The following is a 55,683-nucleotide window of genomic DNA, read 5'->3' as shown; positions in this document are numbered from 1 at the left end:
GGTAGAGAAGATTGTTCCCCTTGTTCAAAACTGATTGCATCGACTTATCACTAATTGTGGCTGGCTCATTCATATCCTTAAGTTCTGTTTCTTGCTCATTTCTACCATTTATGACTCTTTCTTGTAGAATCTCTATCGGTGTTGAAATATCACACTTAATAGTACCCTGTGTAGTTTTCTCATTTTTTTCAAGGTCTGCTATGGTTTTTTTTCATGAAAGATCATATTTTTACTTCTGACTGTTTTTCTCTTTACTGGATCCCATACCCTGTAGCCAAATTTCTCATCACCATATCTTACAAACACACATTATATGGTTTTACTGTCAAGCTTTGACCTCTGCTCTTTCGGCATATGCATGAATGCTTTACACCTGAAAGCTTTCAAGTGAGAGTATGAAGCATCTTTCCCTATCCACACTCTTTCTGAAATATCAAAGCCCAAATGAACTGACGGTGACTTGTTAAGCAAATAACAAGTTGTATTGACTGCTTCACCCCAAAATGGCTTTGGTAATTTTGCCATCCTCAACATACATCTGACTTTTTCCACAATGGTGCAGTTCATCCTTTCAGCTATACCATTATGCTATGATGTTCCAGGTTCTGTTATCTCATGCTTGATCCCTTGCTTTGAGTAGTGCTCTTCAAAGCTTTTGGATGTGTATTCCCCATCATTATCAATTCGAATACACTTCAAAGGCAACCTTGTTATCCTTTCAACCATGGCATGAAATTTTTAAAAATACTGTAATACTTGACTTTTGTTTTTCAATATATACATCCAAGTCTTACGTGAAGCATCATCAATAAAAGTAACAAAATACCTGCTACTACCTAATGACTCAACCTCAATAAGACCACATACATCAGAATAAATCAATTCCAATCTTTTTTTTTTCTTTGAAAACTCTTACGAAAAGAAACTTTACAATGCTTACTAAACAAATAATAATCACATGAATTGAGAGACATACCTTTGATCAAGGGAATGAGAGACTGCCTTGCCAAAACCTGTAACCCCTTCTCGTTCATGTGTGCCAGCCTTTTATGCCACAAGTTTGCTGAAGCATCATCTTCAATGGCATTTACTTGGTTGTCATTTAATTGCATCCATATCTTAGACATTATGCAGCATAGTTTTCCCCTTATAACTACCATAAATCCTTTAAGAAGCTTCAATTGCCCATTTTTTTGTTAACTCTCATATCCTCCTTATCAAGGACACTAATAGCAAGCAAGTTCATTTTCATATTTGAAATGTGTCTGACATCCCTCAAAGTCAACATGCAGCCTGTACTTGTTTGTCCAATAATATCACAAATCCTAATAATCTGTGACACACTATTATTTTTCGTCTTTGTGCAACCAAATTCTCTTACTTTGTAAGTGTAAACAACTTTCTCTTAGGAACACAATGATATGTTGCTCCTGTGTCAACTATCCACTCAATGTCAAGATCATCAACATGATTACAATCACTATGTGTACAAATCAAAATAATTGAATTACTATCTGAATTCATTATTACAACATTACCGTCATCTGAACTTTGCCTTTCTTATCTTTTCGCTCTTGCTTTATGATTTTACAGTTTCATTTTATATGACTTGCTTTACCATAATGGAAACACTTTACTTTATCTCTAGACTTGAATTTATGTTTAAACTTACTACGACCTTTTGAGTTCTAACCTCTATCGATGTTTCTACCCTTATTCTTTATGACCAAAGCTTGATTCTCAAGGTCTACATCTTTTCACCTTACTTCTTTATTAAGCATATTGTCCTTTACCATCTTCAATGTCACCTTATAATCAGAAGCTGAATTAAGAATAGTTACAACTAGAGTATTCTAGCTGTTTGGCAATAAACCTAAAAAAAATAATGCTTTCATTCATCATCCATCTTAAGATCCATAGTAGTTATCCGATAAAATATACATTGAAAATCACTCAAGTGTTCTGTAATCGATCATCCATCCCTGTACTATAAAGTTGCAAGCTTTTTAACAAGCATAACTTTATTCATACCTATTTTTATCCCGTACAATACTGTCAATTATTTCCAAACAATGTGAGCATCTGCTTCTTATGCTACATGATGAAACACGTTGATATCAACCTATTTTTTGATTGTAACTAGCATCTTTCTACCTAACTTCCTCTAGCTTTCATTTTTCATATCTACTAGTTTAGCTGAATCATCCAATATTGGCTCATATAAATCTTTACAGTATAAATGATTTTCCATCATAGGCTTTCAAATTGAATAATTTGATGCTGTCAATTTTATCATAGAACCTGTATCACCCTTCATGATCTCAAACAGAATTTACTTCTATCTTGGACTACTTTTGTATTGATGTATTAAAATAACCTTTACTCTGATACCACTTATTAGGCCTAAAACAATAAACACAACAACGCAAAAGCAATATATCGTAATAAACCCACAGTAATAGACAACAATCAACAACGCAAAAAAAATAAAACACACCAAGATTTACATGAAAAACCCTCAAGTGTAGAGGAAAAAACTATGGACCACTAGAAAAATCTTTACTATTAAATAATAGATATATAAAGTTCTTCTTTAGCTAAAACTAGAGCTAATCAACAATTAGAGAGACAATTGGAGAAATCTCACCAAATAGGTGACTTAACAAATACACCATGGATTTGTTCTTAAAGAGCTTCAAATTCGATCTTCATTGTTCAGAATGTAAAACTCTGAATCATAAATCTGCTGACAAAGTTTTAGCTTAATCAGACCATAAATCGACTTTCATTCAACCAACTCTTTTTTCTTTTTTTTTTATTTTTTTTGGCTTTTTTTTTCTCTTCTTGGTTTACGACACCACCTTAAAACAACCCCACCTCTTTTTTTATTAAGTAGCTAGAGCTTTGTGTAAAAGGAAAGACCAAGGCCCATAGCCTTTGATTGGTCCAACACCAATTACATGGGGCTGGACCCCATTTTTCTAACATCAATCTCTCACCCATGCCAAGCGGTAGCCACAAACCACCCAATCCCATCAATGACCAACCCACCACACTGCACTTCCAATCTTTCGCCCTTTCCTTTTTTTCTATTTTTTTTATCTCTAAATCACAATTCTGCCAGTAGTAGTCACACCACTATCAGCATCTGTTTTCTTTTTCCACTAGCAAATGCAACACTAGTGAAGGATAGAGCCAAACGATTGGTCCAACTAGTACCAAGAAGTAGTCACCACTACATTAGACCATTAACAGCCAGTAACCTGAACAACCAATTTTATTTTATTATTTATTTTATTTACTTTATTTAATTACTTTAAATTAGAAACCTTCAATTTTGTATGTATTTTTTTATATCAATTTGCAGCATTATGTTGTTTTAGGTTCAGTTTGTAATGGTAAGTTGATTTAGGTTATTATTTTATCCTTTCAAATGCATGCTTTCAAGTTGTTATAATAGAAAATATTGATCTTTCATAGGATATTTACATTTTATTAATGTGTTAAAAATGGGTCAACATCTGAAACAAAATCGAAGTAACCAATTATAATCAATAGACTTAAATTGGGATAAGTTGGCCATCACTAATGAAGGTACTAATCAAGTGAAAGAGACCAAAATTGACATGCTTACTCATGATTATGAGTTATTCAACATCAAATAAGAAGAAACCATTAGTGAGATTTCAAACTGCTTCACCGACATCGTTAATGGTTTGAAAGCTCTTAAGAAGACTTACTCAAATGTAGAGATGGTGAAAAAAATTCTAAATAATCTACTAAAGAGTTGAGAAGCTAAGGTGATAGCCATTGAAGAGTCCAAAGTTCCCCATACACTCTTTTTGGATGCACTCATGGGTTCTCTTTTTACCTATAAGATGAAACTCAAAAGAGAATAAGAACCAATCAAGAAAGATGGTATTGCTTTCAAATTAACCTTTTAAGAGGATGAAGAAAAGTTTGAACAAGATGAGGTTGATGAAGATGAAAAAGTGAACATGTTTGCAAAAAGGTTAAAGAAGTTCATGAAGATGAAGAAGTTTTCAAATAGAAGAAAATCGCAAAGAGAAATGATCAAAGGAGAATCAAATAGAAGAACAACAGATCAAATTGTTTACTATGAATGCAACAAATCGACAAATCGAGTTATATCAAATTCAATTATCCTTTGTGATAAAAGTAAACCACGATGAAGCTAAAAAAGAAAGCAATGGTTGCAACATGGAGTGATAGTGACTTCTTTAATGATGAATTAAGTAAGGAGGAAGTAACCAACCTATGTCTCATGGCTCTTAATAAACCTAAGGTAATTTTTAATCCAAATGATTTAAGTTCATACACATATGATGAATTGCAAGAAGCTTTTGATAAATTAGCTATAGAATTTGAAAGCAAGAACATGAGTATAAAAAAATGATTTTTAAGTTGAAAGTAGAGAATGAACTCTTGACTAAAGCAAAAAATGACTTAGAAAAGAAAATTGAGCTTTTAAAATTGAATATTGATGATTTGACTAAGAAAAATGAGAATTTGCATAACTTATTTTCTAGATTTTATATAGGACATCAAAAACTCAATGACATGCTTGAAACACAAAGAGTATTCTTTGATAAAGATGGATTAGGCTATAATGGTGGTGATAAAGAGACTCATTTGAAGAATTTTCTTATTAAACCAAATGATTCATTTAACACATGTAAATAGTATCATAAGTGGGTTATTCTATATAATATTATTCCTTGAAGAAAGTCACTCATAGAGGTAAACTCATTAGGAGTGTGTGGATTCCAAAAAGAGTTAGCACATCTCAAGATGAGATTATTAGGATGAAGTGGATTTCAAAAGGTATAAGAATTGTGAGTACTAACACTTAAGGATCTAAGAAAGTTTGGATACCAACAACAAAAATTTGATTATGTTCATGTAGGTGGATAAATATTACTACAAGGCAAATTCAAGAAAGAACATCTATGGCACCTTGATAGTGGATGCTTAAAACACATGACCGGAGACAAGGCTCAATTCAAGGATTTAAAGGCTAAAAGTGGAGGAGATGTTACATTTAGAAACAACTCCAAAAGTCAAATTGAAGGGATTGGCTCCATTGGTAACAATTTTTCTACTATAATTGAAAATGTTTTATTTGTGAAAGGACTCAAGCATAATTTACTTAGTATTAGTTAATTGTGTGATAAAGGACTTAGAGTTGTATTTGAATCCATGTGTTAAGTGATTGATATCAAGACTAACAAACTTGTTTTTATTGGACATCATTAAGGAAATAGTTATGTGACGCATTTGGATGATCTATCTTTTAAAAATGTTTGTTTTATGGCTTAAAAAGAAAATGAAAGTTGGATTTGGCATAAAAAGACTTGGACATGCAAGTATGCATGTTATTTCGAAACTTTCTCAAAATGATTTGGTTGTATGTCTACAAAAACTGAAATTTGAAAATGACAAAGTTTGTGATCCATGTGCTTAAGCAAAACATAGAAAAATCTCTTTCAAACCTAATAATTGTATTTCAATTATTAGACATCTTCAACTTCTTCATATTAATCTTTTTGGTCTTACTAGGACAATGAGCCTTAGTGAAAAATAATATGGGTTTGTTATCATTGATGATTTTACTAGATATATATAGGTTCTCTTCTTGCATTGAAAGAATGAAAGCTTTGGAAAAATTCATCCATTTTAGCAAACAAATACAAAATGAAAAGGGTTGTTCAATCTCTAGTATTAGAAGTGATCATGGAAAAGAATTTGAAAACCTTGGCTTTAATGTATTTTGTAGTGAAAATGGTATTAGCCAAAATGTTTCTACTTTTAGAACTCTTCAACAAAATAAGGTAATAGAAATGAGAAATAGAACTTTAGAATAAATGGCTAAAACCATGCTTTGTGAAAATAACTTACCTAAATATTTTTGGGTGAAAGCCATAAATACTTCTTGCTACATTATAAATAGAGTTATGATTAAGCCAATGTTGAAGAAAATTCCTTATGAACTTTTTAAAGGAAAAAGGCCTAAGTTATTTTCATCCTTTTGGTTGCAAATATTGTATTTTGAACAATGAAAAATATAATCTTGGGAAATTTGATGCAAAGAGTGATGAAGGTATTTTTTTAAGATTTTCTTTGAATTCAAAAGCCTATAGAGTTTTTAATAAAAAAAACATTAGTTGTTCATGAGTCTATATATGTTATTTTTTATGAATCTAATCCACCTCTAAAAAAGATGTCTTTTGATGATAATGATGATGATGTAGGTATATTTTAAGAAAATATCAATGATGCATCACATGACATTGAGGAGATCATTCAAAAGAAAGATGATGAATTTCTAGAAGAATCACAACAAATAAAGCAAAAACCAAATCATCATAAAGAGAAGAGGTATGTCAAAGATAGTGAGATTATTAGTGATCCAACTTAAGGGGTAAGAACTAGACTTTCTTACAATGTGTGTAATTATGTTACTTTTTTTTCTCATATTGAACCCAAAAACATAGATGAAGCCTTAGGAGATGATCATTGGATATTGGCTATGCAAATGGAATTGAAGTAATTTGAAAGAAGCCAAGTGTGGAATATTGTACCTAGACCTAGTGATCATCCTACTATGGGTACTAAATGGGTTTTTAAGAGTAAAATGGATGAGCTTGGCAATGTTGTTAGAAACAAAGCTAGGTTAGTGTCTTAAGGGTATAGTCAAGAATAAAGAATTGATTATGATGAAACCTATGCATTGGTGCAAGGTTAGAAGCCATTAGGATATTACTTGCATTTGCATGTTTCAAAGATTTAAAGCTTTTTCAAATGGATGTCAATAGTGCATTTCTAAATGCTTTTATAAATAAAGAGGTGTATGTAGAGCAGCCTTTCAATTTTGAAAATCTTCAATTTTCAAATCATATTTATAGATTGACAAAAGCTTTATATGGCTCTTAAAGCTTGGTATGAAAGATTGTCAAAGTTTTTAATTGAAAATGGTTTCAATAGAGGGAATGTTGATACTACTCTTTTTATTAAAACAAAAAAAAAAAAAGACATTCTTATTGTGCAAGTTTATGTTGATGATATTATATTTGATACTACTAATGAAGCTCTTTGTCAAGAATTTGCTAAGACTATGCAAGGTGAATATGAAATAAGCATGATGGAGAGCTTACAATTTTTTTAGGATTATAAGTAAAACAAATGGAAGATGGTACTTTCATCAATTAAGCAAAATGCATCAAGGATTTGCTCACAAGGTTTGAATTGGAAGAATCAAAGCTTAACAAAACACTTATGAGCACTTTAACAAAACTTGACAAGGATGAAAAAGGTAAAGGTATTGATTTTAAATTATATAGATTTATGATCGGCTCATTGTTATATCTTACTGCAAGTAAACCCAAATAATGTTTATTATGCTTATGTGCTAGATTTCAATCATCACCAAGAGAATCACATTTACTTGCTATTAAAATAATTTGTAGATACCTTAAGGACACTTTTAACTTAAGATTATGGTATCCAAAAGGTTCATCTTTTGCTTTGCATGCTTATTCTAATGTGGATTTTGGTGGTTGTAAAATTGATAGAAATAGCACTTCCTGTACTTGTCAATTATTTGGGAGTATGCTTATATCATGGTTTTCTAAGAAACAAAATAGTGTCGCTCAATCCTTAATCGAAGTTGAGTATGTAGCGGCTAGTAGTTGTTGTGCTCAAATTTTATGGATTAAAAAACAATTAGAAGAATTTAGAATTACCATAGATTCCCATTAAATGTGATAATACTATTGCCAACAATCTCGCCAAAAATCCAATTTAACATTCAAGAACTAAGCATATTGAAATTAGGCATCATTTCATTAGAGATCATGTTCAAAAAAGTGATATTGTACTTGAATATGTTGATAACTTGCATCAATTAACTGATATTTTTACAAAACCTTTTGATAAAGATAGATTTTATACAATTAGAAATGAACTTTGTATGATGAATACTCCTTGAAATGAAATTCTTGATAAATTGATATATTTGTGCCTTATTTGACCTAATATGTGTTTATCTTGATATATTTTTGAAATCTTGTCTATGATTATATTTGTAATTATATGATGTATATTTGAATAGTTATATTGCATGTATATATTTTTTTAAAAAATCTTAAATTTGTTTTTTTTGCTACAAGTGAATCAATCCTGGAAGAATCAGATCGATAGATTTTCCTTTTAGTAGCCAAATTGAACTTGGAAACACAAAGACCTAATCGATCCTTTTAGAGCCAATTGATTGGTCCACGGCTTGCTCAGGAGCATCACAAGGTACTTACCCAATTGATCCCCTTGCTACACAATTAAACCGATTATGAAAGGTCTTATTTATGCGCGCCGTTTTGACCTCTTAAAAATTTGGACCTTCCTTCTTCTTCCTTGGCCTACCATAGTCTCTCCTTCTTCTAAAAAATTCTCATGAAACTTAGGTATTCATGTTCCAATTTCTCTCAAAATTGGTCACTTTCAAGTAAAATCTTTTGCCAATTACTTCATATTTATTTGATTTCTTGCAAAATCTTCAAAAATTCTTCAAATAACATGAAAACACCTTCACTAATGTTTCTCTCTCTAAAAATTTGATCCTTTTTTGTGTCTCCATTGAAACTACCTCATTCACTCAATTTTTTTATCTTTTCAAATATATATTACTACTTGTCACCTACATTCACAAATTCTTTCATCAATTTATCATAAGCCTACCTATTTTCACTATTTCATTTTCTCCATGGCACCTAAAACAAAACCCCTTATTGCCATAAGGAGAAATCCACCAAGGGAAGCCTTTAGTTCATCAATCAAGCCTTCCTCTAACCAAAATTTTGACAATCTTGTAGCGAAGGAGAGATATGAGACTCATTTTGCTTATAGCAAAGTCAAGCAAGGAAGAGTAATCAATCTAATTTCCTCCAATCCATTACATTTTCATACTTACATGTTTTTTAGAGTTTTGGTTGGATGAACTATTTTAGTTTGGATGGCATTGTCTTTAAGAATCTAGTAAGGGTATTTTATAGTAATGCAACCTATATTAAAGTTGATGGACATGGGAATAGGTGTTATACTGATAAATTTAGGACATTTGTGATGGGTAGAGAAATAATTGTGGACAAGAACTTGTTGGCTAAAACTTTCATGTTAAAAGATAATGGAGACACAACACTAAATGTGATATGCTTGGATTGGCCCAAAATATTTTTGAGAATGATGATTTAAGGGTTGCTCCAACTCGAGCTTCTAGGTTAAACATGCATGATAGATTGCTTCATCTTATCGTCACACATGTATTAGCACCATTTGGAACCTAATACTCCACCATTAGAAAGCAAAATTATTGGTGGATGTATAAGATCAAACATGAGGAGAAACCCAATCTTGTGCATTTTATTTCTAATAATATGATAAGAGTTGTTCAAAACAGGGACTACACTTTGGTTTATGGAATAGCCATTAGCAATCTACTTAGATGGGTTGGTATCGATATTATAAGTGATAGAGAGATTGTGTTTGATCCCACTAGTATTATTGGAGTTCATACATTTCATAGTATGGGTTACACTTAAAATGTTACTGGGATATAGATTAAGAAAAGTTAACTTGGAATTGAGTATGAAGAACAGCTTGAGGTTTAAAACATTCCACAAGAAGTTTCATAAGATATTCCCTAAAAAGGTCTTTCTAGTCCACTATTTGAGTCCCAAGGAGCTTTGCAAATTCTTATGACTTAATGAACAATTTACACTTTGGTATATGGAATAACTATTAGCAATCTAGTTAGATGGGTTGGTATCAATACTAGAAATGAGAGAGATTGTGTTTGATACCACTAATATTATTGGAGTTCATACATTTCAAAGTATGGGATATATTCAAAATGTTGCTAGGATATGGATTAAGAAAAGTGAACTTGAAATTGAGCATGAAAAAGAGCTTGAGGTTCAAGACATTCCACAAGATGTTCCACAAGATATTCTCCAAAAAGGTTCTTCTAGTCTACCATTTGAGTCCTAAGGAGCTTTGCAAGTTCTTATGACTCAAATGAATAATTTACATTCATTGGTTGAGGATATGAACTCTAGATTAGAAACCATGGAATTAACCCAAAATGAGATGGTTTCACAAGTTCAATAAGTTAGGACTAACATTGGACAAATCTGGACTATACAATAGCAAATAGGGTAACATTTTGATCATTTTCCTTCTTAGCCTCCTCCATCTTGATCTATCCTTTAAGTCAAGCCTAAATGTTTTTCTTACATTTTTTTTTATGTTTTAAGTTTTTAATTTTCTTCAAGATAGTTTATTGTAGCATCAACTTTGGTACTTAACATATAATGGCATGAACTTTTCTTTGCTTGCTTGTGTGGTTTTGAGATTCAAAGTTTATTGTACATGATTATGTTGCTATGGAGGTGCTATTATGGTTATTCTCATTCTTGATATTACGATGCTATTTTGAACTATAGTATTGAGACTCAATGATATTGGCACTGTGTTGATTATAATATTGTTGCCTTGCTCTTAGATTTTTTTTGCTATGATAAAAAGGGGGAGAAGTTAGTTTGTGTATTATGAAAATTTGCTAGTGCAAAGCTATTGCTAAATTAATTTGCTAGTGAAAAGTTGTTGCTAAATTGTTATGTTGCTTAGGAAATCTCTACCTTGTATATTTGTTTTGTTTATAATGAAAAATGACCCTTTAATTTTGTTGATCTTGGTTAAACTCAAGGGGAGCTTATTTTTTAAAAGAGAAAAATATTTTCAAAGAAAATTTTAACTATTGATTTTGTCATATCAAAAAGGGAAAGATTGTTAGCCTTGAATTGATAAAATATTTTGAAATGACAAAGTAAAAATTTACTAAAATTGAATTAAAATGATTTGAACGTAATTTGAATATTTTTTCAACTTTTTATCCAGTCAAAAATATGTTCAATTCATTTGGCATGGTTTCAAAGTAAAATTGGGCAAAGTAGCATAGAAGGGACCGATTGATTTTTTTTGCCAAAAATGAGTTTCATGCAAATTTCATGAAAACCAATCAATCCCCTTATTGTATGGATCGCTTGGTTCAAGGTTTTTAAAGACAAGATCAGTCATTTCATGAAGGGATTGATTGTTTTTTTACACAAATTGAAAATTTGGTTCCAAACTTTGAAAAGAGATTGATTATCTAAACTAAGTGATCAATCACTTGAAAAATAGATCGATTATGTTAGCTCATCGACTTGAATTAAACCAAGAAAGGGGTGAATTAGTTGATAATAAATTTTTTTTTTGTAAATTCAATATCCAATAAGCACAAAGATCATAAATCAGTTTTTCTAAGCAAGTAAATACAACAAATATGTGTACTAATAATCTTAAAAACAAGAGATAGAGGTAGAAAATTAAACACCGAATTTTATAGAGGTTCAGCCCTTCCTTTAGGCACCTACATCCTTTCCCTTAACCTCACTTGCTAAGGAGTTGAATCCACTATGTGTTGAAAGTTACTACCTAGCTCTTTAAAGCTCTACATAAACAACAACACAATCTCTCAAGGGTTATCCTCCCCTTTAAGATTACAACCTCACAATACAAGGTTTTAAAGTGTTTTGCAAACTCAAAGAACCTCTTTGAGATTGGGTGTTTGATAATTTGAAGTACAAATCAAGATTAAGAAAAATATTAAGAGAAAATTTGATACAAGAAGAATTTCTACACTTTTCTCGCACTAAAATGCCTTTTAATGCTTGGTAAAGATGGTAGATGGAAGTAATAAGTTTTCTTGGCTCTTGGTTGCTTCAAGTATGGTGGGAGACCTTCATTTATATGTTGAGAATGGAAGATAATCATTGCTTGCATTAATTATTTGGAGACTCTACAAAATTTCAAATAAAAATAGTCGTTGCAAGCATTTTGGGTACGAAAGGATTAACCCCATCTTATAGAGGGATCGATTGGATCAATTAAAATTCAAACAAGTTTTTGCATGAAAAGGCACAACCAATCGATCCATATTTAGTACCAATCAATCCTTTTTTCAAGTGATCAATCCGTTAGTTTGAGTGATCAATCCCTTCCCAAAGTCTGGAGCAAAGTTTTCATTCTGTGTAAAAAACTAATCGATCCTTTCATAAAAGGATTGATCCTGTCTTTAAAACCTTTGAACCAATCGATCTATACAAGAAGGGGATCAATTAGTTTTCATGAAATTTGTACAAGAAAGCTTTTTGGCAAAAAAATCAATCGATCCCTTTGAGGGGGGATCTATCCTTTTATGTTACTTTACCCAATTCTATTTTTAAACCATGCTAGATGAATTTGAACAAATTTTTAACTAGATTAGAAGTTGAAAAAGTATTCAAATTAAGTTCAAATCATTTTAATTCAAGTTTAGCAAATTTTTGTTTTGTCATTTCAAAATGTTTATCAATTCTAGGCTAACAATCTCTCTCTTTTTGATATGACAAAACTAGTAGTAAAAAAAAATTTGCTTTGAAAACATTTTTCTCTTTTAAGAAAGCTCTCCCTGAATTTAAGTAAGATCAACAAAATTAAATGGCCAATTTTGCTTTATGAGCATAACAAAAATTTATCAAGTAGTAACATAATAATTTAGCAACAACTTTTTACTAGCAAATTTTCACAATAAAGAAACAAACTTTTCCTTTTTGTAATAGCAAAAAAAAATCCAAGAGCAAGGCAACAATACTATAACCAATGTAAGATCAACTTGCTTAATCAATTCAAGACAACAATATTATACTCAACCTAAGACCAATATCGTTGAATGTCAATACTATAGCTCATCGTGGCATCATAATGTCAAGAATGAGAATAATCACAATAGCACCTTCATAGCAACATAATCATGTATGATAAACTTTGAATTTCAAAACCACACAAGCAAGCAAATAAAAGTTCATGCCATTATATGCAAAGTACCAAAGATGATGTGATAATAAATTGTCTTGAAGAAAATTAAAAACAAGAAAAAAAAAGCATAAAAGAAAGACATGTAGGAAAAATATTTAGGCTTGGCTTGAAGGAAGGCCAAGGTGAAGGAGGATAAAGAGGAAAATGATGGAAACACTACTCTATTTGTTTTTGTAGAGTCTGGATGAGTCCAATATTAGTCCTAACTTGTTGAACTTGTGAAACTAACTCATTTTGGATTAGTTCCATGTTTTCCAATCTAGAGCTCATATCTCCAACCAATGAGTGTAAATTGTTCATCTGAGTTATAAGAATTTGCAAAGCTCTTTGGATATCAAAAGATGGACTAGAAGAATCTTCTTAGGGAATATCTTATAGAACTTCTTATGGAATATCTTGAATCTCATGCTCTTTTTCATGTTCAACTTCAAGTTCACTTTTCTTAATCCATCCCCCAGCGATATTTTAAGTGTATCCCATGCCATGAAGTGTATGAACTCTAATAATACTAGTAGGATCAGACACAATCTCTCTATCACCTCTAGTATTGATACCCACCCTCCTAATTAGATTACTAATGGCTATCCCATATACCCAGGTGTAGTCCTTGTTTTGAACAACCCTCATCATATCATTAAAAATAAAGTGCACAAGTTTGGGTTTTACCTCATGTTTGATCTTATACATCCACCGATAATCTTGTTTCCTAATGGTGAAGTATTGGGTTCCAAATGGTGCTAACACAAGTGTGATGATAAGATGAAGCAATTTATCATGCATGTTCAACCTAGAAGCCTAAGTTAGAGCAACCCTTAAATCATCATTCTAAAAAATATTTGGGCCAATTCAAGTATATCACATCTAGTGTTTGTGTCTCCATTATCTTCTAACATGAAAGGTTTAGCCAACAAGTTCTTGTCCACAACTATTTCTTTACCCATCAAATGTCCTAAATTTATCAATATAATACCTATTCCCATGTCCATCAACTTCAATATAGTTTGCGTTACTATAAAATACCTTTACTAGATTCTCAAAGACAATGCCATCTAAACTAAAATAGTTCATCCAACCAAAATTCTCAAAAGCATGTAAGTATGGACAATTTAATAGATTGAAAAAATTAAAATTGATTACCCTTTTTTGCTTGACTTCTCTTTTAGCAAAATAAGTCTCATATCTCATTTATTGTAGGATTTTTGAAATTTTGGTTGAAAAAAAGGCTTGATTGAAGAACTAGAGGCTTCCCTCGGTGGATTTCTCCTTATGGCAAGAGAAGGTCTTGTTTTAGGTGCCATGGAAATAATGAAATAGTGAAAATATATAGACTTATGAGAAATGAGAAAAGAATTTGTGAATGTAGGTGACAAGTAGTAGAATATGTTTGAGAGAGGCTAGAAAATTGAGTGAATGAGGTAGTTTCAATGGAGGCACAAAAGGGGATTAATTTCCTAGAGTGATAAGCATTAATGGAAATTTTTGTGTGATTTGAAAATTTTTTAAAAAAGATTTTGCAAGAAGAAGCAATTTGTAGAAGATTTTGGTTAAAAGTGAGAATTATGAGATAAATTGAAGCATGAATACCTAGGGTTTTAGGAGAAAATGTTTTGGGAAAAAGAAAAAAAGACTAGGTCGACCAAGAAAAGAGGAAAGTCCAGATTTTAAGTGGTGAAAATGATGTGCATAAGGGAAATTGTTTATGACCCAATCAATCAAGTAGCAAATGGATGAATCGAGTAAGGTCTTGGTGAACCTAAGCAAGCCATGGATTGATTGATTGTGCCCAAGGGGGATTGATCGGGCCCAAGGTTTTCAACATTATTTTGGCTACTAGAAAGAAAACCAATTGATCTGATGTGTCTAGGATTGATCGGTTCACTTGTGGCAATTTTTTTTTTAAGTTTTTAAAAACATGCAATGTAACTATTCAAATATGCATCATATAATTACAAATATATTCATAGACAAAATTTTAAAAATATGTCAAGATCAACACACGTTTGGTCTAACAAGGTGCAAATATATCAATTCATCAAGAATTTCATTTCAAGAAGCATCTATCATACCAAGTTCACCTGTAATTGTATAAAATCTATCTCTATCTAGAGGTTTTGTAAAAAAATCAGCTAATTGATGCAAGGTATCAACATATTCAAGCACAATATCACTCTTTTGAACATGATCTTTAATGAAATAATGCCTAATTTCAATATGCTTAGTTCTTGAAAGTTGAGTTGGATTTTTGGTGAGATTGGTGGCATTAGCATTATCACATTTAATGGGAATGTGATCCATGGTAATTCCAAAATTCTCTAATTGTTGTTAATCCATAAAACTTGAGCACAACAACTACCGGTTGCTACATATTCAACTTTGGTTATGGATTGAGCAACACTATTTTGTTTCTTAGAAAACCATGATATGATATTTTTCCAAACAATTAACAAGTACTAGAAGTGCTCCTTTTGTCAATTTTACAACCATCAAAATCCGCATCGAAATAATCATGTAAAATAAATGATGAACATTTTGGATACCATTATCCTAAGTTAAGAGTGTCCTTAAGTTGTTTAAAAATTCTTTAAACAACAAGTAAATATGATTCTCTAGGTGATGATTGAAATCTACACATAAGCACATACCAAATGTTATATCTTGTCTACTTGTAGTAATATATAACGATGAACTAATCATAAACCTATATAATTTGAAATCAATACATTTACGTGCTTCATAATTGTCAAGTTTTGTTGAAGTGCTCATAGGTGTTGAGTAAGGCTTTGATTCTTTCAATCTAAACCTTATGAGCAAGTCCTTAATGTATTTGGCTTGATTGATGAAGGTACCTTTTTTTGTTTGCTTTACTTGTAAATGTAAGCTCTTCCATCATGCTTATTTCAAATTCACTTTGTATAGTCTTGGCAAATTCTTGACAAAAAATTTCATTAGTAGCACCAAATATAATATCATCAACATAAACTTGTACAATGAAAATGTCTTTTTTTTTGTTTTAATAAAAAGTGTAGTATCAATCTTCCCTCTATTAAAACCATTTTTGATTAAAAATTTTGACAATCTTTCATACCAAGCTCTAAGAGCTTGTTTTAAACCATATAAAGCTTTTGTCAATTTATAAACATGATTTGAAAATTGAGGATTTTCAAAACCAGGAGGTTGCTCTACATACACCTCTTCATTTATAAAATCATTTAGAAATGAACTCTTGACATCCATTTGAAAAAGCTTGAAAATTTTGAAACATACAAATGTAAGCAACATTTTAATTGCTTTTAACCTTGCAATCGGGGCATATGTTTTAGCATAATCAATTCCTTCTTCTTGATTGTACCCTTAAGCCACCAACCTAGCTTTGTTTCTAACAACATTGTCATGCTCACCATTTTATTTCTAAAAACCCATTTGGTGCCTATAGTAGGGCGATCACTAGGCCTAGGTAAAATATTTCACACTTGGTTTCTTTCAAATTGGTTAAATTCCTCTTGCATAGCCAATATTCAATAATCATCTCCTAAGGCTTCATCTATGTTATTGGGTTCAATATGAGAAAGAAAAGCAACATAATTACACACATTGTAAATAGATCTAGTTCTTACCCTTTAAGTTAGATCATCAATAATCTCTCTCTCTTTTACATACCTCATTTCTCTATGGTGATTTGGTTCTTGCTCTATTTGTTGTGGTTCCTCTAGAAACTCTTTATCTTCCTTTAGAATGTTCTTCTCAATGTCACGTGACGCATCATTGATATTTTGTTGAAGTATACCTATATCATCATCATCAAAAGATACCTTTCTTGGATATGGATTTGATTCAGCAAAGATAACATGTATGGACTCTTCAACAACTAATGTTCTTTCATTAAAGACTCCATAGGCTTTTGGATTCAAGGAATATCCTAGGAAAATGCCTTTATCACTTTTTAAATCAAATTTTCCAAGATTATCTTTTCCATTGTTCAAAACAAAATATTTGTAGCCAAAAGAATGAAAATAACTTATGTTAATCCTTTTCTTTAAAAAGTTCATAGGGAGTTTTCTTTAAGATTGGCCTAATCATAGCTCTATTTACAGTATAACAAGAGGTATTTATGGCTTCTGCCCAAAAATATCTAGGTAAAATATTTTCACAAAGTATGGTTTTAGCCATGTCTTCTAAAGTTCTATTTTTCCTTTGTATTACCCCATTTTGTTGAGGAGTTTTAAGAGTAGAAAAATTATGGCTAATACCATTTTCACTACAAAACACTTTAAAGCCAAGGTTTTCAATTTTTTTTTCCATAATCACTTCTAATACTAAAAATTAAATAACCCTTTTCGTTTTGTATTGTTTGCTAAAAGTGATAAATTTTTCAAAGCTTTTTTCTTTGAATGCAAAAAGAGAACCCATGTATATCTAGGAAAATCATCAACAATAACAAAATATATTGCTTTTCAGAAAGGCTCATTATCTTAGTAAGACCAAAAAGATCAATATGAAGTAGTTAAAGATGTGTAGTAGTTGAAATATAATTCTTAGGTTTGAAAGAGATTTTTTTATGTTTTCCTTGAATACATGCATCACAAACCTTGTCATTTTCATATTTCAATTTTCATAAACCAACAACCAAATCATTTTGAGAAAGTTTTAAAATTACATGCATACTTGTCTGTCTAAGTCTTTTATGCCAAATGCAACTTTTAATTTCTTTTTAAGCCATAAAATAAACATTTTTAGAAGATAGATCATCCAAATGCACCACATAAACATTTCCTTGATGATGTCCAATAAAAAAAAGTTTGTTAGTCTTGATATCAATTACTTGACAGCACATAGATTCAAATGCAACTCTAAGTCCTTTGTCACGCAATTGACTAATATTAAGTAAATTATGCTTGAGTCCATTCATAAGTAAAACATTTTCAATAGTAGTAGAAAAATTGTTACTAATGGAGCCAATCCCTTCAATTTGGCTTTGGAATTGTCTCCAAATGTAACATCTCCTCCACTTTTAGCCTTTAAGTCCTTGAATTGAGTCCTGTTTTTGGTCATGTGTTTTGAGCATCCATTATCAAGGTACCATGGATTGTTCTTGCTTGAATTTTCCTTGTAGCAATGCTCATCCACCTATAAGAACATAATCAAAATTTTATTTTGGGTACCCAAACTTTCTTGGGTCCTTGAATGGTAATACTCATAATTCTTGTACCTTTTGGAATCCACTTCATCCTAGTAATCTCATCTTGAGATATGCTAACTCCTTTTAGAATCCATACACTTGTAATAAGTTGACCTTTATAAGTGACTCTTTTTAAGGAACAACATTGTATAGAATGACCCAATTATGACAATATGTACATATGTTGGATGAATCATTTGACTTAATGAGAAAATTCTTCAAATGAGTCTTTTTGTCACCACTATTATAGCCTAATTCATCTTTATCAAAGAATGCTCTTTGTGTTTCAAGCACGTCATTGAGTTTTTGATGCCCCATATAAAATCTAAAAAATGTGTTATGCAAATTCTCATTTTTCTTGGTCAAATCATCAATATTCAATTTTAAAATCTCAATTTCCTTTTCTAAGTCATTCTTTTGCTTTAGTCAAAAGCTCATTCTCTACCTTCAACATAGAAATCATTTTTCTGTACTTCATGTTCATATTTTCAAATTCTATAGCTAATTCATCAAAAGTATCTTGCAATTCATCAAATGTGTATGAACTTAAATCATTTGAATTAAAAATTACCTTGTACTCATTAAAAGCCATGAGACGTAAGTTGGCTACTTCCTCCTTATTTGATTCATCATTGAAAAAGTCACTATCAGTCCATGTTGTAACTATTATTTTTTTTTTTTGGCTTCATGGTGTTTTGCTTCTTCCATAAAGGACAATCGAATTTGATATGACTTGTTTTGTTGCATTCATAACAAACAATTTGATCTTTTTCTTTTCTACTTGATTCTCTTTTGATCATTTCCCTTTGTGGTCTTCTTCTATTTGAAAACTTGTTAATATTCATGAACTTCTTGAACCTTTTTGCAAACATGGCCATTTTTTCGTCTTCATCAACCTCATCTGGCTCAAGTTTTTCTTCATCTTCTTGAAAGTTGATTTGAAAGCAATGCCACCTTTCTTGATTGGTTCTTGTCCTCTTTTGAGTTTATCTCATAGGTAAAGAGATAACCCATGAGTTCATCCAAAGAGAGTGTATGAGGATCTTTGGACTCTTCAATGGTTGTCACCTTAGCTTCCTAACTCTTTGGTGGACTATTTAGAATTTTGTTCACTATCTCCACATTTGAATAAGTCTTCCTAAGAGCATTCAAGCTATTAATGATGTCGTTGAAGTGGTTTGACATTTCACTAATGCTTTCTTTTGATTTCATCTTGAATAGCTTATAACCATGAGTGAGCATACTAATTTTGATCTTTTTCACTTGATTAGTATCTTCATGAGTGATGGCCAACTTGTCCTAAATTTTCTTTGCATTTTCTCATAAAGAAACGATATTGTACTTACTAAGCCCTAATGCATAAAAAAGTGTATGCATTGCTTTGACATTGAGTTGAGCCATCTTTATATCATTGGCATCCCATTTATTTTCTTGCTTGACCACCTTTCTGCCATCCACCATCTTCATTGGAATTTGAGGACCATTTACAACAACCCTCCAAACTTCATAGTCATTAGCTTGAATAAACAATTTCATCCTAGTCTTTTAATATGAGTAATTGTCACCAACAAAAAGAGAAGGTCTTACAATTAAATGGCCTTCACCTTTAAGAGATGTAGTAACCGTTTCATTTACCATAAGACACATTTCTTATTGGCCATTATATTTGTTGTAGCTTGAGGATGGTTGCTCCACATTGATCACCATACTTCTTTGAGCCACTTTCAAGATCACTCTTAGGTTTTTAAACCAATTGTTAGCTTTAATACCAATTGTTAGCTCAAGGATTGAATTAATCCAATAGAGGGTAAATTAGTTGATAATAATTTTTTTTTTGTAAATTCAATGTCCAACAAGCGCAAATATCACAAACCAATTTTTTAAAGCAAGTAAACACAACAAATATGAGTACTAATAATCTTAAAAACAAGAGATAGAGATAGAAAATCAAACACCAAAATTTATAGAGGTTTAACCCTTCTTTTAGGCACCTACATCCTTTCCCTTAACCTCACTTGCCAAGGAGTTCAATCTTCTATGTGTTGAAAGTTACAAACTAGCTCTTCAAAATTCTACACAAACAACAACACAATCTATTAAGGGTTATCCTCCCTCTTAAGCTTACAACCTCATAATACAAGTTTTTAAAGTGGTTTTGCAAACTTAAAAAACCTCTCTAAGGTTGGGTATTTGCTAATTTAAAGTACAAATCAAAATTAAGAAAAATATCAAGAGAAAATTTGATACAACAAGAATTTTGGCACGTTTCTCAAACTAATATGCTCCTTAATGCTAGGTGAAAATGGTAGATGGAAACAATAAGTTTTCTTGGCTCTTCATTGCTTCAAATATGGTGGGAGAGCTTTATTCATATGTTGAGAATGGAAGATAGGCATTGTTTGCATTAATTGTTTGGAGCCTCTACAAAATTTCAGATAAAAATAGCTGTTGCAAGCATTTTGGGCATAAGGGGATCAATCCCCTCTCATAGGGGGATCGATTAGATCAATTAAAATTCAAACAATTTTATGCATTAAAAGGCACAACCAATTGTCCATATTTAGTAGCAATCAATCCCCTTTTTAGGTGATCGATCCCCTAGTCTAGGTGATTGATCCTTTCCCAAAGTCTGGAGCAAAGTTTTCATTTTGTGTAAAAACCCAATCGATCCCTTCATGAGGGGATCAATCCTGTCTTTAAAACCCTTGAACCAATCAAACCATATAAGGAAGGGATCGATTGCTTTTCATGAAATTTGTATGAGAAGGCTTTCTAGCCAAAAAATCAATCGATCCCCTTGAGAGGGGATCAATCATTTTTATGTTACTTTGCCCAATTCTATTTTTAAACCATGCCAGATGAATTTGAACAAATTTATAACTAGATTAAAAGATGAGAAATTATTCAAATTAAGCTCAAATCATTTTAATTCAAGTTTAGCAAATTTTTTTTTGTCAATTCAAAATGTTTTATCAATTCAAGGCTAACATATTGGTTACATACATGGATTGATTGGTTGTGCCTTTCCACACATGAAACTATTTTAATTTTAACTAACCTAATCAATCACCCAATATGAAAGGATTGATCCTCTCATGCCTAGAATACTTGCAATCGCTATTTTTATTTGAAATTTTACGGAGGCTCCAAACAATTAATGCAAGGAACAGATATCTTCCACTTTCAACATATAAATGAAGGTCTCCCACCTCATTTGAAAGGACTTATTGCTTTTATATACCATCTTCTGCAAGCATTAAAGAGCATCTTAGTATAAGAAAAGTGCAAAAATTTTTATTGCATATAATTTTCTATTAATATTATTCTTAATCTTAATTTATACTTCAAATTAGCAAACACTCAACCTTAGAGAGGTTTTTTGAGTTTGCAAAACACTTCAAAAAATTGTGTTGTGAGGCTATGAACTTAAGAGGGATGATAACCCTTAAGAGATTGTGTTATTGATTGTATAGAGCTTTGAAGAGTTAGGTTGTAACATTCAACACATAATGGATCGAACTCCTCAATAAGTAAGGTAAAAGAAAAGGACGTAGGTGCCTAAAGGAAAGGCCAAACCTTTATAAATTTTGGTGTTTAATTTTCTCTATCTTTTGCTTTTAAGATTATTAGTACTTATATTTGTTGTGTTTATTTGCTTAGAAAAACTAATTTATGAATTTTATATTTTTTTAATATTGAATTTGGAAAATCTTATTATCAACCAATTCACCCTCTCTTGGTTTAATTCAAGTCTTTGAGCTAACAATTCTTTTAGAGCCTCAAGAGTTGCCAACTCTCCCCAAAAGTAATTACTGTTAAAAAGGCATATACTCCAGCCTTATAATGCTTTCAACTCACATAAGCACCATGGCATTCGAAGACATAGAGTTGATGGACACAACTAACCTCTGATCTACCAACAATCTCCCCTTAATAACACCACTGGGACTCAAACTCGTGACCTTGGTTCTGATACCACTTTTAGGACATCAAGTGTTACCAACTCTCCCAAAAGCAATTACTATTAGGAAGGCTCATACCTTAGTCGTATAGTGCATTCAGCACACACAAGTGCCCACGATATGATACATGCACCTAGCTTCCAATCTACCAATAGAGCAAAATTCAAACTTAGCATATGATTTTGAAAGCATGATGGCAAATAGTATCAACTTCTGCAAACACTACTAATAGAATTCAAAAAAATTTTTTGATAGTATTAAACAAAAGTTCTAATACGAAATTGTAAACCAACATTAAGGATATAACTTTTAAGCAATCATTAATTCATTGAATTGCAAGTAAAATGATAGAGTCGAGTTAAAGTAAAAAAAAAAAAAATCTTACCAAATACCTAGCTTATGAATTTGAATAAAAACCCAAATCCAATTTACCTAATCCAATCAAAATTGAAAATTAAAACAAACCACGTTCATCAAATTCAAAAGCAATCAAAATCCAACATTTTTCTTATAAGAAAAAAAAAGTTCTAGACTTACACTCTAACAGTGTGGGAACTTCTAAATGCACCCTAATTTTTGCTTTTCACATTTTTTTTTTTAAGATTTTTTAAAAATAAACTTATTTAATTATCTTTCTCCCAAGTTTTCGAATATCTATCTTAAGTAATATAACTTTTCAAAACTGAATATCTAGTAAGTTAAATGAATTTCTAAAAAGTAAAATTTTAAACTTTTAAGGAAAATTAAAAAAATGGAAATTTTATTAGAAATTTTTATTAATTGACATAATGAAAAAAATTATTATTGGAAAGGACATCATAAATTTTAAAATTAATAAAAAGAAAGTTGATTTTATTATTTTGATCCATAAAAAGAATAAAGTTTTATAAGGCTTTAATTAAACATTTCACCACTGATATTATGAGGGATGATAAAGGAATTACCAAGTCTAATCAACATCTAGAAGCTAAAATTTCTTAAAGTTACACAAGTAATACTACTGAATATGGCACACGTTTATCAAAATCTAATATGCTAATTGAAAAAATCTATCATGATAAGTAGATGGAGAAGTTTCTGTAAAGTGTTTAGTTTAGTTAGGGTTATTATAAAATTCTTATAATTGAAGAAAAAATATTTATTAAAAAAGAAATGATAAATTTTAAATTTATAAAAAAAATTTGCATTACTATTTTATCCTTGATTTAATTAGAATCTCATAAGATTTTATTTTTCTTTAAGTTCAAAATAATAAAATTAACTTTTTTATTAATTTCTTTCAAATAATAATATTTTTCCATTACATCAATTAATAAAAATCTATAGTAAAATCTCCTTTTTATAAATTTTCTTAAAGTTTTATAAACTAACTTTCCAAAAATCAATTTTTTGTAAGTTATATAATTTATCGAATTTTCATATTTGATAAGTTTTATGACTTATCAGATATTGGTATTTGAAAACTTGTAAGAAAGGTAATTAAATAATTTTAAATAAAAATAAATTTTTAAAAAAAAAGAAGGGTGTGAAAAGTAAAAACGAGGATGCATGTACAAGTTTCTTAATAGTGCCTACCCTTCTTATTAAAATCAAATCCTAATAAACTATGCTTCCAAAACTATTTAGAAGCAATAGGAATTATTCTCTGAGTAAGGAAAAAGACAACAACGCTAAGTGTAGCATTGATAAGGATGAATCTCTTGAGGTCTTGCTTGAACTTATAGTGTTGGTAAAGAATTATGAGATTGAAAAGAATTGACATAACTTAAAGATTAAGCATTTATTTGGTGGAGTGATTGGTGGCTTTATTTGGGTGATTGTTGTTTAGGTTTAAGGAAGACTTGTCTTTGTGTTCTATCGTCTTTGTTGAAACTCTTGTTAGATCCAAAATGTGGAATTTTGAAATTATTACTTCTAATAAGTTTAGTATTTTAAGGAAAGACTTTAAGACGTGTAACGATGTCAATTTCCTTACGGTTTTATTCACCCTTACCTTATTACTTATTAGAAATGTGCAAAAGGATTGCAAATTATAAACCTCAATAACACAATGAAACGTAGTGATTGTCTTCATTTTACACTAACAAAATTACTCTATCGAGCATTCACTAGCGTATTACAAAGAGCAGTGAATTTCTATAAAAAAATTTCTATAGCAAAACTTTAAAAAGGAAATTTGAAAATTATTTGTAGGAGTTAGACTTCTAGAAATTGTTTTTGTATTTTTTTTCAAAAATAAAAAAAGTTTATATAGTTAAGTAAGTGTCTTTCCATTTTATAGATATAACTATATATTTTGAATAAACAAAAAAAAAATTTGAATAATTAAAACTATTTGTTTGAATAGACTTAGTTAATCACACTTAATTAACTTTTGTTTAATTAAAAATTGAATTTTAAATAAAATAATATTTTTTATTGCACTGTGAAGGCCAAGTGTCATTAATTAAATAATTAGTATATATTATATATTATTATTTAATTAATACGAGACTAATCGAACTTAAAATTCCAAACCCATGGTCCATTTTTGCATTTTAGTCATGAAGTCTAACTACATTTTACTTTTACTTATTTTAATTTAAATGACTGTCTTATCTTTGTCATTTCCAATGTAAGATTACTTCCCATACTTTATTTAACAAATCTCTAACAATTCTCTTTCAAGCTGTCATGGCTGCTGCTCTGTTTGTCTCAAAGTGTAGCAAACTAGGTATCAATTTCTTTCAAAATTGAAACAAGGGCTAAAAATAGGTCAACAGAAAAGTAATCCCCAATTCATAAGCTCTAAAAACCCTCAAATAAATGACAAAGAAGAGGAAGATACCATTTTCACAATTTGTTTGAAGACTTTAATGATTTTGCTTTGAATTTTTGCTTTTTAGGGGGGAAATCAAATTCTTAACACTAATTTTAGTTTAAAATTCCACAAATAACTAAATTTGATCTAATTTTATATGGTTACTCCTTTGAGTAACGGTAGTCAATGTCAAGATATTAAGTAAAAAAATTTCTCGAAAAGTGTAAGTGGAAAAGTTCAATACCACAAGGAATGTGTCATGCATGTGGAATTTATTTTTTATGTAAATTTTAAAATTCTATAAATTAAAAATAATTCTTTTAGATATAAATCTATTTAAATATATTAAAAAGAATATAAAACTACTAACAAAAATTTGTTTAAAAATAAATTTTAAAAATTGATAAATCAATATGAATTAAACTAATAAAATCCAATTTGAATCAAGTTGATTTATAAAAAAGTTTGATTCGAATTCATATCAAAATTTAAAAATTTAAAGTATTATGCATTAATTAAAACAATCGAATAGTATCCAATCTAATCTTTGATCATTGTAGAAAGAAAATGATAGCAAGCTTTAAATTCAAGAATACTTCCTTTTTAAAGTTTTGCCAAAATATTTTGGGGCATTGTTTATACCAAGGACATAACCGCTAATCAAAAAGAAACACAGCAAAATAAGGGTGAGTTGACATAAAAGATGACATGAGAATCGGTATTGTAATTAGAAATAAATATATGTGACCTATTCAATTAATAATAGAGCAATTATTATTTTTATTTGATGGTTGAAAAATTATTTGGATATTATTAGGGACATTTAGTGGTCAAAAGGGCATTATAGTCTTTTTTCCTATTAGAGGCTGTCAATAGACAACCAGAGGCATTTAAGATATTTAAGCCATGTCAAGTCGGCCTGATGTGTCCAATGCCATATCAGCTCGGTCACGCCATCCTTGTCCCCCATTGGTCTTCTGCCTCTCACCTATAAATATAGACATATAGGTATTATCATTCTAGGTTCCATCTTGTCCTAAACCACATTCCTCCTCTTCCAATCTCCCTATTTTTAATCTCTGACTTACGCATTAGAGTGCAAATGTAGGGAACACTCCCTACCTTTGCATCTAATCATTTTTTTTCCTCTCTTGTCTTTTTAGGAATACCCCCAAGTCAGAGTTCAGCATAAACATTTGGGGAGCTAGGTAAGGGCATCTCCATTCATTAATTGAGCATAAAGTTATGCTGCCTAGGAAAAGAGCTCTGGGGGAAGCGGAGACAGCCATCCTGGCCACAATGAAAACACATAATAGTTAGCACACGGACTAACCTGTTCCAACACAAGCTGGTCTGACCATGGAGCAATTCTAGGCTCTAACCGAGCAAATACAAGTTTTTAAATAAATGTTGCAAACTATAATCCTATACTAAGCTTAAAAAGTGCCTGATCTAATCACCTTTAAGCGACAAGCTATAGAAAGGCAACCAAGCTATGAAGAGGTAAAAGCTTCTTTTGCCTCTAGAAAAGAAGAATATGATGTTTTGACCATTCATCATTACCCTAGCCGCAACTTAACACACACCACAACCCAAAAATCAAAATAAACCAACCGAGAACCCCAGCCAAGCAAAGAGTGAAAGCTCATATGCAAGCCATGAAAAAGGAACTGAAAGCTAAAAAGGTAGCTTTCGAAGAAGAGCTCATTTTTGGAGACCTTACCTTTCACTGAAGAAATCGACAGAGCTATGCCTCCAAAGGGGTTCAAAATGTCGACCTTGAAAACTTATGATAGTACATCTGACCTTTTTGACCACTTGGAGCTTTATAGAACTAGCATAATGATATAGGATGTAGATAAGGCTATAATGTGTAAAGGTCTGGCTACTACCCTTAAGGGTGCAGCTCGATCTATGTTTAGCAGTCTAAAGTTGACGTTGATCACGAAGTTTAAAAAGCTCAGCTACTTTTTCCTATCCCAGTTTGTAAGTAACTGAAGAATAAAGAAAACAACTTTAAGCCTAATGTTAGTTGATCAAGGCAGAAATGAATCTTTAAAAGATTATGTTACGCGTTTTAATGCAGAAGCTCTATAAGTAAAAGACCTGAGTAGACGATCGCTATAGTCATTGTAACCGAGATGTTAGCCGACAACCTACTCATGGCTAAAAAAATATATATATGCTGAAGCTACAATGAGAAATAATCAAAATGAGAGAGGCTTATTCCTTCTCCTCGATCTGAAAAAAGATAAAGATTTCTATGATCTTCCCTTAAGAGGGAAACGACATAGTGGAATGAACCTCAATAGAAACAAAAAACTATATTGCACTGAAAACCTGTCAAAAGAGAATTCTGATGCAAATTGAAAAAAATCCAAAACTCAGATGATCAAAGCCTCTAAAGATAAAACACAATAAGAGATCCAACCAAAAGATATGCCTTCTATAGAGACATAGGCCACAACACCAAAGATTGTGTTGACCTAAAAAATGAGATTGAAGCCTTCATTAGAAGAGGTCAACTAGAAAGGTTTATAGACCAATGAAAGCAGAGGCAGAATATGATGGACTACAAAAGGGACGAAAGAAAACCTATAAGGGACAGAAAAAGTAGGTCAAAAGAAAACATAAGAGGAGAAGTTCAGAGGGATGAGCAAAGATAATAAGAGGGTCGAGCTATCGATAATAGACTAATTACCAGGGTAATCAATGTGATCAATAAGGGAAGCTATACTTTGACCAAAAGAAAATTTGATCAAGGTATGGTCATAGCCATCGGTTCTTCGACAACGAAAGAGAAAAATTGGAAAGATGAATTGATCTCATTCAATTAAAAGGACTTGGAAAGAATTTAGTACCCCATAATAATGCTATAGTAACCACTATCGTGGTATACAATTACATAGTTAAAAAGGATCTTGTTAGATAATAAAAGCTCAACCAACATCCTATACCACGCCATCATGAAAAAAATGAAAATCAGGGAAAACTAGCTATAACTGATCACCATGACTCTAATTGGATTTAGAAATGAATAGGTACCAATTAAAGGGACTATCAAACTATCAATCTCTTTTACGACAAAATCGAGGATAGTCACGTTGCTCATAGAATTTATAGTTGTAGACATCCCATTTGCTTATAATATGATATTAGGTTGACCTAGCTAGTCTATTATGTGGCTTATAGGCTCAGCTCCCTATCTAAAAATAAAGTTTCCAATGTGTCATGAGGTTGGAGAGGTAAGGGGAGACCAGTTCACAGCACGACAATACTATGTTACAATAACGAAAAAAAGGACTAAAAAATAGACTGATAATTTAGCTGAGGTTGAAAAGGTTAAAGAAAAAAAGCAAGCAAGAAAAATTAAAGGGAAACAGGAAAGTAAGAGTGAGCACCACAACAATAGAAAACCAACTTGACAGAAGCACGTTCTTAAGCTATTTTGAGCTCTTAAGAAGATACACTTAACAAATTTTGGAACTTTAGAATAGATCTTGAAAGTGACCAACCTCTTAAGCTAGCATGAACATTTACATGTTAATGGGACCGAGTTAACATGTCAACCAAAAGAAAAATTAAAATGAAATATACATATATTTTATTCAGTTCTACATTTTGATCATTTATTAATAATATACTAATTGTCACATTGGGATCTGTCTTTACAAGAAGTGGACTCGACCTAACTGAACAGAAAAAAATAATTGATCAAAGATCCAAGGTAGATGAAAATCGACCTAAAACAACAAAAGAACTTGTGTCTATATCATTTTAGAAGAACACCCTTGAAAAATATGTATAAAGTGGAATTAAACTTGAACGTAAAAAACATTTATTCTAACTTTTGAGAAATAATGTCGATCTATTTGCCTGGACACTGTCTATCATGCCTAGTATCGATACCGAGGTAATGGTCCATAGGTTTCACACTTACCCGGACATGAAACTAGTTTGGTAAAAGAAAAGGACATTTACCCCATAAAAGTAAAAGGCTATTAAGGAGGAGGTCAACAAGCTACCACAAGCAGGCTTCATGAAAAAGGTCCATAACCCCAAATGGATAGCCAATATGGTTATGGTCAAGCAACATGGTGAAAAATGAAGAATGTGCATTGACTTTACTATAATAAGGCATACCCAAAATATAGTTTTTCTTTCCTCAGCATAAATTGATTGATGGACGATAGTGTTGAGGACAGCCACCTCAGTTTTATGGATGCCTATTTTGGCTATAATCAAATTAAAATGTCAAAGGAAGACAAGGAAAAAATGGCTTTCATTACTAAGAAAGACCTCTATTGTTACAAAAAAAAGCTATTTGATCTAAAAAACATAAGAGCGACCTGCCAGAGATTGGTCAACAAGGTCATCAAGAATTAGATTAGCCAAAACATAGAGGTATACATGAATGACATGACAGTAAAAAAGCAAAAGCTCGACCAAATACTTGAAAAACCTTAAAAAGACCTTTGACATCTTGAAAAAGTACAACATGAGGCTTAACCTGAGTAAGTATGCCTTCAAAGTCTAGATGATTAACAAAAAGAGAATAAAGGCAAACACAAAGAAGGTTCAAGCAACCTTAGATATGAAAACACTGACCTCAGTAAAAGAAATGTAGAGGTTAACTAGGAGAATGGTCACTTTGAGCAAATTTATGTTTAGGTCAGCAGAGCAATGCTTGTCATTTTTTAATATCTTCAAAAACATCTGACTTTAGATGGACCTCTAGGTGTCAAAAAGCATTTGATGAACTTAAAAAGTTCTTATCGTCTCCACCAATCCTTTTCAAGCTGAGGCCTAATGGGATAGTGTATTTATTTTTTACCACCACCGACCAATCCATCAACTCGATCTTGATGCAAAAAAAAGAGGGAAAATAGAGGTCGATCTACTTTGTAAGCAAAGTGCTGACAAGATCAAAGGTGAACTATAACATGATAGAAAAGTTAGCCTATATAGTTGTCACATCAACCAAAAAACTCATACCATACTTCAAAGCTCACACGATTCATGTATTAATTGATCAACCATTCTGACAGGTTTTATAGAAACGAGAGCTATCAAGTACATTAATCAAGTTGACAATAGAGTTTAGTGAATTCGACCTATATATATTCCCCAAGTCAATTCTGAAATCCTAAGTGCTGGTGGATTTCATCGTAAAGCATACGCTGACTCATTCTGATGAACAACTTGAGAAGAATGAGAAAGTTAAAGAATAGAAAAGATGAAAACTTTTTGTTGATGGATTGGCTACTAGCCACAACAGTGAGGTAAGCCTCATCCTGATCAGTACAAAAGGGCTACAATACCAATATGCCTTGAAATTCATATTCAAGGCATTTAACAATAAGGCCAAGTATGAAGCATTGTAGCTGACCTAAGACTAGTTGTCGTGCTAAATCTCAAATTTATAACCGTATACAATGATTCTCAATTAGTAGTTGGTCAAATAAATGGTGAGTTTAGAGCTTAGGAAAAAAGAATCCGAAAATACTTAGACAAAGCACTAGCTTTTGTCTCTATTTTTCACAAAGCCAAGGTTAGAAAAATATTGAGGTCAAAAAACTCGCTGGCAGATTCCTTGTCCAAGCTAGCCTTAGGGATGATAAAGAAAAATTTGTGCTGAATCCTAGTGTAAGAATTCACACAGAAGAACACAGAAGAGAAACAGGTCATGCCATAATGTATAGATTTGTGGACCTATAGTTAGATATTGACTTAAGAGTTGCCATCAACATTTTTTGTTTAGGTGTGATTGGCTTAAATCTATCTCGTTTTAAAGAAAAATCCTAAGGTTGACTTAGGTATCTTTGAAAGGTAGATTTAATGTCTATGAAATCAAAACTAGGTCTGGGAGTACGGTTATGTATGATGAAGGTTATAGCACCCTCACCACACACATCAAAAGATGGTACTAGCTTGATTTTGTATTATCCATTAAGCCTTAAATAGTTATACCAAAGAATTAATTATTGAAAATTATTTTTAATTGACTCCAATACTTTTCGTAAAAAATTGAAAAAAATTTTCTCATCGTAAGAGTACCGTTTCTCTTGTAAGGGCTCTGTTGTCAGATTATTTAACATTTAAAAAATTTCAAGGAAAAATTGTTACTTCAACTTTTTCCTAAGATTTTTTTGCTTATTTTGTTTTTATAAGAAAAAAAATTAATGTCTTTATTTAAAAAAATTTGATACTTTCAACTTTTTCTTCAAATAAAATATTTTTTAAATTGGAAAGATTTTTATTTAAGAAAAATTGATATTTTCAATTTTTCCTTAAAACCCTTTTTTTTAAAATTTTTTATTTTTTTATTTAAGAAAAAAAATGATATTTTAACTTTTCCTTAAAATATTTTTTTGAAACATTTTTTATTGGTATTCTAAAATTTTCATCATTCTTTGAAAATATGTTTATTTTTTTTTATAAAAAATTACACTCAAAATAATAAGTAAAATAACAAAAGGAAAAAGATTACCAAAAACAATTGCGGCTTCAACTTGGCTTCAGACTCAGGAAGCTGCTCAAGGAAGCATTAGCTTGGCTCATGGCTAGAAGGTCCCAAAATTGACTTTCCTTATGAAGTGGGTGCGACCAATGTTTGATGCATGGGTCTTTGCAATTGGTCAAAATTGGTTTTTCTTATCCAAAATGACATTGTTTTATTAGCGATATAAAAGTCCTCTTTTCAACATTTTCTTTTCATTTTACAGTTTCTCTTTTCTCACTAAAATCAATAAAAAATGATGGCTGATCTTCAAATCCCCAAAATCTAATTATGTTTCATTGCGGCCATGACCACTATCATACGCCGTCATTGACTAGCCACTGGTTCCTATAAAATTTCACATTGGAGCTTGTTTTGGCCTCTTTTTTCACAAGCCTTGGTTGGATCTTTGAAAAACTCATGAGATTGGCGTGGATCTGAGATCAATGTCTCAATCTTTTTTCTTTTCTCTGTCACTCTAATGGTCATGATTTCAAGGTATGTACTTCTCCTCGTTGTTGGTTTCCTTGCTATAAAATTTTTTAAAACTTAAATCCCCTTGAATCATCAGAGCCTGAATCTCAGAAAGGATAGGGCTTTCTTTTCCTTTTTTGTGTTATTATTGCATTATTTGTTGCTGTGTTTATCTATTTTCCTTCGCAGGTGTGTTCTATGGCCAAAGAGAGCTTGGGTAATGCTGATTTACTTGCTGATTTTGGTGGTTATGGATTGGGGTTATTGGTTCTTAGAGTTGGAATGAGTTATTAGCTTACAGGTGGTTGTTTAAATAAGGGTTTGATAACAGGGCCAGGGTCATGGCTTGATAGTGGGCTAACGGTGGTGATGGTGAAAAAAATAGGTACCAGCTATTGGCAAGAGATGGTGATCGAACTGGGTTGCTGGGGAAAACTCTTGGGGGGTAGTGGTTATAAAGTCGATTTAGGGTAGCCTAACTGGTTTCGATGGCAATAGTGAATGGTGGTTTTGCTAGAATTTTTTTGGTCTTGTATTTTTATGGAGTACGATTTTTTATGTGGCTATGGTGTTATATGCTATGGGTTTGTCTGATTAGGATTTTGTAAGGCCCTATAGTGGTGGTAGAGATGCGGCTATGATCGGTCGGATTGGATTTTCTAGATATTGGTGTGCAAGATTCTAGCTTAGAGATTGTTTGTATTTGCTTTTGGGTTTGTGGTAGTAATAGGAAGGCTCTTGATTGTCTTGCTAAAGATTAATTTCTCTCTATTTTTCTTATGTTTTTTCCTTTGTGATTTTCTCTATTTTCATATTATTTTTTATATGTTTCACTCTCTATCATTGTCCCTTTTACAGTGAATTATAGGTTTTATTTATAGTATAAAACAAGAAGAATTTAATAGCAACTCAAACTCAATTCAAATATTATCATTTCGCAGATGTTTTCTGTTTATCAACTCAAGCCTTCTTTCAATTTTTGATTTTGAAATTAATCACATAATGAAAGAAAAACAAAAAGAAGAAAATAAATAAGATAAATGAAAATGAATATAGCCTAAAAGATAAATTGTAAATCAAATCAAATCAAATCAAATGAAAATAGGTGAAACATAAAATATAATATGATAAATAATAAAAAAACATATATACAAATAAAACAATAAAAGTAAAAAAAAGAAATAAAAAAAATTTTGACTATTAGACTCGAGTAAGTATAAGCTTAACTAATTTAGTTTCGGACTAAATATGGTGTCTATAGTTGCTTTTTTTTGCTCATTTTCTATGTAACAAGAATTATATAAAGATATAGACAGCCTATTACATCCGAGCTCAAATTATTCAATGTTTTTTTCTTTGCTTTTTTGTTTGAAAGACTCCTCAAAAAGAGACATAGAACTTTAAAAATAAGGACTTCTCAACAATAGAGGCACATAATTTTAAAATAAAGAACAATATTCGAAGGTTTTGATGATAATGCCTGGAGGTCTTACAGATTATGTTTGAAGAACTAGGAGATTATGCGCAGAGGTCTTGCAAACTGAATTTTGAGAACAAATTCAGCTTGGAAGACTTAGAAACCTTGCTCATATGACTTGGAAATTAAGCCCAAAAGTCTTATAAATCTCAACTTTAAAATAGATTTTATTTAGAAGACTTATGAATCTTACTTGGAGAACTTAGAAATTATGCCCAAAAATTTTATAGATCATTTTTGTCGTGTTCTCGAAGGACTAATTGATTGTCTGAAGAATTAGAAGATTATACCCATAAGTCTTACAAATCTCAATGATTCAATTTAGAAGATTTACGAATCTTACTCAAAGGACCTAAAAGATCATGCCTTGAGGTCTTACAAATTAAATTTCAAAAACCGATTCAACTTCGATGACTTATGAATTTTGCCCAGAGGATTTGGTGATTATGCCCGAAGGACTCTATAAATCATGCTCAGAGAACTTATAAATCATGCCCGAAGGACTTGGTGATTATGACCGGAGGTTTTAGTGATTAAAAACAGATTCAGCTTAGAAGACTTACAAATCTTCCCTGTAGGACATGAAGATTATGCCTGGAGGTCTTACAAATCTAACTTTAAAATGGATTCAACTCGAAAGACTTACAAATATTACTCAAAGAACTTGGGGCTCAAAGGACTTTGAGAATAATAATGTGAAGCTGAGAGGATGTACAAGAGGTTTTAAGAAGTATTACCTAGAGGTTTTTAAAACTAATACTCAAAAGTTTTAACAAATACCTAATAAAATCTTGTTCGATCTCCACATCAAATTATCTTTTTCATCAAATTTTAAGCTTAAACCTTTTTATCCTATCTATTAAAGAATATGCAATAAATGCAACATCTGAAATGATTGTGATGCATATAATGCATGCAATGGATGCAATGCATGAAATTTATACCATATGTTCTTAATTGTGGTAATATGATTCTAGAAATCTTGTCTTCTTTCTCTATTCCATGACATTGCCTTTGGACTCACTGACAGGTTATTTCACAAACTGAAGCAACTTACTTTTGGCATTCACCATGTCCTAGATAAATCACTTGTATCAAAATTATTCTTGAACATTTCCCAAAATTTTCAAAGATGGCAATGGAAATTGGCCCCCACTACTATTTTTCTAAAATAAATCAATTTTCCACATGTAATCAAATATCGTAAAATTGGTGATTACTATCTAGAATGAATGTGATGAATCACAACTTGGTTTTTTTGTTTTTTTTTTCAAAAAAGATGCTATGTTTGGTACATTATGATCTTAGTTATCAAGGGCTAAACAAGAAAAGAAATATCAATGTCTCTTCATTTAGGCCCACCAACAAAGATGATCTTTTAAAGTACAATCTAGTTTAGCACTCTTTTAAGTTCGATATATATTAATTTAATAAATGCCAAGACTAGTCATACAAGCCTTCGAAATTTGGGAAATATCAATGTCTTTTCATTTAGGCCCACCAACAAAGATGATCTTTTAAAGTACAATCTATTTTAGCACTCTTTTAAGTTCTTGATATATATTAATTTAATAAATGCCAAGACTAGTCATGCAAGGCTTCGAAATTTGGGAAATAAAGAGAAGGTTCAAATTTTAAAATAATTCATCAAAATAAGGTTGATCAAAGTCTTTAATACATCGAGGTTCATTCAAAAATGGTTGTACCTAATGCTTCCTGCATTAATTAGTTTCATGAATTGCTTTTAAATTTTCACTTTTGCTCTAGAACGCCCCTTCTGAGTTTTCACCTTCAAGCCTTATTTTCTTTTCCTTTTTTTGTCTTTTTTTTCTATGATTATTTCACCATATATTTGAGTACTCAAAATTCATCTTAAAAAAAATTAATTATTTCTTAAAAACAAGCTTTCCAACTTTGGTATCCATACATGATCAAAATGAACTTTGCAAAAGGCATAACGTAGGTTAAGGTTTGAGGTTTTGAAAGAAAAGATAAACATTCCAAAAATACATGCTTAAGGGTAATTGAACTAAGGATTATTTTTTCTCAAAGGACATTTCCTTTTCCTCCAAACATGCCTTTTCATATTTTCCCTCTTTTTTTTTTCTTTTTTTTTCTTGTATGAGTTCAAAAACTTTGGAACTTAGCTTATTTCAAACTTGCCCCCTTAACATAAGGCATTATTTCCTAGCCCCTTAACATAAGATTTAGATACCTTTTTTATGAGATCCCACTTTTTTGAACTTGTTCCCGAATTTGAAGGATGATTTTTGGTTTCAGTTTAGAAAAAAAAAATTGAAAGGCTCAAAATGGGTAGCAAAAAGATTTTTTTTTTTTTTTTGGTGAAAAGAATTTGAAAGATGGCCATTTCTCATTTCAAGTATGGATACTTCCATTGAAAAGTAATTCTCTAGAGATGACTTTTTTCTCATTGATTTTAGATGCATGATGTCACAATCATATCTTTTTTTTTTTTTTGTTCTTTTTTTTTATTGCAACTTATTCTTTTGATGCATTTTCTCAACTTTCTACTCAAGTGAAACAAAACGTAACAATTTTTCTTTTCATAACCCATTAGGATGTTCATAATTCAGACTAGTCAAAAGAAGTTATTGGGGACATCAAGTAAATTTGGCTTTTTCGATAAGTTTGCCCCAAGATAAGGTTGGAGGATTACTTGGTTAAGGAGAAGATCGCTACACAATCCAATATATTAAACAACTTGAGAAAATATGAAAATTAAAATTTATGAAGGAATTTGGATGATGAAGTGTTTGAAATAGCCCTGACATTTATTAAATCACCAAAATCCAAAAAGCTTAGGAGAGTGCCTAAAACAATTTATAAATTAAACAACCATCTCATTGCTTATAGCCCAAATAATAATTTTTAAAGTTCATCATGGTCAAGTGGAGTAAAGTTTTAAAGCTTTTGTTGCTAAAGATTTTCAAGGTTTTTAATCTTCTAATTGAAAAGAATGAGATGTTCATGGAAATGGCTTGGAATGCTTATCCTTAATAGTAACCACCAAATTTTTTGATATTTTTCACATGCATTTGGAAAATTAATTATACAAGAATTCAAACAATTAAAATTGGAAAAACAAAAACTTGTTATAAACTTCTAAAATTTTCCTACAATGGATTAATGTTCAAGACATCACAACAAAGAAAAATTAACATATAACAAAGCAGATTTCCATTGCTCAAAAAGCTCTTAGGTCAAGGTGTCAATTTGGATGAGATTTTCAATCTTCTCTTTCAACTGTTAACATTTCTCAGTTGAGTGACCAATTGTCGTCATATGATAATCACATTCATTGATGGATTCAAAATTACTTTCAAAGGTGCATGGGTGAGGTATTAGTGCTTTACTAGTAGGGACAAAAGATCAAAAATCAAAGTTGGGATTTTTTCAAGATTGTTTCTTGATCATTTGTTACTGTTCAATGGTTGGGCAGCAAATCGGGGATAAGGCTGGAAAAAATAAGGATTTTTAGTAAGTTTATTTATGGTAGGGTAGCAAGGTTGGTCAAGATGGCATGGGATAAAGTATCCAACTTGCTTCCTTTCATAAATCATAGCTTGAACATCTCCTCTTTCAATTCTCAGTGCACTAACTTCCTTTGCAATAGTTATGTTATCACTTTTAAGCTTCTTATTTTTTATGAAATTTTCTATTATCTCCACATATATAACCATGTCAGTAAAATTCTTAGTTGCATTTTCGATTATCCTTTTATAGTACGAAGCTTTAAAAGTATTGACAAATAGTACTATAGTTACTTTTTTCATTAAAGATGGTTGAACTTGGAAAGTAACATCCTTCCACCTATGAGCATATTCTCTAAAGCTTTCAACATCCTTCTTCTCTATGCACTGTTGAGACAACTAATTTGGAGTTAACTGTACAATATGCTTGTATTAGGTTACAAAAGCTCTAACCAGTTCTTTCCATGAAATGATATGAGTTCTATCCAACTGAGTATACCACCTAGCAATAGATGCCGTAAGACTATCCTATAATACATGAATCAAGAGCTTGTCATCATGGGCATAGGCGGCCATCTTTCTATACACATAGTGATATGGATCATTGGGTATTTAGTCCCATCATATTTCTTGAATTTTGGGACCATGAACTTGGGTGAAATAATAACATCTGGTACCAAGCAAAGCTCCAATGCGTTCATAGATCCATAAAAATCTATTTCCTCAATAGCTCAAAGCCTTTCCATTTTTCTTTAGGAATTTAGATTTCCTATTACTTTAAATGAACTTTTTGTCAATTTTTTTAGCTTTTCAGGATCATTAAGAATTGAAACTAGTGTAGCTATTGAAGGTATTTTGGGATAAGAATATGCCCCAAAAAATGATGTTTGCTGTGATTATGCCCCTTTAGATTCTTGTATGTGGGTTTCTTTCATTTTTTTCAAATTTCCTAGCATTTCCATTTTTTGTGCCAAATATTTTCTTATTTCATCTTAAACTTTCTCCATTTTCTCAATTTGGCTACATTGTTCTTGCTCTATGAGTGGCAACTAGATTACCTTAACGATTAAGCTCTTAAACTTTTACTACCATAATTATCAAATTAGGATGATGTTTAAGTATAAATTTATGCAAACAAAAAAGATTTATATGAATTATTAGATGCATTTAATGCTATCACATAATAAGAGAAAAAAATCTTTAATTAAGAATTAGAAAATTGTTCTAACAAAATATCCAAAAAAATCCATTAATCTATTAACTGGTCCTATATTTCAACTTCTAGATCATGGTATTGCCTTGAATAAATTCTTCAGCCATTATGATTAGGCAATGACCTCTTAGCAATCTTGGGTTTTCCATCTTCCCCAAAACTCAACAAGCCAAGTTTGATCAAACTTTGCAACTTATGTTTGAAGGCAAGACAATTTTCTATTAAATGGCCCATATTCCTATAGTGATAATCACGTCGAGCCTTAGTAACATACCACTTATGATAAGGAGGTTCTAATGGTTTTAAAGTAACTAGTGTGATCAGATGGTTTTGGAGAAGTAGTGGGAATAGCTCACTATAGGTCATCGAGATTAGATCAATGATGGCTCTCTCTTTCTTCTTACGCAACCATTTTTTTTAGGTTGAGCCGTGGGTAGACTTATAGGTGTAGGTCTTGGAGTTGAAATGGGTATATAAGGCCAAGGGTTCATTGGAAACTTTGATTGCTAGATAGGCTAACCAGCATTATTCATAACTGGACCATAGTATGGGTTAGGGCCAATCTATGAAAGTTGAGTGGGAGCAGGCCTTTTTTTAGAGGCCAAAAAGGGTTGTTGAAAAATAATCAAATGGGAATAAAGATGTGGGGGTGAACCAATCTATGGTGCTTGTGTGGAATTGGAGATCCTTATTTTATCCACCTCTCCTCTAATTTGGTTTTCACTTGGGCTACTAGTAGGATTTAGACGAAGGTCAGAGCTTGACGTTTTTCTTATACATATACAAGTTGGAGAAGATGAAAACTCTTTAGAATGGATATCAAGATTTTCAACCATTTTGAGCAGCTTGGCAAGTTGTGTCTTCATTTCTCATAGTTCATGTCTGAATTCTTCTTGGTTGAGTTCCAGTGCTTGAATTCATGCTTTTAATTGATCACCCATGTTTTCTAAATTGCTGCCCTAGCAAAAGATTCCTATATTATGATATGATATGATGGATGTATTACATGAATGATGATGCTCTATGAATTAGTGAAATGCATGAATGAAAATAGATAATCAAATAACAAACAAATAAACAAATAAAATAATTATTAACCTAAATATGATTCTCACAAACAAGAAGTAACAAACAAGAATAGAATTAGTATCCAAGATAAAGAAAGAACAAAATACAAAACAAGTTAGTGCATAACTCTTGTATAACAAAAGGTATGTGTCTTAATTTTGGGTCATTTCTACAAAAAAGAAGGACATGGCTCTACTTATAGGTTAGGCTCATAAGGCTAACTCTATGCGGTTTGGATCAACTCTAAATGTTTTTAAATTATTCCTCACATCATTGTCCATCACAAACTAGTAAAGCAGCACAATCCTCGCCCATTATAGGTTACAAGTGAAAAAGGTTTAATTTGAATGAGAGTATTTCGCTAGCCACTGTAAAGGCATTAAAACCTCATGAAAGCATAGGTACTTCACTCTCTCCTAGAGGGACGGAGCTCAGGTATAGAGTTTATGTGATGCGCATGCATATGAATGACATAATAAAGAAAATAAATAAATAAATATTTTTAAAAAATCAATTTTATTAGGCTTTTAGAGAACACAAATTTATTTGCTGGCCTAACTCTCGGTATGTCCCTAGTGAGGTCATCAAACTATCATAATGTATAGATCCATGGACTTATAACTAGACATTAACTTAAAGTCACCACCAATCTTTTTTGTTTAGGTGCGATTGACTACCTAACCGAATCTGTCCCATTCTGAAAAAAATCTTAAGCTTGATTCAAATATCTTTAAAAGGTAAATTTAATGTCTACGAAACTAAAACTAGCTCCAAAAATACGGTTACATGTGAGGAAGGTTATTAGCACCCTTACAAAGCCCATCAAAGGATGGTACCAACTTGATTTCATGTTATCCATTGGGCTCTAAAAAATCGTACCAGATAATTAATTATTAAAAATTATTTTTAATTAACTCCAATACTTTTGACAAAAAATTAAAAAAATTTTCTCACCTCAAGAGTATAAAAGAAAACTATTTTTTCTCTTGCAAGGGCTCCATCGTTGGATTATTTAACATTTAAAAAATTTCAAAGAAAAATTGATACTTCTACTTTTTCCTAACATTTTTTTGCTTATTTTTTTTAAGAAAAAAATTAATGTCTTTATTTAAGGAAAAATTGATACTTTCAACTTTTTCCCTATATACAATTTTTTTAAAATTGGGAAGCTTTTTATTTAAGGAAAATTAATACTTTCAACATTTTTGTAAAATCTTTTTTTGAAATATTATTTTTTTTATTTAAAAAAAATTAATACTTTCAACTTTTCTTTAAAACCCTTTTTCTAAGAAATTTTTTTATTTAAGGAAAATTGATAATTTCAATTATTCCTTAAAACTTTTTTTTTAATTTTTTTAATTTTTTTATTTAAGGAAAATAGATATTTCAACTTTTTCTTAAAATATCTTTTTGAAATATTTTTTATTGGTATTCTAAAATTATTATCATTCTTTGAAAATATTTTTATTTATTTTTTTATAAAAACTTTTACTCAAAATAATAAGTAAAATAACAAAAAAAAAAGATTACCAAAAACAATCGCAGCTTAGCTTAAGGAAAATCAATTTAGCCTAGCTTCAAACTCAGAAAGTAGCTCAAGGAAGCATCGGCTTGGCTTGCGGCTGGAAGGTCACAATTCATAATCGGCTTGACATATGAAACGGGTGCGACCAAGTTAGGTCACCTAATGTTTGACTCGTGAGTCCTTACAATGGGTCAAAATTGGTTTTCCTTATCCAAAACAACGCCATTTTATTAATGATATAAAAGTCCTATTTTCAACCTTTTCTTTTCATTTTATAGTTTCTTTTCTCTTGCTAATTTTTTTTTCTACTTCTCCCACTAAAATCAATAGAAAATGGTGGTTGATCTTTAAATACCTAGAATCCAATGATGCTCCACCGTCTTTGTTGTTGTATGCTATCACCGTCCGACCACTAGTTCCCACCAAATTTCATCCCAGAGCTTGTTTTGGCTTATTTTTTCATAAGCCCTGGTTGGATCTCTGAAAAACTCATAGGATTGGCATGGATCTGAGATCAAAGTCTCAATATTTTCTCCTTTCTCTACCACTCTGATTGTTGTATATACTTCTTATTGTTGGTTTCCTCATTATAAAATTTTTTAAAACTCAAATCCCCTTGAACCATTAAAGCCCAAATCTCGAAAAGGATATGGCTTGCTTTTCCCTTTTTTTATGTTGTTACTGTGGTGTTTGTTGTTGTGTTTATCTTTTTTCCTTTGCAGGTGTGTTCAGTGGCTAAGGAGAGCTTGGGTGATGCTGATTTAGTTTCTAATTTTAGTGATTGTGGATTAAGGTTGTTGGCTTTTAGGGTTGGAATGAGTTATTGGCTTACAAGTGGCTGTTTGAGCACGGGTTTGATGATGGGGCCAAAGTCATGGCTTGATAGTGAGCTAATGATGATGGTGGTGAAAAGAATAGGTTCCAGCTATTAACAAGAGATGGTGATCGAACTGGGTTGCTAGGAAGAACTCTTAGTGGGTAGTGGTGGTAGAGTCGATTTGGGGTAGGCTAACTGGTTTCGATTGCAATGGTGAATGGTGGTTTTTGCTAGAATTTTTTTACTTTTGTATTTTTGTGGAGTACAATTTTCTATGTGGCTATGGTGCTATATGCTATGGGTTTGGTTGTACCAAGACTTTGTAAGGCCCTATAGTGGTGGTGGAGATACAGCTATAATCGACTGGGTTGGATATTTTGGCAATTGGTTTACAAGATTCTAGCTTTAGGATTGCTTATATCTGCTTCTAGGTTTATTGTAGAAGTAAGGAGGCTTTTGATTATGTTGTTAGTTTCTCTATTTTTCCTATGTTTTTTTCCTTTGTGATTGTCTCTATTTTTCTATGATTTTCTATATTTTTCAATCTCTATCATTATCCCCTTTACAATGAATTATAGGTTTTATTTATAGTATAAAACAAGAAAAATTTAAGATTAACTCAAACTCAATTCAAAGATTATCACTTCTTAGATTTTTTCTGGTTTATCAACTCAGGCCTTCTTTCAATTTTTTATTTTTAAATTAATTAGATAATGAAAGAAAAATAAATAAATAAGATAAATGAAAATGAATATAGCCTAAAAGATAAACTGTAAATCAAATCAAATCATATAAAATGAATATTAGTGAAACATAAAACATAATATGATAAATAATAAAAAACATATATACAAATTAAACAATAAAAATAAAAATATGAAAAACAAATTGACTATTAGACTTAAAGCAAGTTTAAGCTTAATTGATTTGGTCTCAAACTAAATATGGTGTCTACAGGTTAGACAAATTGAGGAAAAAGAAACTTGGATGACCTCAATCAAGGCATACCTGACCATAGGAGAACTGCCTAAAGACAAGATTCAAGCTAAAGCCTTAATGAGGAAGGCTCATCGGTGCACTGTGATCAATGGGAAGTTATACATGAGATCTTTCAACTTGACTTACCTAAAATAAGTGGATGACAAAGAAACAAACTATATCTTTAGGGAAATTCATGAAAGGATATGTGAAAACCACCTTGGACTTACAAGGCACTTAGACAGGGTTATTGTTGGCCTACCATCAGAAAGGATGTAACTAACCTAGTGAAAAGATGTGACACATGCTAGAGATTCGACTATGTACAACATGTTCCATCAACCGAGCTCACTCCCATCATCAACCCTTAGCCATTTATGCAATGGAGGATAGATGTCCTTGACCATTCACCCCAATCATAGGGTTGAGAAAATTTGTTCTAGTAATAGTAGATTATTTCACAAAAAGGCTTACATTCAAGGCCCTAACTACTACAACTAAGGCCCAGGTTAAAAATTTTGCATAGAAGAACATAGATTGTAGGTTTGGTTGACCTCGGTCTATAGTAATGAATAATAGCAAGCAATTTGAAAATTTAAGGCTCAAAGAATGGCGTTCAAACCTGCGCAACGATTTAATTTCATGTTGATTACCCACTCTTAATCTAATTGACAAGTGAATGCTGCCAATAAGACAATATTAGAGGCCCTGAAGAAGAGGTTGGATGAGGCCAAAGGCAAGTGGGCCAATGAGCTCCTTGGAGTGCTATAGGCTTTGGGGATCAACTTTTTGAGCTTGAGAGTCAAACTAAGGTTAGGGAAAGAAAATGAAAAGGCCTTAAGGGCCAACTTAGATTTAGTTGAAGAACAAAGAGACATAGCTCTAATGCGAATAGTAGCTTACCAGCAGAAGGTATCCAATTACTATAACAAGAGAGTCTAATGTACAAACTTTAAAAAAGGTGACCTGGTACTTAGAAAGATTAAAGCTCCAAAAGTTGGTGGTCAAGGTGCAAGTTAGCCCTAACCTGGGAAAGTCCTTATGTAGTTAAGGATATCATCCATAATGTGACTTATAAATTATAGGACATGAACGATAGTCCTATCCCAAGGACGTGGAACATAGACAACCTAAAAATGTACTATAATAGCTCGGACTCAACTGAGATCATACTTGCAATCCAAAAAACATTAAATAAAGTTACAATGACTATGTTCACTGAAAGTCTTGAAACTATGCTTTGTTCAACTTAATATGACTTCAACTAACTTTTAAGCTCGAGTTTTGACTAACCTAACATAGTTTGACCAAAGACTTTTATCAAGATAGATTCTGAAGTTAATTTAAGATATTCTTGAACAATTAGTTGAATTTTACGCTCACTTGAACTAAGCTAAGACTTTGGATTATTTGAATCAAATTAACAGTTGGCTGAGTTATTTTGAATTGTCTTAGCTAAGTTCACTGAACTTAAGCCACAAGGTCATCTTGTGAATAGTTTTTCGAGTTTAAACTTGAAATCTAAATTAAATAGGCAAAGGAAAAGCAAAAGTGAACTAAAACTTGAAATAAAAAGTTCTACTTTTCATTAACATCAATAGGTCAATACAAAAGTTATCAATTGATGAAAGTTTGGTAACGTGATTTGATCTAAGGTCACAACAAAAAATTCAACCTCATCTTTAAATAAAAATTTATTAAAAAAATCAACAAAAAGAAAGAAAAAAAAAGTCTCAAGCATCAAGAATAGCAACACCTTAGTTAGCCTTAACAGTAACAACAATAGCAGGTCCCTACTCGACCTTAAAGGGGAAGGCAATCGTAAGCTCAATTTCCATAGCTGCATCCTTATCCTTTTCTTCTTTTTTCTCCTTGTCAAAATGGTGTGGAGCAAGCCTTGGCCTGATGTTTTTTAGACTAATGTCAGATAGGTGGAGATTAAGGTTAGCAAACTAGAACAGCACTTTATCCTTCGTGAGCTCGAAGGCACTGAGGACATTCTCCCTTGAGAACTCTATCTGGAGCTGAGTGAATTCTCCAGAGGCTTTGCACTCTTGGATGATCTCATCCTTGTAGACCCATTAGCCTTCTACTTAATTTATTATATCTCTTTCGCCTCAGCCTCTAACTGGGACCTCAACTTCATTATTTCAACCTAAACTTCATTAAGCTTCAGCTTGATGTGATCCTTCATAAACTCTGTTGAGGCATTCTCTATATGCACGTTTTTCAGTTTTATTATCAACCCATCTATCTTTTTCTTTTGCTCAGCCTCTTTTTTATGGGAAGCACTGAGGCTAAACCTCAAACTATCCAAGGCTTCTATGTTTTTTGATGTCCTTCACCCCAGGTAGTTAAATCCTTCTCGACCTTAAGCACGTAAGCCATGACCAAATAGATGTGGTGTAGAGCGTGGCTAGCATTTCCAGTAAGCTAAGATTGAAGTTTTTGGTCAACTGCAAAAGAAGTCAGGCTTAGGAAATAATAAAGTAAATAGTAAGGGAATAGCTGAGCTGAAGTTAAATGATACTTACTGTTGGAAGGGACCACAACCTTGCAGAACCTTCTAGCTACATCAAAGCTCTCTAGTGGGTTCTCACTAAGAGTGTACTCCAGGTTTGTGCAAACCCTCTTTGAGCTACGCCTCAGAACTTTAGACTCAAGATTTTTCAAGGTAGAGAAGGAGTCCTCGATCTTCGATATTTTTTTACATGAAAGAGAGCTACTAAGGAGAGCTTATAGTTTTTAGTGGCAGGAGTTAAGCTGAGGAGCTCAATTGTTTATTCACTATGGGCTTCATACTTTATTCAACCTCGAGAAAAGGCATCATGCTGGATTTTCTTATTTTGGCCTTTTTTGGGTCTCGGCTCATGTTGGAAGAGCAAGAAGTCACACTGTTCATTGGAAAACATCTCTAAAAAATTGAGTTAAGAGTTAAAGAAAAATCAAATAAAATAAAAATCATACGAGGTTACCTCACACCTACCCCAGTACTTTGATTTGTTTATCACATTAGAGGAGGTCAGCTTGTAAGCATCTATGATGAGCTCTCCCCTTAGGGTGTATTCCATTATTTTCTCCTAATTTGTTAGGTCTAAAATAGAAAGAGCAATAGACACATCAAAAAAATTGCCAGGCTAATTTATTATCTCCCAAGCCTTGACCTCAGACTCATTGTATTTATTTTTCTTATCCTTCTAGAGGTAGAAGAAGAATAGCTTCTAGTTCTTTATGAAGTTTGGGTAGTCCACGAACAGCTTTTTATTAGATCGAGCTATGACATAGAACAATCTCTTGTCACTGTTGTGTTTTTTTATGGAAAAGAATTCTTCAAATAAAGAGAGGTCGATAAAAATAGCTAAGCGTTGACAAAGAGCTATAAATCCTACTATGTACTGTATTTAGTTAAAGGTGAGCTGGGTGACTATCAAATTGTAAAATTTAAAAATTAAAACAAATAAAAAATGAAAAGGGAACTTCAGACCTTCCACTAGTGAATCCCAATAAACCTAGAATTAATGAGGCTCTAGCTTATTAGTGACCCAATTTGAAGAGTTTGGCATTAGTATAGTATATCCCTCCTCTAGAAAGTAAAAGTTTACTCCCAGAGAATAGACGTGATGAGCTAAACACATATATGGGCAATTCTTATGATTGGCCTTACCCTTAAAGTTTTTCATCATGTCCTTAAAGATCATACCTAAGGAGCAAGGGGTATATACAAAGACCTCAACCAACTCATCTGGTTCTGAGGAGCTCCCTTCTTCACCATCGTTTCCCTAATAGAGGTATTCCCCTTTTCTTATTCCTCATCATTTTTAGAGTCTTCACTATAGTCTCAACCCCCGATGATTAGTGGGACTAATCATCACTATCATGCTTGAGCTAACCTCTCCTTGGCTCTACCCTAAAGCTCCATATGTCCCAAGAACTAACACTAAAGGACATGATGGAGAGAATACATATCAAGGTTAAGTGAAGAAAATGGTTGAAAGAAAGAAAACTATAAGGCTGAAAAAGGCTAGAAAGCTTTTTGAGATTGAAAAGCTTAAGTCAAATAGATAGTAAGAAAGCAAAAAGGCAAAAAATGAAGGCCCCAACAACCTTTTATATAGTCACACCTTAAATCAAATGAACAGCCCAAATTGTGTCGCGTGTCAAAATACCGTTGGACAGCATCTTTTAACATTTCTTACTCTAAATTTTACTGTCCAAAAACCTCTCTCTCATTTAATGCGACTTGAACCACCTAAACTGGTTAGACTGGATAGGTCCTTAGGTTGAATCGGTCTGGTGAACCGACAATTAGGTCATCACCAGAGGTTAAACAAAGATTCAAGTTCCTGAAAAATGTTTAAGTCTCACATCGGCTAGATGAACTCCTTGGCCCTCCCAAACCTTTCCTCCTAGTCTTGAACCACCCCAAATAAGAACATTTCGACAACTTTCAAATGAGCCATACATTTAACCTAAAGTACATATGCAAGATCAAACTCAAGTCAAGTTGGCACATATCAAGACAGCTCATATCAAAATAGACAACAAATATCATCCTTTGATGCCAACCTTCACGTCAATCTTGTAAATTTACAACCTCGACCCAAAGGAGATCAGATCCTTGATGACTTCTTTAAAGTTGACCAACATATACAAAATAATCTAACCACACACCCAACAGTCTAATACTTAGATTGCTCGATGAGGGAATAGAATGTTGGAGGCATTATGACTTTTTTTCCTATTAGAAGCTGTTAATAGACAACCAGAGGCATTTCAGACATTGGAGCCGACCTGACATGTTAGGTTGGCCTGACATGTTCAGTGCCACATTAGCTCAAATACATCATTCTTGTCCTCCATTAATCCCTACCTTTCACCTATAAATACGAACATTCAGATATTATCATTGCAAGTTCCATCTTATCCTAAACCCTTTACATTCCTCTCCTTCTGATCTCTCCAATTTTGGTCTTTAACTTGCATATCAGAGTGCAAACACATGGAACACTCCCTACCTTTGCATCTAACCGTTCTCTTTCTTTTTTGTCCTTCCAGAAATACTCTTAGATTGGAGCTCGGCACAAGCATATATTCTAGGCCAAGTTAAAGATCTTTAGACCAATTAATAGATGACATGTAGAAGATTTCATGAAAACTATTAACAAATATGCTAAAAAGATTAAATGGGGATTCAATCCAAGGGATTAATCTAGCTAATGGTGAAACGAAGATGCAACTGGTGATTAAATTCCTAACATATTGTAAAATATCAAAAGCCAAATATTGTGCAAATAGCCTCAGGCAGTGAAAGATACTGCAAAAATCATGAAAGCCATAGTTAGAAAAGCCCTAGAAGTGGAGAAAACTATGAGCAGCTTAACACACACACACACACTCACTCAACATAGTAGTTCATCTTAACGAGTCTCAAATCAATAAACTTTCTTTATTCTTTGTTCTTAAATTCAATTTAACTCAATTGTTTTGAATAACATGTTTGTATTTTCATTTTTTTAGTTTTGCTATTTTAAACAATCCGTTGGCAGCTTCAAAATCGTGACTTACAAGTTCAACCATCCTTCTAAACTAAAAACATCTTATCCATTTACAAATTGATGCCATTTGATTCAGTTCTACTCTACTTATTTTGCTTCAAAAGATGAAGGTTACAATGGTCACACCTTAAAACTTTATTAATGTCCAAAATTAATTGGCATATTTGATCCATCTAATGTGATTAAAATAACTATATTAAAACTTTATTTTTAATTTGGACCACCTAACATTTTAGACATTTTGGTAATTATATTATATGATGAGATGCATTAATTTTCTTATCTCATGTAACATATATTAATCTAAAAAAATAATATTTTATTTTAAATAAATAACAATTAATAGTTTTAAATTCTAAAACAAATTTTTAAACTTTTTGTAAAAGGTAAAAGATTTTTTGCATTAATATAGGTTAAATTACGCCAAGCCTAAAGACATTTGTTTGAAAATTTGACATCCCACATCATTTTAATGTCACAAAAAAAATTCTACAATTAAGTTTTCATTAAAGCAACTTTTAAAAATACTAGTGAATATTCGCGCATTATCACGGGTTAAAATTTTTTTATTTTTTATTTTTATTCATTGACTTTTTTTGCAAAATTTATCCAATTAAAAATGACAAAAAGATGGTAACTCACAAATATTTAAATTGACTTTCTAATAGCAAAATCTAAAAAATAAAAATATAAAACAAAAAATCATAAAAAAGTAAAAAAAGAAAAAAAATATAAGCTCATAGAAGATGTCATATGGAAAGCTTATTGAGTTAGAAATACTAATTTCTTAAATTATAGTATAAATAATAATTTTATTAATAAAATGCATATATATAAATATAAAATTAAATTAAAAATAAAATATATTTTTATATATACACCCAAATGAATCAAGACAAAGTATTTTAAATATATTTTCATCTCAATCTCGTAACTTATAAAAAAACTCGATCTGTCCCAACTCGATTTCAATTTAAAAAAATATCCCCTATCAAATTGGGATGGATCAAAAATCATTGGATATGAATTGTTTTGGCATTTCCATCGATCGACAACTTTTTGTTGCACAATTTTCTAATTAAAAATACCAAAACAAAAAAAAAAAACAAAAGAGAAAAAAACCATATGGAAGTGCTATGTAGATATCTCCATTGGTCTAATTTTTTTAACAAATTTAATTTAACAGAAAAAGCATAGAAAACAAAAAAAAATTAAAAGAAAAAATGAGTTCATTAGGGGTATCGTGTGAACATTCCAATTGAGTATAAAATATTATTTTTCAAATTAAAATATTAAATAATAACTTGATTAATTAAAAAAAAAAGAAAAAACAACAAAAAAAGAGAGAAAATTTAAAAAAAAAAAAGAAAAAGAGAGATAATTAAGGTGTCATGTTGACATTAAAATTGAATTTAAAATATTAATATGTTAAATTAAGATATAAAATAATAATTTTATTAATATAATATATATAAATATAAAATTAAATAAATAATAAAATATATACTTTTATATATATCATGGTGGCTTGGGGCAAAGCTCCCAAAATCCACTTTTGACACATATAGGTTTTATATAAAAAATCCAACCCGATTTGAGTCAATACCAATTTTTCACAAAAATGTCTATATTGAATTAAGATGGATAGCAAGCTATTAAATATTGAATTTTTTTTCATCATTATCAACCACTTATTTTGTTGTAAAATTTATTTAATTTAAAAAAAAAAAAAACAAGAAACAAAAACAAGAAAAAAATATGAAAGAAAATTTAAAAAAAATGAGGATGCTACGTGGAAACCTTTATTGACATTTTTTTTTATAGAATTTATCTAATAAAAGATAAATTAAAAAGAAAAAAATAAAAAAGAGAGAAAAAAAGTGTCTCCTATCATATCTAATTGAATTAAAATCCTTTAGATATTAATTATTTTATCATCCCTATTCATCAACTTCTTTCATTACAAAATTTACGTAATTAAAAAAAAAGACAAAAAAATCAAATCGGAATGCCTCGTGGACAACTTGATTGGATTTTTTAACAAATTTATATAAATTTTTAAAAATTAAAGCAAAAAAAAAAAGAGTTGGCAAAAATAAGGTGTCCGGTCACACTTTAAATGAAAGTCTAAGTAAAAGCCAAAGTGAGCAAAATTTATATAATAGATGGATGTATTACATTTTAACTATATCCAAATAAAATACTTTTATTAAATTAAGATATTAATATAATAATATAAATATAAATATTGAATAAAAAATTACAAATATAATATATATATATATATATATACTCAGGGTAAGACAAAAAATCGTAAACTTATCTCTGGCTTGATCCCTATTTTTAAAAATAAAATATGTTGACCTAATCTCAAAATTTTAAAAATCGACTCATATTAGATCGGATAAAATATAAATCCATTGGATGAGTTATTTTATCATCCATACATCTATTGATTTTTTCTTACAAAATTTATCTAATTTAAAAAAAAATTAATATTTAAATAAAATTTACAAAAGAAAAAGAAAAAAAGAAGTCAAATGGGAATGACACATAGATTTATTAAATTGAGATATCAACTAATAATTTTATTAATATAATACATATATAAATAAAAAATTAAATAAATAATAAAACATATATTTATATACACTCAAGCTGGACAAAATACTCTAAACTTATATATGACTTGGCCTCGATTTTTTAAGAAAAAAATTTGATTCTATCTCAAAAAAAAAAAAATCTATTGGATTCGAAAGAATTGAAACCCATCATATACAAGTTACTTTGGCATATATACCTTCATTAATATTATTTTTCAAAAATTTATGTACCAATTTTTTTTGGTGCAAGAACTATCTAATTGAAATTTAAAAAAAAAAAAGGGTGTAAAGAAAAATATGAAATAGAATACCACATGTACACATTCGTTTACCTTTTTTTCCTTCATAAAGCTATCTAATTTAAAAAACAAAAAAAAAAAAGAAAAAAGGGAAGAAAATGAAAAGCGAAAAAATAAAAAAGAAAAAAACTCAAGTTGCCACACGACATCGACAATGATAATGTTTTTTTTATAAAAAATATATATCATGAATTTTAAAAATCTAAAAAACTAAAAAGAAAATACCAAAAAAAGATAAACATCAAATACAGAATTGACATGCGTTTCTTTTTCCTTAAAAATTATGAAATTAAAAGGGACTTAAAAAATAATCTAAAACATATTTCTTAAATTTTTTTTAAAATTAAAAATTAAATAAGGGCAAAAAAGAAACACATGAAAGAAAAGTTTAGTATAAATAAATCTCAAGCATAAAAAGTAAAATTTTTAAAAATATATTTTTATAGTTTTAAAAGAAATTTATTAAATATTAAAAAATAAAAGGTAAAAAAAAAAGCACAAACAAAGAGGGCATACCCTAAATTACTTCTTCTAAATACACCCCCATTTTTTCTCTCATCTCTTTCAAAACCTTTTCCACAAGCTCTTAAAAGTTTTTAGAATTGCATATCTATAACCTTTTAAAAATTTTTAAATTTACATATCCAGAAGCTTAAAACTTTTTTAAGATATTTTCTTTCAATTAAAGTTTTTCCAAACCTAAATGTATTTTTTTTTAACTTATCAAATATGAAAATCCAATAAGTTATATAATGTACCAAAAATGTATATTTGAAAACTTTAAAATTAAAATGAAAAGAATAAATAAGTAATTTCACCTAAAAAAATTAAAAAAACAATATGGATGTAAAGAGAAAAAAGAGGGTGTTTTTAGAATCACCCTTTATAAATAAGATGACCTGCCTTAGGTGATAGTCAAGTGATTCTCGCCCCTCATTTCTATTTAAAGTTGAATTAAAATTTAAATAAAAAGTGAAATAGAGAAGCTTATTTTGATTGAATAAATAAAAAATAAAATATTTAATTTTAGTTTGAAAATAACAATGTAATTCTTATAAAAAGGAAAAATAAGAATGTAAAAAAGGATTAAGCCGAAGAGGAAGCAGAGCAGACATAATCCAGGCACTTTTGTTTCATGATCAAGAAGACCATTTTCATCGAGAGGAAAGGCGATGGATTTCGGAGCGAAACTCCTCGGTTTGGAATGAAGCTAAGTTACGCATGATTTTCTAATTTAATCGGTATAATTAGTTGAGTGACTTGTAAAGTGGTCATATTTTTATTTTTATTTTTTAAGAATGTAAAATTGTAATATTTCTGTCGATATTTTGTACATTAACAAAGAAAACATTGTTGATTCGTGGCTTGCATCAGGTGCTTGACAAAATTCCTCAATCGATACAAAACCATTCTTTCCTCCAGGACTAATTCTAGGGTTGAATAGCTGAAATTGAAGCACAGGCAACAGAAGTGAGAGAGATACCAAAAAGGGGTACAGGATAAAAGAGAATTTGTAGCTGATGTGCATATGAGAATGGGTTTACCATTTGAAAGCCATTAATTTTACGAAACGAGGTTTTTGGCAAAAATTAACTTCCAGTTCCCAATTAAAACCTAGAAAAAGAATACCACAAAAATTCTATCCGAAGGATGAAGTACCTGGGCTCTCAAATGATGAGCTAAGATGAGATTAAGAGTAGAGATTCTAAGTCTTAGCTTTAGTGCTCTACTCTTTTAACTTTTATCCAATAACAGACTTTTCCCACTGCGTGTGATCAACTAGATAAATCATATTTCAGAATGGTACTCAAATGTTTTATCCAAAGAAATAAAAAGAAAAAAAAAAAAAGAGTCAAGATTGAATCAAGAGAAGCCTGGTTGCCATTGAAGAGTTTCACCTGCCAACATTGGAATGATATCACCAAAAGAAAATGAGAAAGACTCTGGCACCTTCCATGTAGTCTTCATCAATTTAATCTTTGAGTTGTTCCTTGGGAGACCATAGAAGTCCGGTCCGTTGAAGCTTGTAAATGCTTCTAATTTATTAAGTGCACCCACCTACAATAACACAAAAGTGACTTAGATAAATTGAAATTAAAATGTTACCTATCTATGTATTCAATTGTCTAGAAGAAAAGTCTAGTATTAGATTAACATAGACAAGTAATAATTGCAACTGAAAACAACTGTATTGTCAACAGATGACATCCTCTCTAATTGATTTCAAAATATGATATAAAGGATAGGATCGGACTATATCGATGAGGATGTAGGAGCTATTATAAACTATTATTTTGAGAAATATAAGCAACTATATTTAAAGCGTCGGGGTCTCCAAACACGTCCAAGGGGAGAAGGGGTTCTCCGCATATATCTTTTAGTCTTTGTTATTTATCAAATCTTATGGCTAAAACCTGATCCTCTCCAGGTAGATGAAGTGGATCAACTGGAGCTGTACAAATGAGAGCACTTCACCTACAATTACTTTAAATAGAATCTTACAATTATCCAATCACAACAAAGTATTATATGAAGGTCCACCACTACAGGAATGGCTTGGATTAAAACTTATCCATTAAAACCTCAATGTTTTTGACAGGTTAAAACTCCCAGCCTATGCAGTTGGAGTTGAAGAAAAATGTTTAAGATAAGACCTTTTGCCAGAAATTTTGATTCACCATATCATTAGAGATGGAGAAAAATCTTTTCTTTGGTATGACAATTGGCATCCCCATGTCCATGAATAGATAAATAAGGGAGGAAACTGTTGCAGGCTTCAGCTCTTAGTGAGGAAGCAAAAGTCGGTGCTGTTAGTAGAGGAGATGATTGGTTTTGAAACCCTGCAAGATCAAATGCTATGTTGGAGGTTCAAATAGGGCTATTTGGAATTATTTATCCAGAATATTCAATATAAGATTATCTGGCAGGCTTCTTTCTTGGGCAAAATTTTAATACGGCTGCTACCTTAAGTTTTTTATGAACCAGCAAACCTCACCTTCTCTCGCATTGATTGGTCTGGTTCCAAGACCATGTTCCCAAGTTCTCTTTTATCACTCGGTTAGCAGTTTGAGATAGATTCAATACTTTGTCCAGATGAAAATTTTAGGGCATTTACTTATTTTCTACTTCTAGCTGTTTATGCAGATGTTGAGGAGAGTAGAGATCATCTATTTTTTACTTGCAGCTACTCAAAGGGTGTTTGGAGTAGTGTTCTGCAAACATCTTTTATTCAAATAGTTTCTGGTGACTGGTATGCAGAATTCGCTCAGGCCACAACATGGGAAGTCTTTTCATTCAATCTTGTTAAGACTAGGTTGGACAGGATATATCTATTATATCTGGAGGGAAAGGAAAACGGAAAACACTCCAACATTCTCCTGAAGAGTTGTTTAATCAATTAGTTGGTTATATCCCAGCTACACTAGGTTCTTTGTCTCATACACCCACATCTTCATTAAATGTTGACCCATGTAGAAGCTGGGGCATTAGCAGCTTTTCTTCTGTTAGTTAATTGTAATCAGTTAGTTAAAAGCTATAAACTAGGGATTTCATTTTATTATTTGACCTTCAATTGTAATTGAATTTGTTGGGATTTTACCATTTTGTACTTCTTTCTAGCAAGGAATTGCCCTTCTTTGTATGAATAAACAAAATTCAATTATCCAAAACAAAAAGAAAAAAAAGGTCCATCGCTATATGTGTGGGCTCCATATAATATTTTGTTGGACTCTAAGCAATTCATTATTGTGATTAGAAAATTATAGTGCAATAATTGTAGGTGACAAGCTCCATTTACAACTAGGTACAATGTGCAAGATCAACAAGCTTTATTTCCTACAAATCCCCATCAAGTCAGTTGTTTTGAAGTTTAATTCATACCTACATAGAATTATCTAAAAAATAGCCATCTACTATTTCAATGATGAGAAGCATAATATATCCCTAACATGTTTTAAGCACAAATTTTTGCCAATCCATGCTGAACTATTTTCATAATCCCATAGGAGAGACACGGTAACTTTCACAAGTTTATCAACCAGTGAAAAATATACATATACCTTGTTGGAGCAGTAAATCTAAACGTTCACAATCCCTAACCAACCTCCCCTTAATCCCATTAATGCTGGCTTATCTATGATTCTAAATCTGCTGCAGGGTTTATGAAAAAGGTAGGAAGAAACTTATAATTAAATAATGACGAAAATTACCTCTTCAAAGACCTTGGCATAGAGTGATAATGCAACAGGGGCATTGTAAATGCCTGCACAACCACAAGGACATTCTTTTCTTTGTCTCTCATGGGGAGCACTATCAGTTCCAAGGAAAAATCTTTTGCTTCCACTGGTCACAGCTGAAACAATTGCCTGTCCTAGGTAAGAGAAGAACGCATAAAGGTCTGTTAAGACACAATTATTATAAGAAATACTGATGAATTTTAAAACCATAAGCAACAAAAAATACTCCTATATTATAATTACATTATGTTTTGCACTAACGCAAGAATTGGTAAAAACTAATTCTAATGCATAAAAGAAGAAGTTCAACAATCCATTTATAGATATCAATGCATATTTGCAGCACTATGGCAAATGTTGAATGGAACATACTATGGATTTCTCTTTTGAGTACTGGAAGGCAATAATTATGTGGCTGCAATCCTCCTTGGAAGAGAGCATTTCTATTGAGAAGAAGATGTTGTGGTGTAACAGTTGCAGCCAAAAATCCTTAAGGTGAAAACAAAAAACTTATGAGCTAAATGAGAAAACAAGGAAGA

The 55,683-nt window shown here is 31.2% G+C and overlaps 1 protein-coding gene and 1 long non-coding RNA gene across 6 annotated transcripts in view; one reads left to right on the top strand and one right to left on the bottom strand.

Moving 5' to 3' along the window:
• The first annotated feature begins 31,670 nt into the window (after positions 1-31,670).
• LOC149516511 (uncharacterized) lies at positions 31,671-32,716 on the top strand. Its single transcript, XR_016345968.1, has 2 exons — positions 31,671-31,907; positions 32,073-32,716. It is a non-coding gene; the product is annotated as an uncharacterized LOC149516511 (long non-coding RNA).
• A 19,892-nt stretch (positions 32,717-52,608) lies between these two features.
• The window catches only part of LOC111292665 (dihydroorotase, mitochondrial-like), an 8,008-nt gene continuing 4,933 nt past the window's right edge, over positions 52,609-55,683 (bottom strand). For all 5 annotated transcript variants that reach the window (XM_022885157.2, XM_022885159.2, XM_022885158.2 and 2 more), the window contains 3 exons: positions 55,517-55,633; positions 55,118-55,278; positions 52,609-52,967 (listed from right to left, as the gene is read on the bottom strand). In XM_022885157.2, the coding sequence (XP_022740892.2) occupies positions 52,773-52,967; positions 55,118-55,278; positions 55,517-55,633 (473 nt within the window). In that variant the 3' untranslated portion in view covers positions 52,609-52,772. The remainder of the gene's footprint in view (positions 52,968-55,117; positions 55,279-55,516; positions 55,634-55,683) is intronic.

Source organism: Durio zibethinus, chromosome 10, assembly GCF_047325235.1.
Source record: "Durio zibethinus cultivar Kanyao isolate XHJ-2024 chromosome 10, ASM4732523v1, whole genome shotgun sequence".
NCBI classification, from domain to species: Eukaryota; Viridiplantae; Streptophyta; class Magnoliopsida; order Malvales; family Malvaceae; genus Durio; species Durio zibethinus.
The sequence above is the reverse complement of the archived record's forward strand: the minus strand, read 5'-3'. Positions and strand labels throughout refer to the sequence as shown.